The following is a 72,089-nucleotide window of genomic DNA, read 5'->3' as shown; positions in this document are numbered from 1 at the left end:
TAGCTCATATATATAGGAGGTCTGTGGCTTCAGTTCCTTGCTTGGTCCTCTTGTGTTCACATGCTTCTAAGACTGCTGCTGCTTCTGGTTCCTGATCCTGGCTTCGTCTGACTACCCTGCTGGTTCCTGATCCTGGCTTCGTCTGACTACCCTGCTGGTTCCTGATCCTGGCTTCGTCTGACTACCCTGCTGGTTCCTGATCCTGGCTTCGTCTGACTACCCTTCTGGTTCCTGACCTCTGGCTTCGCAAAGACTCTGCTCGGTTTCACCATCCGTTTGGACTTTTGCTTTACAGCTTTATTTTCAATAAAGCCTTCTTATTTTCACTTATCTCTTGTTGTACGTCTGGTTCATGGTTCCGTGACATTAGGACCAAGCCATGAATTCTGACGGTACAGGGCCATCCTCGCTACCCACGCTGGTTGCCAGACTTGATCAGCAGGATCACCTGTTGGGTCGGTTCGCTGTGGCGTTGCAAACCCTGCTTGAACGCACGGCTCATTTCGCTCCCGTTGCCGATGGGTCGGTTGTCGCTCCTGGGCTCGCTCCTACTGCCGCTCCGGTTGTTGCGCCAGAGTCTACCCCGACACCTGTTGTTGCGCCTGCGGTGTTTCGGGGTATGACCGGTTCTGCCCCTCTTCCACAGCGCTTTGGGGGAGAGCCAACTCAGTGCCGAGGTTTCCTTAACCAGGTGGGCATTTATTTCGAGTTGCTGCCACATGCCTTTCCTACTGAGAGATCAAAGGTGGGCTTCTTGATCTCGCTGCTCTCGGACAAGGCCTTGGCCTGGGCCAGCCCTTTATGGGAGAACAACAATCCGGTGGTTGCCGAGGTTTCCGGTTTTGTTGCTTCTCTTCGGAAGGTATTCGATGTGCCGGCTCGTGCTGCCTCTGCTGCGAAGCTCCTTATGTCCATCAGACAGGGTTCACGATCCGTAGCTGAATACGCCATTGAGTTTCGTACCCTGGCAGCAGAGGTGGGCTGGAATAATGAGGCTCTGGTCGCTGCTTTCTCTCATGGTCTCTCGGATGCCTTGAAGGATGAGGTTGCAGCTAAGGACCTACCAGTTGAGCTCGAGTCTCTTATTTCTTTCCTGATTTTGATTGACACCAGACTCAGGGAGAGACCTTCCTTTAAGGAGAACCTGCGGAGGTCTTCTAACAGATTGGTGCCTACGTTTGCTGTCCCACCCGTGCCTCCCTCTCCTCCCACGCCTCCTGGGGATGACTTGTCTGGGGGTGAACCCATGCAGCTGGGGTTTGCTCGCCTGTCCGAGGGGGAGAGGGCACTCCGGAGACGCGAGGGCCGATGCATGTACTGTGGTCTCGGTGGGCATTTTCGGTTGGCATGTCCGAACCGTCCGGGAAACGCTCGTACCCTGAGATCCTGTCGGGGGCAGATCTTGGGTGGAGTCTCCTCGTCCCCGGTTTCCCGTGTTGACAAACCACTAATCACTGTTGTCCTCTCCTGGGTCGGGGGCTCGGTGACGACCCAGGCGTTGGTGGACTCTGGTGCTGGTGGTTTGTTCATTGATAGTGTGTTCGCTGCCGCCAATTCCATTCCTCTGCAGGCTCGAGGTTCCCCACTGGCTCTTGAGGCGATAGACGGCAGACCCCTTCTGCCGCCACACGTGACTCATGAGACCCTTCCAGTGGGGATAGCCATTGGTGCCGTTCACAGAGAGTCGGTCTGCCTCCAGGTTATTTTGTCTCCACACTACTCGGTGGTCTTGGGGTACCCCTGGCTCCAGAAGCATAATCCGACTTTCGATTGGAGATCGGTCGAGATCCTCTCGTGGTCACCGCAGTGTGGGGCTAGTTGCATCCATGGGTCTGTCAAGTTGCTGTGTACTTCCTCGGACTCTCTGTTGCCTCCTGAATACGAGGAGTACCGGGATGTATTCGATAAGGTGCGCGCGGTTGCCCTACCTCCGCACCGCCCATACGATTGTGCCATAGAGTTACAATCTGGTGCCGTTCCTCCTCGTGGCAAAGTCTATCCACTGTCGGTAGCGGAGAATGAGGCCATGGAGGAGTACGTGAGGGAGGCGCTTTCACGCGGACACATTCGCAAATCTTCGTCCCCGGCAGGGGCTGGATTTTTCTTTGTGAAAAAGAAGGGCGGTGAGTTGAGGCCTTGCATCGATTACAGGGGTCTCAATCGCATCACGATCAAGAACGCTTACCCGATACCCTTGATTTCCGAGCTGTTCGATCGCCTTAAAGGGGCCACGGTCTTTACCAAACTCGACCTGAGGGCGGCATATAACCTGGTAAGGATCAAGGCGGGCGATGAGTGGAAGACCGCGTTTAACACCAGGACCGGTCATTACGAATCCTTGGTTATGCCCTTTGGGTTGTGCAATGCGCCCGCAGTCTTTCAGGAATTCATCAACAATGTTTTCCGTGACCTGTTGCAGCAGTGTGTGGTAGTCTATTTGGATGACATCTTGGTATATTCTGAATCCATGGAGGCCCACATTCTGGATGTCAGACGAGTGTTGCAACGGTTACGAAAGAACAAGCTGTTCGGTAAGCTTGAGAAATGCGAATTTCACCGATCCCAGGTAACCTTCTTAGGTTACATCATTTCCGCTGAGGGGTTCTCCATGGATCCTGAGAAGGTTTCGGCTGTCTTACAGTGGTCCCAGCCCAGTGGTCTTCGTTCCCTGCAGCGCTTTTTGGGCTTCGCCAATTATTATCGGAAGTTCATCAGGGACTTTTCCATGCTGGCCAAGCCTCTCACGGATCTGACCAGGAAGGGCAGTAATTCCCAGGTCTGGCCGCTCGAGGCCATCCGAGCTTTTGAGGCCCTAAAGTCCGCCTTTGTGTCGGCTCCGATTCTGTCGCATCCCAACCCTGGGTTGCCCTTTGTCCTCGAGGTGGACGCGTCTGAGACGGGAGTAGGCGCCCTTCTGTCTCAGCGTAGAACACCAGAGGGTCCTCTGCTTCCTTGTGGGTTTTACTCCCGGAAACTGTCTTCCGCGGAGTGCAACTATCAGATTGGTGACAGGGAGTTATTGGCCATCGTGCAGGCCCTTAAAGAATGGAGGCACTTGCTCGAGGGTTCGGTGATTCCGGTTTTCATCCTGACGGACCACAAGAATCTGACCTACCTTTCTGAGGCCAAGAGATTGACACCACGTCAGGCCAGATGGGCTCTGTTCTTGTCACGTTTTAATTACGTGGTCTCCTACCTACCCGGTTCCAAGAACATCAGGGCGGATGCCTTATCACGGCAGTACTCCGAGATGTCCAGGGAGGAGTCGATTCCGACTTCGGTCATACCTCCGAATCAGATCCTGGCCGCCATTCGCACCAGCCTGACCTCTCCCCTGGGTGAGCAGATTTTGGCGGCTCAATCTGGTGCTCCCTCTGGGAGACCCAACGGCAGATGTTTTGTGCCTGAGGAGTTGCGCACTCGGTTGTTGCGAACCTACCATAACTCCAAGACCGCGGGGCATCCTGGAAAGAATCAGCTGTCCTGGGCTGTTTCACGTCTGTTCTGGTGGCCTTCCCTACGTTCCGACATCGCCGCATATGTAGCGGCATGCTCTGTTTGTGCCCAGAGTAAGTCCCCTCGGCACCTTCCGCTGGGCCTTCTGCAACCCATAGCCACCGGGGAGCGCCCATGGTCACACCTGGGGATGGATTTCATTGTGGACCTCCCTGCATCCCGAGGCCATACGGTCATTCTCATGATTGTGGATCGGTTTTCCAAAATGTGCCACTGTGTTCCTCTCAAGAAGTTACCCTCTGCACAAGAGTTGGCCACGATTTTTGCCAGGGAGGTCTTCCGGTTGCACGGTTTGCCTAAGGAGATTGTGTCGGATCGGGGGAGTCAGTTTGTGTCCAGGTTCTGGCGCGCCTTTTGCTCCCAGTTGGGGATTCATCTCTCCTTCTCCTCGGCCTACCACCCTCAGTCCAATGGGGCCGCAGAACGATCCAATCAGGCCTTGGAGCAATTCCTTCGTTGCTATGTCTCCGATCACCAAGACAATTGGGTTGACCTCCTGCCTTGGGCTGAGTTTGCCAGGAACACGGCGGTGAACTCTTCCTCTGGGACGTCTCCCTTCATGGCCAATTTTGGGTTCCAACCTGCCGTGTTACCGGAGGTATTCTCTCCCCAGGATATTCCGGTTGTGGAGGATCACCTTTCCGTCCTACGTGCTTCTTGGGTACAGATCCAGAAGTCCCTTGAGGTCTCTGCGCAGCGCCAGAGACTCCAGGCTGATCGCAGACGAGCGCCTGCTCCTTCCTACCAGGTCGGAGACCGTGTATGGTTGTCCACCCGCAACCTCAACCTTCGAGTGCCCACTCCCAAGCTGGCGCCTCGCTTTGTTGGTCCCTTCCGAGTGCTTCGCAGGGTAAACCCGGTAGCCTATGCCCTTGCGCTTCCTCCTGGCATGCGGATCTCCAACGTGTTTCATGTCTCCCTGTTGAAGCCACTGGTGTGTAATCGTTTCACTTCCTCGGTTCCTCGGCCTCGTCCGGTCCAATTGGGCAATCGTGAGGAATATGAGGTGAGCAATATCCTGGACTCACGCCTGGTCCGCGGTCGGTTGCAGTTTTTGGTCCATTGGCGTGGTTATGGTCCAGAGGAGCGTTCCTGGGTTCCCTCCGCAGATGTCCATGCTCCTGCCTTGCTCCGAGCCTTCCACGCACGCTTCCTCAGAAACCGTTTTGTGCTCCGCGGAGGAGGGGCCCTTGAGGGGGAGGTACTGTCATGGTCTTACCTGCTTGCTGCTCTCCTTCGTTTGACATGTGCTGGCGGCCATCTTGGTTTCTGGGTTTCTTGTAGCCTTCCACCCTGCGGCTCCTCCTTCCCCTGGGAGGAGCTGGATGCCTAGCTCATATATATAGGAGGTCTGTGGCTTCAGTTCCTTGCTTGGTCCTCTTGTGTTCATATGCTTCTAAGACTGCTGCTGCTTCTGGTTCCTGATCCTGGCTTCGTCTGACTACCCTGCTGGTTCCTGATCCTGGCTTCGTCTGACTACCCTGCTGGTTCCTGATCCTGGCTTCGTCTGACTACCCTGCTGGTTCCTGATCCTGGCTTCGTCTGACTACCCTTCTGGTTCCTGACCTCTGGCTTCGCAAAGACTCTGCTCGGTTTCACCATCCGTTTGGACTTTTGCTTTACAGCTTTATTTTCAATAAAGCCTTCTTATTTTCACTTATCTCTTGTTGTACGTCTGGTTCATGGTTCCGTGACACCCGTAACAGAGAATCTGGCCTTATGTCAGCGCAGAATCTGTCTTCATGTCATAGCAGAGAATCAGGCTTCACGTCACCCACCACTGGAACAGGCCACTGTCACACGATTAGGCCCCGGCACCCAGACAGAGGAGAGCGGTCCCGTAACAGAGAATCTGGCCTTATGTCAGCGCAGAATCTGTCTTCATGTCATAGCAGAGAATCAGGCATCACGTCACCCACCACTGGAACAGGCCACTGTCACACATTTAGGCCCAGGCACCCAGGCAGAGGAGAGAGGTCCTGTAACAGAGAATCTGGCCTTATGTCAGCACAGAATCTGTCTTCATGTCATAGCAGAGAATCAGGCATCACGTCACCCACCACTGGAACAGGCCACTGTCACACATTTAGGCCCAGGCACCCAGGCAGAGGAGAGAGGTCCCGTAACAGAGAATCTGGCCTTATGTCAGCGCAGAATCTGTATTCATGTCATAGCAGAGAATCAGGCTTCACGTCACCCACCACTGGAACAGGCCACTGTCACACATTTAGGCCCAGGCACCCAGGCAGAGGAGAGAGGTCCCGTAACAGAGAATCTGGCCTTATGTCAGCGCAGAATCTGTATTCATGTCATAGCAGAGAATCAGGCTTCACGTCACCCACCACTGGAACAGGCCACTGTCACACATTTAGGCCCCGGCACCCAGACAGAGGAGAGGTTCATTCAACTTTGGGTTGCCCCACAATATAATGGTAAAATGAAATTAAAAATAGTATTGAATGAGGAAGTGCCCTGGAGTAGAATAATATATTGTTAAGGGGAGGTAGTTAATATCTAATCTGCACAAGGGATGGACAGGTCCTGTGGGATCCATGCCTGGTTCATTTTTATGAACGTCAGCTTGTCCACATTGGCTGTAGACAGGCGGCTGCGTTTGTCTGTAATGACGCCCTCTGCCGTGCTGAATACACGTTCAGACAAAACGCTGGCCGCCGGGCAGGCCAGCACCTCCAAGGCATAAAAGGCTAGCTCTGGCCACGTGGACAATTTGGAGACCCAGAAGTTGAATGGGGCTGAACCATCAGTCAGTACGTGGAGGGGTGTGCACAGGTACTGTTCCACCATGTTAGTGAAATGTTGCCTCCTGCTAACACGTTCCGTATCAGGAGGTGGTGCAGTTAGCTGTGGCGTGGTGACAAAACTTTTCCACATCTCTGCCATGCTAACCCTGCCCTCAGAGGAGCTGGCCGTGACACAGCTGCGTTGGCGACCTCTTGCTCCTCCTCTGCCTTCGCCTTGGGCTTCCACTGGTTTTCCTGTGACATTTGGGAATGCTCTCAGTAGCGCGTCTACCAACGTGCGCTTGTACTCGCGCATCTTCCTATCACGCTCCAGTGTAGGAAGTAAGGTGGGCACATTGTCTTTGTACCGGGGATCCAGCAGGGTGGCAACCCAGTAGTCTGCACACGTTAAAATGTGGGCAACTCTGCTGTCGTTGCGCAGGCACTGCAGCATGTAGTCGCTCATGTGTGCCAGGCTGCCCAGAGGTAAGGACAAGCTGTCCTCTGTGGGAGGCGTATCGTCATCGTCCTGTATTTCCCCCCAGCCACGCACCAGTGATGGGCCCGAGCTGCTTTGGGTGCCACCCCGCTGTGAACATGCTTCATCCTCATCCTCCTCCACCTCCTCCTCATCCTCGTCCTCCTCGTCCTCCAGTAGTGGGCCCTGTCTGGCCACATTTGTACCTGGCCTCTGGTGTTGCAAAAAACCTCCCTCTGAGTCACTTTGAAGAGACTGGCCTGAAAGTGCTAAAAATGACCCCTCTTCCTCCTCTTCCTCCTGGGCCACCTCCTCTTCCATCATCGCCCTAAGTGTTTTCTCAAGGAGACATAGAAGTGGTATTGTAACGCTGATAACGGCGTCATCGCCACTGGCCATGTTGGTGGAGTACTCGAAACAGCGCAACAGGGCACACAGGTCTCGCATGGAGGCCCAGTCATTGGTGGTGAAGTGGGTCTGATCCGCAGTGCGACTGACCCGTGCGTGCTGCAGCTGAAACTCCACTATGGCCTGCTGCTGCTCGCACAGTCTGTCCAGCATATGCAAGGTGGAGTTCCACCTGGTGGGCACGTCGCATATGAGGCGGTGAGCGGGAAGGCCGAAGTTACGCTGTAGCGCAGACAGGCGAGCAGCGGCAGGGTGTGAACGCCGGAAGCGCGAACAGACGGCCCGCACTTTATGCAGCAGCTCTGACATGTCGGGGTAGTTGCGAATGAACTTCTGCACCACCAAATTCAGCACATGCGCCAGGCAAGGGATGTGCATCAAACCGGCTAGTCCCAGAGCTGCAACGAGATTTCGCCCATTATCGCACACCACCAGGCCGGGCTTGAGGCTCACCGGCAGCAACCACTCGTCGGTCTGTTGTTCTATACTCCGCCACAACTCCTGTGCGGTGTGGGGCCTGTCCCCCAAACATATGAGTTTCAGAATTGCCTGCTGACGTTTACCCCGTGCTGTGCTGAAGTTGGTGGTGAAGGTGTGTGGCTGACTGGATGAGCAGGTGGAAGAAGAGGAGGAGGAAGCTGAGTAGGAGGAGGAGGAGACAGGAGGCAAAGAATGTTGCCCTGCGATCCTTGGCAGCGGAATGACGTGCGCCAAATAGCTCTCCGCCTGGGGCCCAGCCGCCACTACATTTACCCAGTGTGCAGTTAGGGAGATATAGCGTCCCTGGCCGTGCTTACTGGTCCACGTATCTGTGGTTAGGTGGACCTTGCCACAGATGGCGTTGCGCAGTGCACACTTGATTTTATCGGACACCTGTTTGTGCAGGGAAGGCACGGCTCTCTTAGAGAAGTAGTGGCGGCTGGGAACAACATACTGTGGGACAGCAAGTGACATGAGCTGTTTGAAGCTGTGTGTGTCCACCAGCCTAAATGACAGCATTTCATAGGCCAGTAGTTTAGAAATGCTGGCATTCAGTGCCAGGGATCGAGGGTGGCTAGGTGAGTATTTACGCTTTCTCTCAAATGTTTGTGAGATGGAGAGCTGAACGCTGCCGTGTGACATGGTTGAGATGCTTGGTGACGCAGGTGGTGGTGTTGGTGGTACATCCCATGTTTGCTGGGCGGCAGGTGCCAACGTTCCTCCAGAGGCGGAGGAAGAAGCCGAGGCGGCGGCAGCAGCAGCAGAAGAGGCCGAGGTGGCAGCAGCAGAAGAGGTAGCAGGGGGAGCCTGAGTGACTTCCTTGTTTTTAAGGTGTTTACTCCACTGCAGTTCATGCTTTGCATGCAGGTGCCTGGTCATGCAGGTTGTGCTAAGGTTCAGAACGTTAATGCCTCGCTTCAGGCTCTGATGGCACAGCGTGCAAACCACTCGGGTCTTGTCGTCAGAACATTGTTTGAAGAAGTGCCATGCCAGGGAACTCCTTGAAGCTGCCTTTGGGGTGCTCGGTCCCAGATGGCGGCGGTCAGTAGCAGGCGGAGTCTCTTGGCGGCGGGTGTTCTGATTTTTCACACTGCTCCCTCTTTTGCTACGCTGTTGGCTCGGTCTCACCACTGCCTCTTCCTCCGAACTGTGAAAGTCAGTGGCACGACCTTCATTCCATGTGGGGTCTAGGACCTCATCGTCCCCTGCATCGTCTTCCACCCTGTCTTGATCCCTGACCCCCTGTTCAGTCTGCACACTGCAGAAAGACGCAGCAGTTGGCACCTGTGTTTCGTCATCATCAGAGACGTGCTGAGGTGGTATTCCCATGTCCTCATCATCAGGAAAAATAAGTGGTTGTGCGTTAGTGCATTCTATCTCTTCCACCCCTGGGGAAGGGCTAGGTGGATGCCCTTGGGAAACCCTGGCAGCAGAGTCTTCAAACAGCATAAGAGACTGCTGCATAACTTGAGGCTCAGACAGTTTCCCTGATATGCATGGGGGTGATGTGACAGACCGATGGGCTTGGTTTTCATGCGCCATCTGTGCGCTTTCTGCAGAAGACTGGGTGGGAGATAATGTGAACGTGCTGGATCCACTGTCGGCCACCCAATTGACTAATGCCTGTACCTGCTCAGGCCTTACCATCCTTAGAACGGCATTGGGCCCCACCAAATATCGCTGTAAATTCTGCTGGCTACTGGGACCTGAGGTAGTTGGTTCACTAGGACGTGTGGCTGTGGCAGAACGGCCACATCCTCTCCCAGCACCAGAGGGTCCACTAACACCACCACGACCATGTCCACGTCCGCGTCCGCGTCCCTTATTAGATGTTTTCCTCATTGTTCCCGTTCACCACAATTTTGAGAATGGCAAATTTGGGAATGCTTTTTCAACCCAGAACAAAAAGTCTGCTTTGACGGTCACTACAAATAACTTGACCAGCTAAAACTGTGCAGATTTGGTTGAATAGAGATGTGAGACCTGTTTTTTTTTGCGCAGTGTGACAGTTATAGGTTTAATCACAGAATGACACTTCTATCAGCACGCTAGCGTGTGTCTTAGGTTTTTCTGAATGATACTATCAAAAACTTCAATGTAAGATTTTCTTTTTGGGATAGATTTCAAGTTGGCCTCAAATACCACAAACTAGATATTTTGAGAATGGCAAATTTGGGAATGCTTTTTCAACCCAGAACAAAAAGTCTGCTTTGACGGTCACTACAAATAACTTGACCAGTTAAAACTGTGCAGATTTGGTTGAATAGAGATGTGAGACCTGTTTTTTTTTGCGCTGTGTGACAGTTATAGGTTTAATCACAGAATGACACTTCTATCAGCACGCTAGCGTGTGTCTTAGGTTTTTCTGAATGATACTATCAATAACTTCAATGTAAGATTTTCTTTTTGGGATAGATTTCAAGTAGGCCTGAAATACCACAAACTAGTTATTTTCAGAATGGCAAATTTGGGAATGCTTTTTCAACCCAGAACAAAAAGTCTGCTTTGACGGTCACTACAAATAACTTGACCAGCTAAAACTGTTCAGATTTGGTTGAATAGAAATGTCAGGTCTATTTTTTAGGCACTGGGTGACAGGCTCAACTTGCCCCTGATGTAATATATGGCCAAAAAATAACCAGACTGTTGATGGTTAAATGCACTTCGGTGACACAGGCTCAGCCTGCAGCTGATGTAGTATATGGCCAAAAAATAATCAGACTGTTGATGGTTAAATGCACTTGGGTGAAACAGGCTCAGCCTGCAGCTGATGTAGTATATGGCCAAAAAATAACCAGACTGTTGATGGTTAAATGCACTTCGGTGACACAGGCTCAGCCTGCAGCTGATGTAGGATATAGCACAAAATAACCACACTATCGATGGTTAAATACACTTGGTGATAGCTCGTGCTGGCGCACCACAAGTCACAAAATGGCCGCCGATCACAACAGAAGAAAAGTGATCTAAAAACGCTCTGGGCAGCCTCAAAAAAGTGAGCAAGTCAATAATAGAACTTCATTGATCCACAGCTGCAGATCGATCACAGAATGAAGTCTTTTGGAGGAGTTAATCTGCCTAATCTCGCCCTAACGTCGCAGCTGCAACCTCTCCCTATACTGATCATAGCAGAGTGACGTGCGGCGCTACGTGACTCCAGCTTAAATAGAGGCTGGGTCACATGGTGCACTGGCCAATCACAGCCATGCCAATAGTAGGCATGGCTGTGATGGCCTCTTGGGCCAAGTAGTATGACGCTTGTTGATTAGCTGCTTTGCAGCCTTTCAAAAAGCGCCAAGAAAGCGCCGAACACCGAACCCGAACCCAGACTTTTACGAAAATGTTCGGGTTCGGGTCCGTGTCACGGACACCCCAAAATTCTGTAGGAACTCGAACTATACAGTTCGGGTTCGCTCATCCCTACCCATGACACATCCATCAGGTGTCACTGGACAGCCAATTGAGAAGTTTCAGCACATGGATACACCCCCAACCCTATAACAGAACCCGATCTGGCAGCAATTTTACATTATGTATTTTGCCAGTGTAGGGAGAGGTTGAATTTTGGAGCAGGGACAGGTTGTTAGGAACTTAGGGACACCAAACGATAGCTAACAGGGCCACAAAAGTCCTTATAAGGACTGGTAATGTTGTGCTATCGATAGGTGTGATACACAGAGGGGTGTGATATACTTATAATATACTTTCTAACATAGAAAGTATATTATATTGCATTTGTATGCTTCAAGAAAATACTAATTCAGGGCTGTGATCTATCAGCTTCCACAAAATAGTGAGTGAGGTTTTTCATATACCTACGTCCACAAAATTACTGCTGGAGGGTTATATACCTGCTTCAACTAACAACTGATTGAGGCCTGCCATATTTCAGCTTCCACAAAATTGTGATAGAGGTTTTCCATATACCTGCCTCCACAAAATTACTGCTTGAGGGTGATATACCAGCTTCAACTACCAACTGATTGAGGCCTGCCATATATCAGCTTCCACAAAATAGTGATAGAGGTTTTCCATATACCTGCATCCACAAAATTACTGCTTGAGGGTGATATACCAGCTTCAACTAACAACTGATTGAGACCTGCCATATATCAGCTTGGACAAATACTGCTCTTCTCTAGAGACTTTGGCACAGGGTCATTTTGAAAATGTCAGGCAGAGGAAGAGGCAGGCCATTCCGCAGGGGTGGTAGGGGTCGGGCAGGTGCACCAGGCCGGAGAGTAAGTGAGAAGTTGGAGAAGGTGCATGCGATTATGTCAAAGAATGAACCAGAGTTGGTTGAGTGGCTCACTCAGGTTTCTACTTCGACACCCTCCTCATCCTCTGTATCTGCACCCACCTCACTCTCTGCTGTGTGAAACCCCGAATACATCACCACCACCACAGCCCCTCCACTTGAGTCAGAGGAATTATTTTCCCTTCCATTCCCAGACCTTACCAATGCACATCCAATCTTGGTATCTGATGAGAAAGAGGAGGTAGCTCCGCAGTGTGAACTTTTTTTAACGTGTCAGATGCTGACAATAGTGTTGCCATCTGCAGCCTGCTTTGTCAACGCATAAGTCGTGGTAAACCAAACACTCACCTAGGGATGACCACCTTAAGAAAGCACCTGGCATCCCATCACCAAGCCCAGTGGGAGGAATGCCATCAGAACCCACAAAGATCCACTCCTCTTGTCCTACGACTGACCCCCTGCTTGTCGGAACTGCTAGCCCGCCAACTACTGCCATATAAATTGGTGGACTCGGAGGCCTTAAGAAAATTTGCGGCCATTGGCACACCGCAATGGAAGGTTCCCGGAAGGAAATATTTCTCCCAGAAGGGCATCCATGAACTATATGGCCACGTTCAGCAGCAAGTTAATATAACTCTGGCACACAGTGTCAGTGCCAAGATACATCTGACCACAGACACATGGTCTAGTAAACACCAGCAGGGAAGGTACATAACTTTTACTGCCCACTGGGTGAATCTTCTGACGGCCATCAAGCATGTAACCCGTGGCCTGCATGTGGATTTGGTGTTACCACCACAGATTGCATGCAGGCCTGCCTCTTATTCTCCTCCTCATACTCCATCCTCCGTCTCCTCCTCGGCTGACTCCTCCTTTTCCACTGCAACTGCCTCTTTCGCTGCACCCCCCAAGCTCCCAGAACCTATTTGAAGTGCCAGGTGAGACGTTGCCATGCTGTGCTGTGGCTGTTGTGCCTGGAAGCCAAGAGCCACACCCGTCCTGCACTGCTTTCAGCTGTGCAGTCACAGGGCGATCAGTGGCTAACCCCACTCAACTTGACAGTTGGTAAAGTGGTGTGCGACAATGGTGCCAATCTGCTGAGTGCTCTGAAACAGGGCAAAATGACACACGTGCAGTGCATGGCACATGTCCTGAACTTAGTCGTGCAGCGACTTGTTGTCAAATACCCCGGGGCCCAAGACGTCTTGCGGCAGGCCAGGAAAATCTCTGGCCATTTTAGAAGATCTTAAGCGGCCATGGCTTGCCTTGCTGACGCTGACCACTTGCCTGTCAGACATCTGATCTGTGACTGCCCGACAACTTGTATATGCTTGATAGACTGCACCAGCTGTTTTTAATGACTACCTATACAAACTCTGTGGCAGGACAGGTTCTGGAAAGCTTGGTTTCTTTTCACCACACCAGTGGCTGCTCATGCGCGACGCATGCAGACTTTTGCAGCCATTTCATAAGTAGAGATGTCGCGAACATAAAATTTTCTGTTCGCGAACGGCGAACGTGAATTTCCGCAAATGTTTTCAAACGGGCGAACCGGGCGAACCACCATAGACTTCAATAGGCAGGCGAATTTTAAAACCCACAGGGACTCTTTCTGGCCACAATATTGATGGAAAAGTTGTTTCAAGGGGACTAATACCTGGACTGTGGCATGCCGGAGGGGTATCCATGGCAAAACTCCCATGGAAAATTACGTAGTTGACGCAGAGTCGGGTTTTAATCCATAAAGGGCATAAATCACCTATCATTCCTAAATTGTTTGGAATAACGTGCTTTAAAACATCAGGTATGATGTTATATTGATCAGGTAGTGTAAGGGTTACGCCCGCTTCACAGTGACAGACCAAACTCCCAATTTAACGCACCGCAAACAGTCCATTTGCACAACCGCAAACTCCCCATTTGCACAAGGTTGGATACCAAGCTAGCCATGTCCCGTTCCTTGTCCTCACTGATGTCATTGAAGGTCTCTTCCTCCCCCCAGCCACGTACAACACCAAGGGTCCCCGAAAGGTGACAACAAGCCCCCTGTGACGCCTGCTGTGGTTGATCTTCCACCTCCTCAAAGCTCCTTCCTCGTCTGACTCCTCTTCTTCAGACTCCTCTCTCTGCGTTGCCGCAGGTCCAGCAATCGATGACGACAAGGCTGCTTCTGGTGGTGATGGTGACCACAACTCTTTCTCTTCATGCTCATCTACGGCCTGATCCAGCACTCTTCACAGGGCACGCTCTAGAAAAAACGCATATGGGATGAGGTCGATGATGTTGCCTTGGGTTTGACTGACCAGGTTTGTCACCTCCGCAAAAAGACGCATGAGCCTACAGCAATTGTGCATGAGCGTTCAGTAACACGGCCAAAAAATACCCAGCTCCGCAGAGGCTGTCCTCTTTTTATAAAAAAAATCTGTTCTTAACAGTTTAATCTCTGTTTTGTCCCTTATCAGGGGCCGGTGTATTGAATAGGTTTTAGGAACCGGGAGATGGAAAAAGATGCTTGGTCGGTCCTCTTACTTCCAATTTGGGGCACTGCGTGTGCGCCGTGTAATGTACTGTGCAATCCCAAAATGAGTGGTGTGTTTAAGTAGTACTATTCCTATCAGTTTAATCCCTGTTACGTCCCCTATCAGGGGACGTGTATGGAATAGATTTTAGGAACTGGGAGATAAAAAAAGATGCTTGGTCGGTCCTCTTACTTCCAATTTGGGGCACTGCGCGTACGCCTTGCAATGTACTGTGCCACCAGATATGAGTGGTGTGTTTAAGTAGTACTATTCCTATCAGTTTAATCCCTGTTACGTCCCCTATTATTATTATTATTATTATTATTATTATTATTATAATTAGGTGTGTTAAGTAGTACTATTCCTATCAGTTTAATCCCTGTTACGTCCCCTATCAGGGGCCGGTGTATGAAATAGATTTTAGGAACCGGGAAATGGAAAAAGATGCTTGGTTGGTCCTCCAACTTCCAATTTGGGGCACTGCGCATGTGCCGTGCAATGTACTGTGCCACCAGATATGAGTGGTGTGTTAAGTAGTACTATTCCTATCAGTTTAATCCCTGTTACGTCCCCTATCAGGGGCCGGTGTATGAAATAGATTTTAGGAACCGGGAGATGGAAAAAGATGCTTGGATGGTCCTCCTACTTCCAATTTGGGGCACTGTGCGTGCAATGTACTGTGCCACCAGATATGAGTGGTGTGTTAAGTAGTACTATTCCTATCAGTTTAATCCCTGTTACGTCCCCTATCAGGGGACGTGTATGGAATAGATTTTAGACAACCGCAAAGAGTTGTCAATAGTTGACACACTCATGACATAAATTTTATTCCTCTATGCGTCAATCTTGGTGTAGTGATGACTGTGCTCTTGCGCACGTTTGGGAGATTGCAGGCGATGGGGGTTTTTCAAAGTCTATGGTCGTGCTGACTGAGGTAGTTCAGTGACAGTTAAGTGACCCAGAAAACAATGATTTTGCAGTGTGGGCCCATTGTTTGCCTAGTAGGCTTTAATAATCACCTTAGATGATCACAAAGAAAATTAATGTTTTTTCTATGCAAAATTATCCAGCCGATCGCTTTTGGTCTGTTCACAATGAAGCAACAAACTTATCATCTGGGGTGTGCCAACATTTCCATTGCCAACACACTCATAGAGGTGGTCGCTTCATTGTGATACGCAAGCCCCTTCACCACAACAAGGTAACGATCACGAAGGTGAATTGACACATGTATGTGCCTTTTTTTTTGCAGCCACAGTGCAGCACCAGTGGCAAGAAAAATTAGGCATGCACACATGCCTGAATAACTAGGTATTGTTGCAGCCAGCAGCGGCCAGAAAGATTTATGTTTTCCAGGCAGAAAGTGCACTAAAACATTTTGGCTTGAACCCTAGTTGGTGGCAGATAAGTCACGCAAGTCATCCGGCATGCAGAGATAAAATACAGCAGCATGTGGACCATTTTTAGCCCAAGGCAGCTCATCTCATCACCAGGCCTTTATTAGTCAAATGTATCACCCACTGTCAGTCCCTTCGGGATCCATGCCTCATTTATCTTAATAAAGGTGAGGTAATCTAGACTTTTTTGACCTAGGCAAATTCTCTTCTCAGTGACAATACCTCCTGCTGCACTGAAGGTCCTTTCTGACAGGACACTTGAAGCGGGGCAGGCCAGAAGTTCTATCGCAAATTGGGATAGCTCAGGCCACAGGTCAAGCCTGCACACCCAGTAGTCAAGGGGTTCATCGCTCCTCAGAGTGTCGATAGCTGCAGTTAAGGCGAGGTAGTCTGCTACCTGTCGGTCGAGTCGTTCTCTGAGGGTGGACTCCGAAGGGCTGTGGCGATGCGTAGGACTTAAAAAGCTCCTTATGTCTTCCATCAACAACACGACTGTAAAGCGTCCTGTCCTTGCCGGCGTGGTCGTGGTAGGAGGATATCTTTTACATCTTCCCCTGTTAGATTCCCGTTGTGCTGTGACATCACCCTTATACTCTGTGTAAAGCATACTTTTTAATTTATTTTGGAACTGCTGCATCCTTTCCAACTTGCGGTAATTCGGTAACATTTCAGGCACTTTCTGCTTATAAGGTAAAAAGGTGGGATAGACGGCTCTACTGCTCTAGTAAATGGTAGCGGTGCAGGACTGCTTGGTCTGACTCACCCAGTCAGGAGCATAGAATTACAAACAATAAGGGATAAGCAGGCACACTCTAATTTGGGTACAAGAGTAATTTATTTATGTTCTGGTATTTATGACATGGGTAGGTAAAATATAGGTAAAAAATAGAAAAAATAGAAGGTGTTGGAGTGATCACCAATATGTGGGAGGTGATATATGCCCTGAAAAAATGTCCAAGGAAAAGTAGTATAAAGTGTATATAAATATAGTGGTGAGAATACCTAGATAGGGGTATATTCAAAAATAAAAATCAAATAAAAATATTGTGCACAAAGTCTTTCATGAAACAGATGATAATATAAGAAAAAGAGTAAAAAACCTAGAAAAAATCGTCCTTCATAAAAATATTGAAAAAATATTAAAAGATGTCTGACAGTCTTTTGTAAGGTGGCCACTGTACGTTAAATAAAATCAAGTAGAAGATGTAAGCATTATAGAGGATATTATCCTATGTTGTCCCTTTATATGACTCCGTTGATAGGGTATATAGTAGGTAGCAATTAGGCAGTTTGCTACTTAGCAGAGGATGGTGCGTCTTTACAGGTATGTTTGCCAATAGTGGAATTGCAGATATGGCAATAAGGTATATTTGCCAATAGTAGAATTGCATATATGGCAATGATTCTTAGTAGTGATAATCCATGTATTACTCTGTGGAAGAAAGGGCTGCTCTGTGCCTAAGTGTGGCGTCCCGCACTGTCTCTGGCTACAGAGATCACTTACCCTTCTTGTCGCTTATGTTCTTTTGGTCCTCTGACGATAGTTCCTGGTAGCTGGCTGTTGTACTCCAGTCCGGTTCTCAGGAGTCAGCGGCGTGCCTCGTGTTGTCAGGGACGCGGGGGGCGTGGTTCGCGCGTCTGACGAGTGACGTATGTGGTCACGTGATCGCGGACTTTGAAGGGATAGACTCCCGAAACGCGTTTAAGAGGATTACTGGAATATTCACCACTCGCTACAGAGCAGGAGAAGCGCTACGAACAAGCCGGACAAAGTCCGCGATCACGTGACCACATACGTCACTCGTCAGACGCGCGAACCACGCCCCCCGGCGTCCCTGACAACACGAGGCACGCCGCTGACTCCTGAGAACGGGACTGGAGTACAACAGCCAGCTACCAGGAACTATCGTCAGAGGACCAAAAGAACATAAGCGTCAAGAAGGGTAAGTGATCTCTGTAGCCAGAGACAGTGCGGGACACCGCACTTAGGCACAGAGCAGCCCTTTCTTCCACAGAGTAATACATGGATTATCACTACTAAGAATCATTGCCATATATACAATTCTACTATTGGCAAATATACCTTATTGCCATATCTGCAATTCCATTATTGGCAAACATACCTGTAAAGACGCACCATCCTCTGCTAAGTAGCAAACTGCCTAATTGCTACCTACTATATACCCTATCAACGGAGTCATATAAAGGGACAACATAGGATAATATCCTCTATAAAATGCTTACATCGTCTACTTGATTTTATTTAACGTACAGTGGCCACCTTACAAAAGACTGAGACATCTTTTAATATTTTTTCAATATTTTTATGAAGGATGATTTTTTCTAGGTTTTTTTACTCTTTTTCTTATATTATCTGTTTCATGAAAGACTTTGTGCACAATATTTTTATTTGATTTTTATTTTTGAATATACCCCTATCTAGGTATTCTCACCACTATATTTATATACACTTTATACTACTTTTCCTTGGACATTTTTTCAGGGCATATATCACCTCCCACATATTGGTGATCACTCCAACACCTTCTATTTTTTCTATTTTTTACCTATATTTTACCTACCCATGTCATAAATACCAGAACATAAATAAATTACTCTTGTACCCAAATTAGAGTGTGCCTGCTTATCCCTTATTGTTTGACTTTCTGCTTATACCGGGGGTCTAGTAGCGTGGCCACCCAGTACAGGTCATTCTCCTTCAGCCGTTTTATACGAGGGTCCCTCAACAGGCACAACAGCATGAAAGACCCCATTTGCACAAGGTTGGATGCCGAGCTACTCATGTCCCGTTCCTCATCCTCAGTGATCTCACTGAAAGTCTGTTCTTCCCCCCAGCCATGTACAACACCACGGGTACCAGATAGGTGACAACGAGCACCCTGGGATGCCTGCTGTGGTTGGTCTTCCTCCTACTCCTCAAAGCCACATTCGTCCTCTGACTCCTCTTCCTTATACTCCTCTTCCAGCGTTGCCGCAGATCCAGCAGGCGATGCTGATAAGGCTGTTTCTGGTGGTGATGGTGACCACAACTCTTCCTCTTCACGCTCATCTACGGCCTGATCCAGCACTCTTCGCAGGGCACGCTCCAGGAAGAAAACAAATGGCATGATGTCGCTGATGGTGCCTTCGGTGCGACTGACTAGGTTTGTTACCTCCTCAAAAGGATGCATGAGCCTACAGGCATTGCGCATGAGCGTCCAGTAATGTGGCATAAAAAATTCACAGCTCCGCAGAGGCTGTCCTAGCACCCCGGTCATACAAATACTCGTTGACAGCTTTTTCTTGTTGGAGCGGGCGGTCAAACATTAGGAGTGTTGAATTCCAACGTGTCAGGCTGTCGCAAATCAAGCGCCTCACTGGCATGTTGTTTCGCCGCTGGATATCTGAAAAGTGCACCATGGCCATGTAGGAATGCCTGAAATGGCCACACACCTTCCTGGCCTGCTTGAGGACGTCCTGTAAGCCTGGGTACTTATGCACAAAGCATTGTACAATCAGATTCAACACATGTGCCATGCACGGCACATGTGTCAACTTGCCCAAATTCAATGCCGCCAACAAATTGCTTCCGTTGTCACACACCACTTTGCCGATTTCCAGTTGGTGCGGAGTCAGCCACTGATCCACCTGTGCGTTCAGGGCGGACAGGAGTGCTGGTCCTGTGTGACTCTCTGCTTTTAGGCAAGTTGACCCCAAGACGGCGTGACACTGTCGTATCCGGGATGTGGAATAGCCCCTGGGGAGCTGGGGGGGTGCAGTTGATGTGGACCAAGAGGAAGCAGCAGAAGAGGACTCAGCCGAGGAGGTTATGGAAGAGGATGGAGTAGGAGGAGTAGAGGAGGTGGCAGCAGGTGTGCCTGCAAGTCGTGGCGGTGTCACCAATTCCTCTGCAGAGCCACGCATTACATGCTTGGCAGCCGTCAGCAGGTTTACCCAATGCGCAGTGTAGGTGATATACCTGCCCTGACCGTGCTTTGCAGACCAGATATCAGTGGTCAGATGGACCCTTGCCCCAACACTGTGTGCCAGACATGCCATGACTTCCTTTTGCACAATCGAGTACAGGTTGGGGATTGCCTTTTGTGCAAAGAAATTTTGGCCGGGTACCTTCCACTGCGGTGTCCCAATAGCTACAAATTTTTGGAAGGCCTCAGACTCCACCAGCTTGTATGGTAAAAGCTGGCGGGCTAAGAGTTCCGACAAGCCAGCTGTCAGACGCCGGGCAAGGGGATGACTTTGTGACATTGGCTTCTTAAGCTCAAACATGTCCTTGACAGACACCTGACTGTGGGCAGATAAGCAGGAACTGCTCAAGGCGAGAGACGTAGTGGCGGATGGTTGAGAGGGGGCAAGGAGGACAGCAGTGGTTGACGTGGCTGAAGATGCTGGACCAGGAGGAGGATGGCGGCTTTGAGTTTGTGTGCTGCTTGTACTCATGTGTTGATCCCATAGGCGTTTGTGATTTGAGATCATGTGCCTTCGCAAAGCAGTTGCACCTAGGTGGGTGTTGGACTTCCCACGACTCAGTTTCTTTTGGCACAGGTTGCAAATGGCATCGCTGTTGTCAGAGGCAGACACACAAAAAAAATGCCACACTGATGATCTCTGCAATGACGGCATTCTGGTGGTGGCAACAGCATGCGTTGATTGGCGTGCTGTCTGGCTGACCCCGGGTGCCGATACATGCTGTCTGACTGTGCCACTAGCTCCTTGCGACGACCTCCCCCTGCTTCCAACTCGTCTCCTCCTCCTCTCTGTCTCCCCATCTGAACTTTCCCCCTGTTCTTCTTTTCAAGCGGGCACCCACGTGACATCCACAGACACATCGTCATCATCAACCGCTTTACTTGTATCTGACAACTCAGCAAAGGAAGCAGCAGCATCATTACACCGTACGTCCATGTGTGTAATGCTGCCTGACTGAGACATATCCCTGTTATCTACATACTCTGGCAATAATGGTTGCGCATCACTCATTTCTTCCAACTGATGTGTAAATAACTCCTCTGACAGATCAAGTGAAGCAGCTGTGGTGCTAGTGTTGGTGGTGGCGGAGGCAGGCGGGCGAGTGGTAACTTGAGAGGTGCCCGAAGCTGAGCTGGAGGAGGATGGTGCGTCAAGGTTCCGTGCGGAAGCTGTAGAAGATTGGGTGTCCTGTGTTAGCCAGTCAACTATGTCCTCAGAACTTTTCGAGTTCAGGGTACGGGGCCTCTGAACACTGGGCATTATTCTAGAGCCAAAGGGAATCACAGCACCACGACCACGACGGCCCCTGCGGGGTGGCCTGCCTCTGCCTGTCATTTTTTTTAGATTAGTTTAGTTGTACTATGCGTGCAATCTACTGTGACACCAGATATGAGTTGCACTGTGCACTGGCAGAAGTTGGCAGAGTAGACGCTGTAGGCCTGACACACACGCTTGCAGACAACTAACTGCTATTCAATCTATTACAGTCAAAATTTATATATATTTTTTTAAAATGTAATCTACTGTGACACCAGATATGAGTTGCGCTGGTGACACTATGCACTTGCAGGGCCTGAAACACACACACGCGTGCAGGCAACTGACTGCTATTTAATCACAGTCAAAATTGTTGTTTTTCTTTAAATGTAATCTACTGTAACACCAAATATGAGTTGCGCTGGTGACACTATGCACTTGCAGGGCCTGAAACACACACACGCGTGCAGGCAACTGACTGCTATTTAATCACAGTCAAAATTGTTGTTTTTCTTTAAATGTAATCTAATGTGACACCAGATATGAGTTGCGCTGGTGACACTATGCACTTGCAGGGCCTGAAACACACACACGCGTGCAGGCAACTGACTGCTATTGCAGCATACGGGTAGGTTACCCGACACTCAGGCTCGGACTGGCCCACAGGGGTGCAGGGGAATCCCCCGGTGGGCCCCTGAGCAAGGTTGGCCCCTAGTCTCCCACCCCCTGCACAAGTGGCACATAACACATTAGATTTAGTACACTACATACATTTATTCAATTTACAGCACATCAACCAGCTTATGTTCATATAAAAAACTTGTTAGATTATTTATTATATTTGAATGTATCCGTACGGTGGGCCCCCAAAATAAATTTTACTGGTGGTCCCTAGGTACCCCAGTCCGACACTGCCGACACTGCTAGAATGTAATGTGTGTTTCCCTTTAAGCCAGTTAGGCCTGGTGCAGGCAATCTTTATTCCAGCCAGCAGAGGGAGCCCCCCAGTTCAGTATAAATAGGCTAGGGCCTAGCCAGGAAGTCAGTTCTGAAGTTTCTATAGCCTGAGGAAGCTGAGAGAGAGACAGAGGCAAGTCAAGAAAAGCAAGAGGTACTCAAGACAACAGAGGAGGTACTTGATAGAGATAAAACCAAGGATATACGCCAGAGCTAGGGCATTGGACCTTGGAGAAGAGTTTCTATGTTCCAGGATCAGTCAGGAATAGAGTGCAAGCTGCCTGTACTGCAAGTCCTGTGTTTAACACTCTAAAGTCACCTTGCTATATATATATATATATATATATATATATATTGCCTGCATCAACTGTATTGAAAATCAACTGTCTTCAAAGGAACTGCGCTTCCGTCAATGTCCCTATATGATGACTACTAAAGTTTGAATTCTGTTTTAACATCACGTGGTTCCTCAGTTATTCCTGCTATCAGCAAACGGCGTGCCACCGTTTAATTGGCACTGGCGTCACAAACATTTCTCATCATCACCTGCCCTTGCAGAGAGTCAGCCGTCTCAGGTTAGTGTCTATTGCACTACAACACCCAGGAACATTTTTAAACCTAACTTGAGTACGCTGCACTATTTATTCACAGTCAAAATTGTTGTTTTTCTTTAAATGTAATCTAATGTGACACCAGATATGAGTTGCGCTGGTGACACTATGCACTTGCAGGGCCTGAAACACACACACACGCATGCAGGCAACTGACTGCTATTTATTCACAGTCAAAATTTAGGTTTTTCTTAAAATGTAATCTATTGTGACACCAGATATGAGTTGCGCTGGTGACACTATGCACTTGCAGGGCATGAAACACACACGCGCATGCAGGCAACTGACTGCTATTATATTACAGTCAAAAAAGTTTTTTTTTTTTTTTTTAATGCAAGCTACTGTGACACCAGATATGAGTGGTGCCACTGGGCAAGTGGGCACAGTATACGCTGTGAGCCTGACACACACGCTGGCAGGCAACTGCAATTAGATTACACAGGGAAAAAAAAAAGCAGACTGATGTTCTAGCCTAGTCTTTCAGGACTGTAGTGGACACTGAATGCACTAGCCTAGCTATCAATTTCCCTATTAAATCAGCAGCAGCTACACTGTCCCTCCTCTCACTAAGAATGCAGCTTCCGAATGAATCTAAAATGGATGCTGTCCAGGAGGTGGGAGGGTCTGGGAGGGAGGGTATGATGCTGATTGGCTGGAATGTGTCTGCTGACTGTGAGGTACAGGGTCAAAGTTTACTCAATGATGACGAATAGGGGGCGGACCGAACATCGCATATGTTCGCCCGCTGCGGCGAACGCGAACAAGCTATGTTCGCCGGGAACTGTTCACCGGCGAATAGTTCGGGACATCTCTATTGATAAGATCACCAAACTGGTCAGTTGTAGACAGGGCGCCATCAGTGACATCGTACCATACGCCTTCTTTCTGGAGCTTACATTGTGTCGTGTCATTGATCAAGTCGTTGAGGACCAGGAGTAGGAAGATGAGGAAGTCGCAATGCTGAATGAATTCCCAGGGGGGAACTACTTCATCTGAGACAAGACATCAGGAGTCTTAAGAGGAGTCAGAGGAGGATGGTGGCTTGGGGGAGGAGGAGGAGGAGCAAGAAGAGCAGGCTTTAAACTTCTCGGGGATCCCTGGTGTTGTCCGTGGCTGCGGGAATGAGACTGAGGATGACATTCTCCTGGAAAATGAGCAGGAGCCAGGGCATTCCACTGCTTCTAATTTAGTGGAAATGTGGGCCTTCATGCTCCAGTGTTTGAAGAGGAACCCCCATATAAAAAGCATAAAGGTCAAGGACCTGTACTGGGTGGCAACGTACATAGACGCCCTGTACAAACACAAAATGGCAGACATGTTATCAGCATCACAGAGGGCTGTCAGAATGCAGCATTTCCAGGCCTTGCTGCGAGAGATGCTGCATTCTACCGTGCCTGCAAAAAAAAGGGCGGTTTGAAGATGTGTTGGTCACTTCAGATATAAGATCATTCTTGCAGCCAACCAATCGACAGCCGCCCTCTGGATCCAGCCTCAGGGTTAACACCCGATGTGGACGCTCTGAGAAGCAAGGAACCCTTTGACTACTGGGTGTGCAGGCTTGACCTGTGGCCAGAGCTGGCACATTTTGCCATGGAACTCTTGGCTTGCCCCTCATCAAGTGTCCTGTCCGAAAGGACGTTCAACGCAGCAGGGGGGATCGTGACAGATAAGCGCACTCGCCTAGCTCTTGACAGTGTGGACTACCTCACATTTTTTAAAATGAATGAGGCATGGATCTCAGAGGAATTCAACACCTGTGATGACCACGTGTAATTTAATTTCCTCATGCCAGCCCACACATATCCGCCAACACCCAGAACAAAGAATGGTCCTTGCTTTATGTATATATAGTGGCATAAATAGCCTTTTATGTCAAGTGAATGCCTAATTTTTGGGGCCTGTACTGGCCGACATATTTATCCTGTGACCGCCTATTGTACCTCCAGCCACAGAATCCAATGTTCTTTGCTGTCAGGTGAATGGCAATTGGCTAATTTTTGAGGCCTGTACTGGCCGACCGTTAAATACTGTATTTATCCTGTGACCACCTAATGTACCTCCAGCAACAGAATCCAAAGTTCTTTGCTGTGAGGTGAATGCCTATTGCCTAATTTTTGGGGCCTGTACTGGCCGACAGTTACATTTTGATCCTGTGACCATTAATGTACCTCCAGCCACAGAATCCAAAATTCTTTGCTGTCACGTGAATGCCTATTGCCTAATTTTTGGGGCCTGTACTGGCCGACAGTTACATTTTGTTATCTCTAGCCACATAATCACACCCTTGTCTCTCTCCTCTGCCGCTCATTATGGTAGCGTATAAGCCACATTCACCATAAGGACCTTCTAATGTCACAGGGTCATGTGACTGTGCCCCCCACCCCGTACTGTGCCCCTCACCCCATATTGTGCCGCCTTATACCCTGCACTGTGCCCTCTTACCATACCCTGTGCAGTGCCCATAGTCATTCCCTGTACTGTGCCCTCTTATACCCTTTTATCCGGTCACGGTATGGTGGTGTTATCTGGTCACTGTACAGAGGTGTTATCCGGTCAATGTATGGCGGTGGTATCCAATAACTGTACTGAGGTGTTATCCGGTCAATGTATGGCGGTGGTATCCAATAACTGGATAGCATTAACTGTATCCCTTTCCCTGCCCACGCCATCCTTTTTTAGACCTGGCATGAGCGGGAAAAATATGCAGATTGTGGTGCTAAGGACCTTTGCGCCAAAATCTGTTTCAGAAATACGCCTAACATAGACGTATTTCTATATAATAAATGACCACCTAATTGTATAATTATTCGGGGGTAGGGATAATATATTTATATTATATAGATTCTAGTGTATTATACTGTTCCCTGTATTTCCCAGTAGAAAATGATCCTTGGGAAACACAGTCTTCATCCCTGACCACCAGGACCAGGTAGCGCTCTGTCAGTACATGGTGGCCTCCCCTCTCTGCCACGCTGCTCTGCTGTGTACTGGTGCTTATTCTGACACTAGGGCTGGATTTACATCCTATTTTTGCCACCCATTTAATGCATACCAAAAATGTATACGTTAACAGATGCCTGAGACTGATGCCGTACAGTGGCGTCTGTTCACCATACAGTTCCATGGTAGAAAATGGACTGTGCAGGATACAAAAATGTGGAGTGCTGCACATTTGTATACATCAAACAGATAGGAAATAAAATGTTTCTAGGCTTCAGCAGGGCACATTTTTGAGAGTTTCCCACTAAGAAGCATAAAAATGGCCCCTGATTAAAATACATATTTTTTGTGGGAAGTTTTGCCAATGATCCCCCTCTGGTATATCACTGTCCATGTTGTGGGGCTATTTGTGTACTTCTAGTAAGTGTTTGCTGGCTGCAAATATGACCTGAAGGTTTTTCAGGTTCGCCTGCCATTAAAGTGAATGGGGCCCGCTGCGAACGCGTGTTTTGCGAAAGTACCGGCCGATGTTCGTCCATCGCTACTCAAGGAGTCTAATCTGCAGCAGCGAGAGACAAACCTGCACCAACACGAGGATAATAAGCAGCAGCAGCAGTAGAACAACGAATTGCTGCTACAACATGTGATGGCTTTGCAGACAGCAGGAGCAACCCCGAACGTCCGCGATGCCCGGAAAGCAGTCCGTGCCGCGATTTCTAATAAGACCCCTGCAGACGACATCGAAACCTACCTGGTGATGTATGAGAAAGTGGCCATCAGGGAGAAGCTACCTTGATACCAGTGGGCTGAGTTTGTCGCTCCGTTACTGGCATCCGATTCCCAGCGAGTGTATTTCGACTTGCCGGACGATCAAGCGGACAACCACCAAAAAGTAATGGGTAAGATTTTGGCAAGATTGCGGGTGAATGTGTTGGTCCAGGCCCAGCGGGTACATCAGTGGGGGTTTAAGCTGGCGTAGCCTGCGAGACCCCAGTATTAAGACTTATTCTACCTCATGCAAAAGTGGCTACAGCCTGATGTGCTGAGTCCCACGACTATGCTGGATAGACTATTGGCTGATATGTTCTGGAGGGCTCTGCCACCCCCTTTCCAGCACTGGATAGGCCAGGTGTCTCCTGGCAATGCCCTGGAAATGGTGGACCTGGTGGAGCGCTACGAGGCTACTAAGAATCTTACAGGGGGTTAATTTGGGAGGGGGGAAGTCAAACCCCGTAAATCTTCATCCTAGACCCTGAGACCAAACCCACCGGGAAGTAATGGCTCCGATAGTCTGCTGGCGGAGTCAGGAGCCTGGCCATGTAAGAGCTGACTGTCCACATCAGGTGGAACCCATGGATACTAACTATGACTGCCAGAAAGCTGTGTGCAGCAGGTACCCCAGAAACTGTAAACCACTTGTGCCGGGTGGAAAAGGGAAACATTCCAGCGGAGGCTCTGCTGGACTCATCGAGTCTGGTGTCCCTAGTAAGGGCTCCCCTGGTACGGTCCATGGAGTATACTGGCCGGAAAGTTGGGGTCATGTGCATCCATGGAGACTCAAAGGATTATTCCACCGCCCTGGTGTCTGTAACCACAGGGGCCGGCAGGTGGACTCAGGAAGCGGCTGAACTTATGAACTTATAATAGGGAGAGACTTCCCGGGCTTCCCGGCACTGTGGCCTGCTATGATAATGACTGATACCTATGAGACTGGGGTAACCCCATCAGAGTGGACTGGCTTCAGGGGGAGGCCAGAACCCTGGGAACCCGAGGCCAAACTGCCAGCGGTAGGGGTGACCGCTACTTCAGTGGAAGAGGGGGGGACAACCCCACTGAATGTAATGGTGGGAGATGTAGAGGACTTGCCACCGGGGCCTGAGCTGGCCAACCTTAATGTCTCTGGGGATAATTTTGGTACTGCACAATACAGAGACCCAACCCTATCCTGAGCTTCGGGAAATGTATTAATAGTAGATGGTGAACCACAACAACCCGGGGTAGAGTCGGTGTTTCCCCGTTTTGTGGTTCATCAGGATATGTTGTATCGGGTAAACCAACTGCGGGGTGAACATATTAAACAGTTAGTGGTGCCCCAGGCTTATCGCAAACTTATGTTAGAGTTAGCCCACCAACATGTTCACGGGGGCATCTGAGAATGCAGAAAACACAGGACCAGATGCTACAACGGTTTTACTGGCCCAGTGTGTTTAGATAGGTGGATGAATTCTGTAAGTCTAGCCCGACCTGCCAAGCAACTAGACCTCAGCACCTTTTCTGAAGTCCCTTGGTACCTCTCCCGATCATCGAGGTACCGTTTGAGCGAGTCGCGATGGACCTCGTAGGCCCAGTACCAAAGTCTGCAAGAGGACACCAACACATCCTGGTCATCCTAGATTATTCCACTCGGTACCCGGAGGCGGTGCCACTACGACATACATCGGCTAAACTGATAGCTAAGGAGTTAATGGAAATGTTCTCCTGAGTGGGGCTACCTAAAGAGGTTTTGACTGACCAGGGGACCCCTTTTATGTCTAAGGTCATGAGGGAGTTCTGTAAGTTGCTGCATATCAGACACTCACAGACGCCCATTTACTATCTGCAAACGAACGGTCTGGTTGAAAGGTTTAACAAAACATTAAAAACCGTGTTAAAAAGGGTGGTGTCTAAAGATGGGAAGGACTGGGACCTTGTTCTGCCCTATCTCATGTTCGCTGTACGAGAGGTGCCTCAGGCCTCTACTGGGTTCTCGCCCTTCGAATTGCTACGTTATGGCAGACATCCTCGCGGTTTTTTGGACGTAGCCAAAGAGGTGTGGGAACAGCAACCCACTTCACATAGAAGTGTCCTTGAGTATGGTACCAAGATGCAACCACGGATAGAGACCATTTTGCCTCTTGTCAGGGAGCATATGGAGGCCGCTCAGCGAGCCCAGAGTCGGATCTATAATCGGCAGGCTCAGGTCTGGATCTTTAACCCGGGTGATTGGGTTTTGGTTCCGGTGCTGACCGTGGACAGTAAGTTCCTGGCCAGGTGGCACAGGCCCTACAAGGTACTTGAAAAAATTGGAGAGGTAAATGACAAGGTACACCAGCCAGGGAGGCGAAAGCTGGAGCAGGTGTACCATGTGAATCTACTCAAACCGTGAAAAGATAGGGAAACCTGTACTAAGGACAGCCCGTGGCCAAGTTTTCCAGGGGAAGAGGTTTCGGCCCCTCTGTCTGAAGCAAAGGAAGCGGCTGCCACAGTAAGAGTTGTTGACAGCCTCTCCTCTAGGCAGGCTCAGGAGGCCAGGGAGTTTATTAGCTGGAACAAGGATGTGTTTTCGAATCTCCATGGACTCACTTCCCCAATTCGGCATGACATTGTCACTGACCCTCAGGCGAAAGTCCGGCTAAAACCATACCGGGTACCTGAGGCTCGGCGACAAGCCATCTCAGAGGAAGTGCAGATAAAGCTGAGGCTAGACGTCATTGAGGAGTCTTAAAGTGGGCTAGTCCTATAGTGCTAATACCTAAGCTGGACAGGACACTACCGTACTGTAACGATTTTTGTAAACTTAGCGAGATTTCCAAATTCGATGCATATACCATGCCCTGGGTGGATGAGCTTATCGAGAGGTTAGGACAAGCCCGGTATTTTTCTGTTTTGGACATCACAAAAGGGTACTGGCAGGTGCCCTTAAAGGAGGTTGCCAAAGAGAAAACTGCCTTCATCACACCTGAAGGGCTGTATCAAGGTGCTACCCTTTGGTCTGCATGGTGCCCCCGCCACTTTTCAATGGCTTATGGACATTGTACTGCGTCCACATCATCGGTACGCTTTGGCTTATCTGGATGATATTGTCATCCACAGTACCGATTGGGAAAGTCACCTACCCAAAGTGCAGGCTGTAGTAGACTTCCTTCGGAAGGTGGGACTAACCGCTAACCCAAAAAAAGTGTGATAGGGTTAGAGGAGACTAAATACCTGGGGTATGTCATTGGGCGCGGAGTGATCAAACCCCAAGTGAACAAAATAAAAACAATAAGAAATTGGCCCCGACCTGTCACCACTAGTGCTGGGTGAGCATAGAAGAACAGGAAGAACATGGTGTTGGTGCTGCGTCAAGGAGGGCTGAGCCATGCGCCCTGCATGGTGCACGTGTTCAATCTGGTTGTCAAGCGGTTCCTGAAGTTCTCCACCCATCTGCAAGACATCCTAAAAATGGCCAGAAAACTTTGCATGCACTTCAGTCACTCGTACACCGCAAAGCACCCTCTCCTTGAGATTCAGCAGCAGAACGGCTGTAAGCCATGTACCGGGGTGGGCTCCTCAGTGCAGTCATGAACGAGGAAAGCAATTCTGACACCAGCTTTTGCAAAAACTGAATTTTACTAACTTGTGATAATAAACACAACCACAAAAGCTGAGAAGCTGAGAACATAAATAGCTCCTGCTGATGGATGCCAATGGAAGTTTTGCAGTAATTTACCTACTGACAGGCACAACTAAAACTGCCTTGCTGTACCTATTATTACCCTGAAGCAAACATGAACAATTGTTTGGGTGCTTAGTACTGGTTAGCCTGCGGGGCAACACAACAGTTTACAATCATACCGTGCTCTATAGTATTCCCTCTCCCATAACTAGTCCGGTAGCAAGTGCCTGAGTATGACTCAGTGCCAATTTTTTGCTGAATATTTGCAGAAAATTCACAATTGCAAAAATCACCAATGTAATGTAATATGTACATTATCTATAACAAACAATCCCACAAAGGGTATATGCCAAAAGCTGGGTATGTGTAAGCCAACAAACTATCCATGAGACAGGTACAGTCAGCATAGCTTACAATGGCAGCCTTGTGCATTATGAGATATTCAAGACCAGCTCTCCATTCACACAGACTTGAGAGCCAGTGAAACCTCAAAGTTGCTTCACTTTTGTTGGATGGCTTGGGGGATCTGCGCACCTAGATTATTATCATTAGGGTGACAAAAATTGTAAAAAAAATTTGGGATGCCAGCAGGGCCGGCTGGCCTGCCGGGATACCAGGAAATTTCCCGATAGGCCGGCAGGCCTGAGTGCCGCAAGGCCGCAGCCCTGGTGGCAAGTGGGGGCGGCCGGCGACAGGGCACAGCAGCAGGAGATGAGTGCTTCCATTGTGAAAGCGCTCATCTCCATATTCATCTGTATTGCCGTCCTCAGGACGTATAGCGAGGGACACAGGCCGGAAGAGGCCTGCATCGCATCGCTGGAGGTAAGTATAAGTGTTTTTTTTTTTTTTTTATAGGTACAATACTGGATCATGATGAGGGGGGGCTACTGGCACATTATAAGGGGGGGCCTACTGGCACATGATATGGGGGCTATTGGCACATGATATGGGGGCTATTGGCACATGATATGGGGGCTATTGGCACATGATATGGGGGCTATTGGCACATTAGGGGGCTACTGGCACATGATATGGGGGCTACTGGCACATGATATGAGGGCTACTGACACATTATGGGGGCTATTGGCACATGATATGGGGGCTATTGGCACATGATATGGGGACTATTGGCACATTGGGGGGCAACTCGCACATGATATTGCACATGATATGGGGGCTACGTGCACATGATAAGGGGCGGCTACTGGCACATAAGGGGGGTTACTGGCACATAATAAGGGGGGGTTATTGGCACATAAGGGGGGCTACTGGCACATGATATGGGGGGGCTCTGGCTGCTGGCACATGATGGTGGGGGGGCTCTTATTACTGGCACATGATTGGGGGGCATCTTACTGGCACATGATTGGGGGCATCTATGGGGGCACATCTTACTGGCACATGATTGGGGGGCATCTATGGGGGCACATCTTACTGGCACATGATTGGGGGGCATCTATTGGGGCACATCTTACTGGCACATGATTGGGGGGCACTATAGGGGCATCTACTGAGGCTAAAAAGAAGGGGTATTTTATATGGGGGGCTCTGTATAGGGGAATTTTATACTGGGACATATGGTGGGGGAAGGGGGGGAGGAGCACTATGGGGTCATCTATGGGGGCACTGAGAAGGGGTATTTTATATTGGCACATTATGGGAACATTTGCTCAACTGGGGGCATTACAAAGGGGTATGTTTTGCACATTATAAGGAGAATTATTTCTACTGGGGGGGGGGGCATTATGGTGGGCTTTATAACTCCCCCATGGTATGAGCCCCCTAGTAGCAGCACCAGCCTCTGCTATCCCTCTGCCCCTTCTCCAAATCTTTATTATGAAATCTTTCTCATTAGGATAAAACACATCAGCTAATTTAAGGGGATAACCCCTCAATCTTAGACGTTTTTTTTTTTAATCCATGGTTTGTTTATTATAACTATCCTCTGATTTATTTATGCGTGCCAAGCGCCTGAATTGGCCATAGGGTACAGCACTTTTCACAGCTGTCGGGTGATAACTAGAATAATGCTTTCTGAAACCCTCGGTCACCAATTCTCCATTGCTCACGGAGATGAGCACGTCCAAAAACTCCAGTTATCCCCTCCAAATTTATAAGTAAAGCGCATGTTCATATCATTCTCCCTATTCAAGTGGTTCACAAATTGCTTGAATGTGTGTTCATTCCCCCGCCATACGATGAACACATTGTCTATGAAACGCAGATATGTCTGTATATATTTGATGTAAGTACCCATCGCGGTACCAACATTTTGTTTAAACCACGCATTCCCGAACATAAAGGCATTATTTTTTTAAATTAATTCCAGACCATTTCTGATGAAACTCTTAAAGACCTCACTTTTGTCTGTATTTTCTAGAATTTTCATCACTGCTAGAATGACTCTATCCTGGGGGATGCGCGTATAAAGACCCTCCACATCCAGGGACACCAAATGAAACTCCTCCTGCCACTGGAAAGAATCCAGTGCCCGGAGGAGGTCAGATGTGACCCTAAGATGTGAGGGTGCCATTTTTACTAGCGGTCTTAATAGCCAATCTATATATCTGGACAATGGCTCGGTCACTGACCCCACCCCAGAGACAATTCGTCTCCCGGGAGGGGGGAGGGATGGGTCAGTGACTTGTGGACCTTCTGTAGAAAATACCATGTCGGTTTTGTCGGATACATGGGAAACCATTTTTTAGCTTTATTTTTAGATAGCATGTTCGGATCGACATACGTATGCAGAAAGCTCCTTAACAGCTTTTGTATTTTGAAGGCTGGATCACTCAAGTCAGAGTGTCATTGAGCTGTCTGTGGGCCCTTGCCACATAGTATTCTTTACTGAGTAGTACTATGTTTCCCCCCCCTTGTCCGCCGGCTTAACAACAATATCTTCTTGTGACTGTAACCATTTAAGTGCTTGCTCCTCTCCTCGAGAGGTGCTTATATTCGTAATAAAAATTTGCAAGTAGAATATTCCCGCTTAACACTACTCCTGAGCAAAATGCTGAACTGGATTCGTGGGGGTGTTTATCAGCTCTCAAATGTGCAATGTCCCTTCTAGTAATGGAGTCCTTGTAGTACCAGTAGCAACACTTTAGACCTGACACAAAGCAGAGACCCTAACTAGCTAATTACAGAACTGGTCTCAGTCTCTAGGCACCAAGTGCATGCTAGGCGACTCAGGTCTGAACTTTATCTGCTGACAACTCGGAACCAAACAACCATTCTTTCCACCAAACATGAAGTCCCGCAGGGTGCAGCTTTGTTCCTCAGCTCTTATCAGCCTTCCTGGAAACACTCTTCCTTTCCCTGGAAAGGATCTTCCCTGGACAGGATCTGGGTCTTGGACAATGATCAGCTTCACTCAGCTGCCGCTGTGGTCGCTGAGGGGTCCTCTCACTCCTGGATTCATTGGATTCTCTGCTCACACACAGCTCTTTAGTCTCAGATAGCTTCTAAGATGGCTCCTGTTCTTCTTCTTCATGGTCTGAAAAACCACACCTCTCATGAATATGGAAATATGTATATGCAGTCAACTGTGCCTAGGAAACAGCAGCATCTTGTGGCCAAACAGCAGAACGTCAGTCCAGAACATTTATTTAATACACACAGTGTTCAAACAATGGGAGCTGTTTCTTAATCTCACCCGGCATCCCCCAACATAGTATGATATGCAACGTTTCCACCCGTTGGAATTCCACCCTCCATATGTTGGACCGACTATATGAACAGAGAAAGGCCATAAACGATTTCTTGATGATCCAAGCGGACAGGAGTACTCCCCTGTGTAACTTCTATGTCAGCCAGTGGCAGCTCATGCGTGACACCTGCCGTTTGCTAAGACCCTTTAAGGAGGCCATGTTATTTGTCAGTCGCCAGGACTACGGGATGAACAATGTCATTCCACTGCTTCATGTCCTGGAACAGATGCTGGTAAATATGGCTGGTCAGTGGAATGGAGGAGGAGGAAATTGGAACTCAAGCAATGTGTAGCGAAATGGGAGGTTTTTCTACACAGGTGACAGGAGAGGAGCAGGAGCATACAGAGTAGCTACAGGGCGATCAGGAAGAAGAGGCAGAGGACCCTGAAACTCCGGGCAGTATGTAGTGGAGATGGAGGCATGGAGTCCCTCCCAGTCACTTGCACAAATGGCCCTATGCATGCTCACTTGCTTGTGTAGTGAAAGCTGAATTGTCACAATTCGGCAGAGGGATGACTTCTGGCTCTCCACCTTGTTCGACCCTCTCTACCGGTTCAAAATGGGGGCCTTTTTTACACCCGCTGAGAGGAAGGACAAACTGAACTACTATAGAGACATCCTATGTAGTCAGTTGGCCGCTACCTATCTGCGCCATCGTACACCCTCTCGCAGATCTGAACCGGAGGGGCCCTCTGCGCTCACGTTCCACTGCCATGGTTGGTGGCCATGGCAGCCAGGATTTCCACCCATCAATGCCTGATGCATCAGACTAGATCATCCATGGTGCCACAACAACACTTTGACAAAAGAGACCGTTTTCTTCTGGGTACCTGCCTCAGCTACTATTCTGATCCTGTCACCCACCTGATGCCACACATCTGATGCCAAGTGATCCTTCTTACACGCACTATCATCAGCGGGTACTGTTATTGCCACCCACCTCCCCACTCTGTCACCGGGTCACTTTGTGGTCTCCTAATGCTGCTGCCACCTCCACACTCATGTCACCTTGCCACTCTGTGGTCTACTGATGCTGCTACCACCTCCACACTATGTCACCTTGCTACTCTGTGGTCTCTCCATGCTGCTGCCACCTCCACACTCATGTCACCTTGCCCCTCTGTGGTCTACTGATGCTGCTACCACCTCCACACTATGTCACCTTGCTACTCTGTGGTCTCTCCATGCTGCTGCCACCTCCACACTCTGTCACCGGGTCACTCTGTGGTTTTCTCATGCTGCTGCCACCTCCATACTATGTCACCTTGCCTCTCTGTGGCCTCCTGATGCTGCCGCCACCTCTAGACTTTGTCATAGGACCACTCTGTGGACTTCTCATGCTGTTCCCACCCTCCCCACTTCATGACTGGGCCACTATTTTGCCTTTCGGCCTGGCTGACATTATCATTTATTTGACCCTTCTTCTGATCTCTCAGAAGGAAGGAAAAATGAGAAGCACAATGGATCCTGTCTGTGTAGCGGCTGTAAGGGCTGTATGGTCCCATCAGAAGTTGCTTGTGATTTGGTAGCCAAAAGCTGGAGTGGGTACAAAATACAGAAGACATGCAAATATTCCATTCACGTGTCAACTCTGTTTTGGATCCACTCCTGTTTTTTTTTTGGGCATTAGCAATACTGATGGATTACTGACCAAATGCTGACCGAGGGAAGATGGATGCTCCACAGACAGGATCTGTTTTTTGGGGGTTATTGTTCTGACGGATCAGAGGAAGGGCAAAATAATCAGTGACGTCAAAACAAACTTACTGCTGACACCCTCTCCACTCTGTCGGGGGGCTCTACTTGTATAAGCATTTAATTGAACAGGTTCTGTAGATATCTATGTGTAATCAGCTGCCGATTGTGTAAAAGGAGTGCGCTTCTTCTTGATGCTAACATTGACCTGTAAGGCTGAGTTCATACTTGAGTTATTTGGTCAGTTTTGGCTCCATGACTGCCCAAATAAGTGAAGTGTGCAGTGATTCTAAAAGCGACGCCTGTCATCAGCATTCTGACTCACAGTATTATTTCACTACCACAGCAGACTCCCTATGCGTGTTACTGCAAGGCAAAGTGTTCTACACCACTATAAAGGCTCTCTGCAGCCAGGAAATAACCGTTTAAAGTGATTTGCCGCAAATAAATTCATATTGAACCAAAGTTTTTCAGAAAATTCTGTGAAGCTTCCGAATTGAATTTTTGAAAAATTCGCTCATCTCTAATTAGGATGTTTGCAGTGGCGGATCCAAGTAAGTCAGCTTAGAATGCTTCCCTTTTGGAAGTCTGGCCAGGAGGGTTTTTGCCACACTCCCCCCCGCCCCCCCAAAAAAAAAATTTGCTAAACCCAATAAATTAAATCTTTGCTGGCCACCTTTGCTGGCTTATCCTTCTTTGTGTCACCTGCACAACACACTTGAAGAATGTCAGCTTCCATTTTTGTGAAGTTCTGAAGCTCTTGTGATAATTTTTTTTTCTAGTATAATGTGCTATTTAACTCAAATTTTTGACATTTTAAACTTCCTGCTCTATCTCCTCCCTCTTTCTAGTATCACTTGCCAGTATTCCTACCTGTTTTTGGATACACCATCAACTGTTTTCAGTTTGCTTTGTTCTTGATTTGTGTTTGATGTCTTTCCCTCCCACACACTTTTTGTCCCTCTTCTCCACCGTTACAATTAAATGGTAATAATTAGGGATGAGCGAACCCGAATTGTATAGTTCGGGTTCGTACCGAATTTTGGGGTGTCCTTAACACGGACCCGAACATTTTCGTAAAAGTCCGGGTTCGGTGTTCGGCGCTTTCTTGGCGCTTTTTGAAAGGCTGCAAAGCAGCCAATCAACAAGCGTCATACTACTTGGCCCAAGAGGCCATCACAGCCATGCCTACTATTGGCATGGCTGTTATTGGCCAGTGCACCATGTGACCCAGCCTCTATTTAAGCTGGAGTCACGTAGCGCCGCACGTCACTCTGCTATGATCAGTATAGGGAGAGGTTGCAGCTACGACGTTAGGGCAAGATTAGGCAGATTAACTCCTCCAAAAGACTTCATTCTGTGATGTGTCACCGAAGTGCATTTAACCATCAACAGTCTGGTTATTTTTTGGCCATATACTACATCAGCTGCAGGCTGAGCCTGTGTCACCCAAGTGCATTTAACCATCAACAGTCTGATTATTTTTTGGCCATATACTACATCAGCTGCAGGCTGAGCCTGTGTCACCCAAGTGCATTTAACCATCAACAGTGTGGTTATTTTTTGGCCATATATTACATCAAGGGCAAGTTAAGCCTGTCACCCAGCGCCTAAAAAATAGACCTGACATTTCTATTCAACCAAATCTGCACAGTTTTAGCTGGTCAAGTTATTTGTAGTGACCGTAAAAGCAGACTTTTTGTTCTGGGTTGAAAAAGCATTCCCAAATTTGCCATTCTGAAATTAACTAGTTTGTGGTATTTGAGGCCTACTTGAAATCTATCCCAAAAAGAAAATCTTACATTGAAGGTATTGATAGTGTCATTCAGAAAAACCTAAGACACACGCTAGCGTGCTGATAGAAGTGTCATTCTGTGATTAAACCTATAACTGTCACACAGCGCAAAAAAAACAGGTCTCACATCTCTATTTAACAAAATCTGCACAGTTTTAGCTGGTCAAGTTATTTGTAGTGACCGTAAAAGCAGACTTTTTGTTCTGGGTTGAAAAAGCATTCCCAAATTTGCCATTCTCAAAATAACTAGTTTGTGGTATTTGAGGCCTACTTGAAATCTATCCCAAAAAGAAAATCTTACATTGAAGGTATTGATAGTGTCAATCAGAAAAACCTAAGACACACGCTAGCGTGCTGATAGAAGTGTCATTCTGTGATTAAACCTATAACTGTCACACAGCGCAAAAAAAAAACAGGTCTCACATCTCTATTCAACCAAATCTGCACAGTTTTAGCTGGTCAAGTTATTTGTAGTGACCGTAAAAGCAGACTTTTTGTTCTGGGTTGAAAAAGCATTCCCAAATTTGCCATTCTCAAAATAACTAGTTTGTGGTATTTGAGGGCTACTTGAAATCTATCCCAAAAAGTTTTAGCTGGTCAAGTTATTTGTAGTGACCGTAAAAGCAGACTTTTTGTTCTGGGTTGAAAAAGCATTCCCAAATTTGCCATTCTCAAAATTGTGGTGAACGGGAACAATGAGGAAAACATCTAATAAGGGACGCGGACGTGGACATGGTCGTGGTGGTGTTAGTGGACCCTCTGGTGCTGGGAGAGGACGTGGCCGTTCTGCCACAGCCACACGTCCTAGTGAACCAACTACCTCAGGTCCCAGTAGCCAGCAGAATTTACAGCGATATTTGGTGGGGCCCAATGCCGTTTTAAGGATGGTAAGGCCTGAGCAGGTACAGGCATTAGTCAATTGGGTGGCCGACAGTGGATCCAGCACGTTCACATTATCTCCCACCCAGTCTTCTGCAGAAAGCGCACAGATGGCGCATGAAAACCAAGCCCATCGGTCTGTCACATCACCCCCATGCATATCAGGGAAACTGTCTGAGCCTCAAGTTATGCAGCAGTCTCTTATGCTGTTTGAAGACTCTGCTGCCAGGGTTTCCCAAGGGCATCCACCTAGCCCTTCCCCAGGGGTGGAAGAGATAGAATGCACTAACGCACAACCACTTATTTTTCCTGATGATGAGGACATGGGAATACCACCTCAGCACGTCTCTGATGATGACGAAACACAGGTGCCAACTGCTGCGTCTTTCTGCAGTGTGCAGACTGAACAGGAGGTCAGGGATCAAGACTGGATGGAAGACGATGCAGGGGACGATGAGGTCCTAGACCCCACACGGAATGAAGGTTGTGCCACTGACTTTAACAGTTCGGAGGAAGAGGCAGTGGTGAGACCGAGCCAACAGCGTAGCAAAAGAGGGTTTGCACGCTGTGCCATCAGAGCCTGAAGCGAGGCATTAACATTCTGAACCTTAGCACAACCTGCATGACCAGGCACCTGCATGCAAAGCATGAACTGCAGTGGAGTAAACACCTTAAAAACAAGGAAGTCACTCAGGCTCCCCCTGCTACCTCTTCTGCTGCTGCCGCCCCGGCCTCTTCTGCTGCTGCAGCCTCGGCCTCTTCCTCCGCCTCTGGAGGAACGTTGGCACCTGCCGCCCAGCAAACATGGGATGTACCACCAACACCACCACCTGCGTCACCAAGCATCTCAACCATGTCACACGTCAGCGTTCAGCTCTCCATCTCACAAACATTTGAGAGAAAGCGTAAATTCTCACCTAGCCACCCTCGATCCCTGGCCCTGAATGCCAGCATTTCTAAACTACTGGCCTATGAAATGCTGTCATTTAGGCTGGTGGACACACACAGCTTCAAACAGCTCATGTCACTTGCTGTCCCACAGTATGTTGTTCCCAGCCGCCACTACTTCTCCAAGAGAGCCGTGCCTTCCCTGCACAAACAAGTGTCCGATAAAATCAAGTGTGCACTGCGCAACGCCATCTGTGGCAAGGTCCATCTAACCACAGATACGTGGACCAGTAAGCACGGCCAGGGACGCTATATCTCCCTAACTGCACACTGGGTAAATGTAGTGGCGGCTGGGCCCCAGGCGGAGAGCTATTTGGCGCACGTCCTTCCGCCGCCAAGGATCGCAGGGCAACATTCTTTGCCTCCTGTCTCCTCCTCCTCCTATTCAGCTTCCTCCTCCTCTTCTTCCACCTGCTCATCCAGTCAGCCACACACCTTCACCACCAACTTCAGCACAGCACGGGGTAAACGTCAGCAGGCCATTCTGAAACTCATATGTTTGGGGGACAGGCCCCACACCGCACAGGAGTTGTGGCGGGGTATAGAACAACAGACCGACGAGTGGTTGCTGCCGGTGAGCCTCAAGCCCGGCCTGGTGGTGTGCGATAATGGGTGAAATCTCGTTGCAGCTCTGGGACTAGCCGGTTTGACGCACATCCCTTGCCTGGCGCATGTGCTGAATTTGGTGGTGCAGAAGTTCATTCGCAACTACCCCGACATGTCAGAGCTGCTGCATAAAGTGTGGGCCGTCTGTTCGCGCTTCCGGCGTTCACACCCTGCCGCTGCTCGCCTGTCTGCGCTACAGCGTAACTTCGGCCTTCCCGCTCACCGCCTCATATGCGACGTGCCCACCAGGTGGAACTCCACCTTGCATATGCTGGACAGACTGTGCGAGCAGCAGCAGGCCATAGTGGAGTTTCAGCTGCAGAACGCACGGGTCAGTCGCACTGCGGATCAGACCCACTTCACCACCAATGACTGGGCCTCCATGCGAGACCTGTGTGCCCTGTTGCGCTGTTTCGAGTACTCCACCAACATGGCCAGTGGCGATGACGCCGTTATCAGCGTTACAATACCACTTCTATGTCTCCTTGAGAAAACACTTAGGGCGATGATGGAAGAGAAGGTGGCCCAGGAGGAAGAGGAGGAAGAGGGGTCATTTTTAGCACTTTCAGGCCAGTCTCTTCGAAGTGACTCAGAGGGAGTTTTTTTGCAACACCAGAGGCCAGGTACAAATGTTGCCAGACAGGGCCCACTACTGGAGGACGAGGAGGACGAGGATGAGGAGGAGGTGGAGGAGGATGAGGATGAAGCATGTTCACAGTGGGGTGGCACCTAAAGCAGCTCGGGCCCATCACTGGTGCGTGGCTGGGGGGAAACACAGGACGATGACGATACGCCTCCCACAGAGGACAGCTTGTCCTTACCTCTGGGCAGCCTGGCACACATCAGCGACTACATGCTGCAGTGCCTGCGCAACGACAGCAGAGTTGCCCACATTTTAACGTGTGCGGACTACTGGGTTGCCACCCTGCTGGATCCCCGGTACAAAGACAATGTACCCACCTTACTTCCTACACTGGAGCGTGATAGGAAGATGCGCGAGTACAAGCGCACGTTGGTAGACGCGCTACTGAGAGCATTCCCAAATGTCACAGGGCAACTAGTGAAAGCCCAAGGCGAAGGCAGAGGAGGAGCAAGAGGTCGCCAACGCAGCTGTGTCACGCCCAGCTCCTCTGAGGGCAGGGTTAGCATGGCAGAGATGTGGAAAAGTTTTGTCAACACGCCACAGCTAAGTGCACCACCACCTGATACGGAACGTGTTAGCAGGAGGCAACATTTCACTAACATGGTGGAACAGTACCTGTGCACACCCCTCCACGTACTGACTGATGGTTCAGCCCCATTCAACTTCTGGGTCTCCAAATTGTCCACGTGGCCAGAGCTAGCCTTTTATGCCTTGGAGGTGCTGGCCTGCCCGGCGGCCAGCGTTTTGTCTGAACGTGTATTCAGCACGGCAGGGGGCGTCATTACAGACAAACGCAGCCGCCTGTCTACAGCCAATGTGGACAAGCTGACGTTCATAAAAATGAACCAGGCATGGATCCCACAGGACCTGTCCATCCCTTGTGCAGATTAGATATTAACTACCTCCCCTTAACAATATATTATTCTACTCCAGGGCACTTCCTCATTCAGTACTATTTTTAATTTCATTTTACCATTATATTGCGGGGCAACCCAAAGTTGAATGAACCTCTCCTCTGTCTGAGTGCCGGGGCCTAAATGTGTGACAGTGGCCTGTTCCAGTGGTGGGTGACGTGAAGCCTGATTCTCTGCTATGACATGAATACAGATTCTGCGCTGACATAAGGCCAGATTCTCTGTTACGGGACCGCTCTCCTCTGCCTGGGTGCCTGGGCCTTAATGTGTGACAGTGGCCTGTTCCAGTGGTGGCTGACGTGAAGCCTGATTCTCTGCTATGACATGAATACAGATTCTGCGCTGACATAAGGCCAGATTCTCTGTTACGGGACCGCTCTCCTCTGCCTGGGTGCCTGGGCCTAAATGTGTGACAGTGGCCTGTTCCAGTGGTGGCTGACGTGAAGCCTGATTCTCTGCTATGACATGAAGACAGATTCTGCGCTGACATAAGGCCAGATTCTCTGTTACGGGACCGCTCTCCTCTGTCTGGGTGCCGGGGCCTAAATGTGTGACAGTGGCCTGTTCCAGTGGTGGGTGACGTGAAGCCTGATTCTCTGCTATGACATGAATACAGATTCTGCGCTGACATAAGGCCAGATTCTCTGTTACGGGACCTCTCTCCTCTGCCTGGGTGCCTGGGCCTAAATGTGTGACAGTGGCCTGTTCCAGTGGTGGGTGACGTGAAGCCTGATTCTCTGCTATGACATGAAGACAGATTCTGCGCTGACATAAGGCCAGATTCTCTGTTACGGGACCGCTCTCCTCTGTCTGGGTGCCTGGGCCTAAATGTGTGACAGTGGCCTGTTCCAGTGGTGGGTGACGTGAATCCTGATTCTCTGCGATGACATGAAGACAGATTCTGCGCTGACATAAGGCCAGATTCTCTGTTACGGGACCTCTCTCCTCTGCCTGGGTGCCTGGGCCTAAATGTGTGACAGTGGCCTGTTCCAATGGTGGGTGACGTGAAGCCTGATTCTCTGCTATGACATGAATACAGATTCTGCGCTGACATAAGGCCAGATTCTCTGTTACGGGACCGCTCTCCTCTGCCTGGGTGCCTGGGCCTAAATGTGTGACAGTGGCCTGTTCCAGTGGTGGCTGACGTGAAGCCTGATTCTCTGCTATGACATGAAGACAGATTCTGCGCTGACATAAGGCCAGATTCTCTGTTACGGGACCTCTCTCCTCTGCCTGGGTGCCTGGGCCTAAATGTGTGACAGTGGCCTGTTCCAGTGGTGGGTGACGTGAAGCCTGATTCTCTGCTATGACATGAAGACAGATTCTGCGCTGACATAAGGCCAGATTCTCTGTTACGGGACCGCTCTCCTCTGTCTGGGTGCCGGGGCCTAAATGTGTGACAGTGGCCTGTTCCAGTGGTGGGTGACGTGAAGCCTGATTCTCTGCTATGACATGAAGACTGATTCTGCGCTGACATGAAGCCAGATTCTCTGCTATGGCATGAAGAGACTGATTCTCTGCTGACATGAAGCCAGATTCTTTGCTATGGCATGAAGAGACTGATTCTCTGCTGACGTGAAGCCAGATTCTCTGCTATGGGACCTCTGTCCAATTGATATTGGTTCATTTTTATTTTTTTAATTTTAATTTTAATTCATTTCCCTATCCACATTTGTTTGCAGGGGATTTACCTACATGTTGCTGCCTTTTGCAGCCCTCTAGCTCTTTCCTGGGCTGTTTTACAGCCTTTTTAGTGCCCAAAAGTTCGGGTCCCCATTGACTTCAATGGGGTTCGGGACGAAGTTCGGTTCGGGTTCGGATCCCGTACCCGAACATTTACGGGAAGTTCGGCCGAACTTCTCGAACCCGAACATCCAGGTGTTCGCTCAACTCTAGTAATAATCAATCAAACACAATCAGCTGCTCTACCCACTGTACCCACTGCTGCTAAATAGGTTCCCTTTATCCTGTTCTTAGTTTTTCCAGTAATCCAATGTGGGTCTACCTCAAACTTTTTTTCAGTGCATTAAAACAGTTTTTTTAATGTTCCCATAAGAGCCACTTTTGCATTTATTTATTTTTATATTTAAAGGCCTATTTTTTTTAAAATTGTTTAGCATTTTTAATTTTGTTTACATTTTTGTAAAGTACTTCAGGACTTTATCACTTCTATAATACACGTCTGCATTTCAAATCATTAAACTTGTCGGTTATATACTCTGGACACAACAGACTTGGGGGCCATTGTTAAGTCCTTGGCTGCAATATGCAACCCTACAATCATGTAGTGTGGGAAGTATTGGGCACATTCTACAGCACCACATAGGTTAAAATACTAGTAACAATAATAATAATGCTATTTATGCTTGTTATTAGTAGTATTAGTAATTACTTTTGCTTATTTTGTTGTCGTTTTTTTGATACACTTTGCTTTCTCTAGATCTTTTTTAACATTTCATTCACTTTTAGACAATGGATTTTTTATTTGACTTCATATTTGTGGAAAAGCATAATGATTATGACATTTAATCTTAGACAAACTCCAAATTACAAACCTGGAGAAATTTATGTCTCTCATATGACCTCTGCTCGGTAACACTGAACTGTACTTCTTTCTGTCATAATAGCATTTAAGTAGTTTTTAAAAAGCTGTCTGTCAATAAACAATGGCAGTTCCATGATTAATTAACTGTTTTCTATTGACTTGAAAGAAGGAGCTTATCTGCCAGAAACTCTTATTTCCCACATGGGAAATAAACTCTGGAGCACATACACTTCCTTGGGGAGAAAGATAGTCATGATTGTCCATATTTCTCAACAATGACCAGTTAACTAGACCTTAGATTTCATTAAAAAAATTTGATTGATATCCAATCCTAAAACATAAATATACTTAAATTCTTATTGACATATGATGAATAACCTAGAAAACATGAACACTGAAAGACAAAATAATAACAATCATGAATAAAATCTTAACCTCAAGGGCTTAAAGGGCACACCTTTTCAGTTTGAAGCTACACCAGTAATCTGCTGATTGGGGCTTCAGGTAAAATAGTTGATTCTGCTGGGGAAAGCCATAGCTAGCACTATGCATTAGCCTCTTAATGTTAAAGAGGCCCAATAGAGTAAATCTCCTGGATTGTTTGTTTATTGATTTGACAGAGAGTTAACAAAATTAAATCACAGCTATTCAGTCCATTTTATCCTATTCCCTGAACATCCCTATGAACAGTATAGAGAATGAAAAGTGTGATAAACATATTGTATACCAAATATATATTCATGCCATGTTGATGTTCATACCTTCATTACCCTAGATCTCCAGAAATTCTAAAGTTAACTCATTTACTATCATTCATTCTACCAGGGCTACTGAGATAACCCCTCTCATTATCGGCAGGCATACTGGCATTACCCCATTCATTACCCTAACCATTTTTAATATACCAGACCACCAAGTATGTTTTGATAATGATAAACCCCTTTATAGTCCAAGAACACCAGTTGATAACAGACATGTTAGAATTTACCATATCACTACCCTGTACCACCAAAGACATTGGTGGTACTATTAACTCCTTCAATATTCAATATACAGTGCCTTGCAAAAGTATCCCCCCCCCCCTTGACATTTTTCGGATTTTGGTGCCTCCCAACCTGGAATTAACATCGATTGAGGATTTGCATCATTTAGTTTACAGAACATGCCCACAACTTTGAAAATGTTTTTGTTTTTTTTATTGTGAAGCAAACAACAAATAGGACCAAATAACAGAAAAAGTCAATGTGCATAACTATTCACCCCCTAAAGTCAATACTTTCTGGAGCCACCTTTTGCGGCAATCACAGCTCAAAGTCGCTTTGGATAAGTCTGTATGAGCTCGCCACATCTTACCACTGGGATTTTAGCCCATTCTTCCTTGCAAAACTGCTCCAGCTCCTTCAAGTTGGATGGTTTGCGCTTGTGAACAACAATCTTTAAGTATGACCACATATTTTCTATTGGATTGAGATCTGGGCTTTGACTAGGCCATTCCAACACATTTACATGTTTCCCCTTAAACCACTCAAGTGTTTCTTTAGCAGTGTGTTTTGGGTCATTGTCCTGCTGGAAGGTGAACCTCCGTCCTAGCCTCAAATCATGCATAGAGTGGCACAGGATTTGCTCAAGAATATCCTTGTATTTAGCACCATCCATCTTTGCCTCAACTCTGACCAGTTTCCCAGTCCCAGCTGCTGAAAAACATCCCCACCGAATGATGCTGCCACCACCATGTTTCACTGTGGGGATGGTGTTCTTTGGGTGATGTGAAGTGTTGGGTTTGCGCCAGACAAAGTGTTTTCTTTGATGGCCGAAAAGTTAAATTTTAGTCTCATCAGGCCAGAACACCTTCCTCCATACATTTTGGGAGTCTCCCACGTGCCTTTTCGCAAACTCACAAAGTGCCTTTTTGTTTTTAGCTGAAAGTAATGGCTTTCTTCTGGCAACTCTGCCATAAAGCCCAACTTTATGGAGCGTAAGGCTTATTGTCGTCCTATGTACAGATACTCCAGTCTCTGCTGTGGAACTCTGCAGCTACTCCAGGGATACCTTAGGTCTCTGTGCTGCCTGTCTGATTAATGCCCTCCTTGCCCGGTCCGCGAGTTTTGGTGGATGGCCGTCTCTTGGCAGGTTTGCTGTTGTGCCATGTTCTTTCCATTTGGTTATGATAGATTTGATGGTGCTCCTGGGGATCATCAAAGATTTGGATATTTTTTTATAACCTAACCCTGACTTGTACTTCTCAACAACATTGTCCCTTACTTGTTTGGAGAGTTCCTTGGTCTTCATGGCAGTGTTTGGTTAGTGATGCCTCTTGCTTAGGTGTTGCAGCCTCTGGGGCTTTTCAAAAAAAGTATGTATATGTAATGACAGATCATGTGACACTTGGATTGCACATAGGTGGACATCATTTCACTAATTATGTGACTTCTGAAGGTAATTGGTTGCAGCAGAGCTTTTAATGGGCTTCCTAACAAAGGGCGTGAATACATACGCACATGTCAATTTTCTCTTTTCTATTTCTAAACAACAGTTTTATTTATGTTGTTTTCTCATTTTACTTCACCAACTTAGACTATTGTGTTCTGATCCATCACATAAAATTCATATTAACAAAACATTGAACTTAAGGCTGTAATGTAACAAAATACCAAAAAAGTCAAGGTGGTGAATAATTTTGCAAGGCACTGTGCATGTAGAAATCTACTTTTACCCTAGACCACCTGGGTTATTACCATATATTCCTTAACTCATACATATATGACCTAGGATATCTTTGAAGCACAAAACTACCTTACAAAGAGATATAATCTGGCCCTAAGTAAGCTCATATATAAACAATACTCAATATTGAATAGAAACCCATGGCAGTAAGGAAACACAATAAATTTATTTCTAAGCAAAGTTTGACAGATTATCATTCAAATACAGAATTTAGTTGGTATAGAGATGCTGAAAAAATGATCTCCACTTATTAGGAAAAATGCATGAATGTGCCTCTTACTGCAGAATATAATCCCAAAATTAATTGTCAAGGGGTCCAGAATGTACAAAAGCTATAATATATTCAAACCTAGCTATATGAAAAGCTTTATAGCAAAGTGAATTCTATCCACAGATCTTTATGGCATTGTGCAACTAATACAGCCAGGATCACGCAAGTCAGTTGTGTTTTGTATGTGCTTCTAATCCAGGATTAAACCCTATGCATTATAGTGATAAAGTGTTAAGAGAAATCATATACTTCTCTTCTCTTAGGATCCTACTCCATAGCCTAAAATTGATCCTTACATTTTCACCAACATTCAGCTTCCAGAATTTGACAACAATTATACTATATCAGGTTGTTGGTGGTAAAAGGTGGTGACATGTAATCACTACCTCTGGCATTGTTACCAAGCTTTTATAGAGTTCTTTTGTTGATAAATCTGCCAAGTTATGCATTACTATAGAAGAAAAATGCTTAATTAGCATTCTGGAATCTTGGAAAGCTACATTGGTTGCCACTTGGCTTTCCCAAAATTATCTGAAAAGACTTGAAACTTGTACTAGATTCTGCTTGAAATGCTTCTCCGGAGCTATCTAAGGCTGAGTTCACATCAGCGTTCAGGCTTTCCGTTCTCTTGCTTTGTTATATGAGCAGGAGAACGGAAAGGACGGATTAGGCACATAACTGAGCCGAACTGAGCCTACGGACCCCATAGACTATAATGAGGTCCGTTAGGTTTCCACTCAGAGGAAGATTTTTGAAGTGGAGACAAAAGTTGTGTGTGCAGGACTTTTGTGGGGTCCGTAGGCTCAGTTTGGCTCAGTTAAGTGCCTAATCCGCCCTTTCCGTTCTCTTGCTCCTGTAATGGAGCAGGAGAACGGAAAGGCTGAAAGTGTCACCGCCAGTTCTGTGAGAAGGTCTGGCAGACATTCTTCTCTACCTCTTGTATGATGTTCTTTGTTTTGGTTTCACTTTCTCATCTCCTTTCCTTCTGCCAAGTGTCACTTATTTAGACTAATCGTCTTCCTTTATATTCCCTCCCATACTGCCTCACTTTGCGGTTTATACTACTTCCTGGATGAAGTGTTCACTGCTGGAGGCTGCTTCTGCTGTTTGCTCAGATAAGTCCTTTACTTTATTGTGTTTCCTTGCTGGTATTGATTCTAGGTGACCCTGTCTCCGTTCGTATTAAGTGCAGGGAGCCGGTGGTCGTTTTCCCTCACTATTATAGGGTTTTCAAGTGTCACACAGACTTAGATACGTGGGCATGCAATCGTCTACCATTGAGACCCTTGCATGTGCATAGCAGTCAGGGAGAGCTCTTAGGGTTTTATAGGGCTCACCTATAAGCTCCTTAGTTTGGGATCAAGCCAGTCGCTCGTTTATTCATAAGTTCCAGCTATCTGCAAACTTCACCCGTGACATTATAAACCACCATAACCGGCTTAAGCATGGATCCGGTTTCAGCCTTGATTGACCGCATGCAAGGTCTTTCGCTGGAGGTAGCAGATCTCCGTAAAACTGTGTCTCAGTTTCAGGTGACTGGTTCTGCTGGCGTTCATGGAGTTTGTTCCGAGCCTAAGATCTCGCTTCCGGATATGTTCTCCGGGGGTAGTGAGAATTTTGTTCGCTTTAGAGAGGCTTGCAAACTCCATTTTCGCCTTCTTCCCCATTCCTCTGGTGATGAGGAGCAGAGGGTGGGGATCATCATCTCTCTGCACAGGGATAACGCTCAGTCTTGGGCCTTTTCGCTGCCGGTGGGGGCATGGCCCCTCCGATCGGTGGATGAATTTTTTGTAGCCCTGGGGCAGATATATGATGACCCGGATCGTATTGCTCTGGCAGAATCTAAACTGCGTTTTTTATGCCAGGGTAAACACTCCGCAGAGATATATTGTTCTGAATTTCGGAGATGGACAGCTGATACTGGTTGGAATAATGTTGCACTCCGAAGTCAATTTTGCCAGGGTCTTTCGGAAAGATTGAAAGATGCATTCGCTTTTCATGAGAGACCAGCATTGTTAGAGTCAGCCATGTCTCTAGCTGTTCGTATTATCGAGAGAGAGGAGACTACTCTTTCCTGTCATATTCAGCCCAAGGACAGTGAGGCTGTCTCTTTCAGTGCGCAGGAGTCTCAGTCTGTCTCAATCCCCTCTGAGGAGGAGGCCATGCAGCTGGGTTTGCTTGACTCTGATAGTAGAGGATTCAGCTCTCAGAGGAGGGTTTGTTTGCACTCCGAAGTGAATTTTGCCAGGGTCTTTCGGAAAGATTGAAAGATGCATTTGCTTTTCATGAGAGACCAGCATCGTTAGAGTCAGCCATGTCTCTAGCTGTTCGTATTGACAGGCGTCTTATCGAGAGAGAGGAGACTACTCTTTCCTGTCATATTCAGACCAAGGACAGTGAGGCTGTCTCATTCAGTGCGCAGGGGTCTCAGTCTGTCTCAATCCCCTCTGAGGAGGAGGCCATGCAGCTGGGTTTGCTTGCCTCTGATAGTAGAGGATTCAGCTCTCAGAGGAGGGTTTGTTTCTGTTGTGGGGGTATAAATCATTTAGCTAATGTTTGCCCCTCTAGGAGATTAATGAAGTTTTCTGAGGGTAATAAAAACAAAACGCTCTAAAACCTTTCCATTTGCTACTATTGGCAAGGTTGATGCGGAAATTGAAGGTTTGCCGTTTGCTTGTAGTTCCCGTTTTCTCTTATCTGCCAGGGTGGCGCTAGACAGCAAGAACATTGTTTGAGGGATTTTTGTAGATAGTGGAGCAGCTGTCAATCTCATTGATAATCAATTTGCAACAACGCATGGTTTCCAAGTATGCACTTTGGAAAAGGATATACCTGTTTTTGCTATCGATTCAGCTCCCCTTTCTCAAAGATCGTTAAAGGGCATAGTTCACAATATCCGTTTGACTGTGGGTGACGCTCATGTTGAGGATATGTCATGTTTTGCCTTAAAGGGCTTCTGTCACCCCACTAAACCTTTTTTTTTTTTTTGCTTACTTAACATCCCCACACTGCGATGTATGCCTACATAATCAAATTAATCATTTTGGTCCTGTAGATTTTGTTTAAAACATGCTTTTAAAATATGCAAATTACCTTGCTACCAGCAAGTAGGGCGGCTACTTGCTGGTAGCAGCCGCATCCTCGCTCGGCTGCTCCAGCCTCAATGCGCCTGCGCCGGGTGTAGATGTGACGTCATCGGCGCAGGCGCATTGAGGATGGAGCGGCCGAGCGAGGGCCGCCTCTCAGTGCGCTTGCGCCGATTGAAGACAGGTACGGCCGCGGCGCAGGCACCAGATTTTGAATGCTAACAGGCAGGGCCAGCAGAGAACAATTCCGTTCCCTGGCCCTGTCAATCACAATGCGGAGGGGGCGTCTTTAGGATCGGAGGATGCGGCTGCTACCAGCAAGTAGCCGCCCTACTTGCTGGTAGCAAGGTAATTTGCATATTTTAAAAGCATGTTTTAAACAAAATCTACAGGACCAAAATGATTAATTTGATTATGTAGGCATAAATCGCAGTGTGGGGATTATAAGTAAGCAAAAAAAAGGTTTAGTGGGGTGACAGAAGCCCTTTAAGCGGATTACCTACTCCTCTAGTGTTGGGGCTACCCTGGCTCACTAAACATAACCCCACCATTGATTCGCAAGCAAGGCAAATAAATGGTTGGAGTGAGTTTTGCAGAGCGAATTGCTTCACAGTATCTCTTTCAGAGGTTTCTACCAAGACTGTGCCATCTTTTCTCTCTGAATTTTCGGATGTGTTTTCCGAGAGTGGTGTCCTGGAGTTGCCCCCTCACCGGGAGTACGACTGCCCTATTAATCTCATCCCAGGCGCCAAGCTGCCAAAATCACGACTATACAATCTCTCCCAACCTGAAAGGGTCGCTATGCGTACTTATATCTCTGAGAGCCTGAGAAAGGGACACATCCAACCCTCGAAATCACCTGTTGCCGCTGTTTTTTTTTGTTAAGAAAAAAGACGCTTCTTTAAGATGATTCGTGACCCATATCCGCTTCCTCTAATCCAGGACCTGTTTAACCAGATTGTTGGGGCTAAAGTTTTTTCTAAGTTGGATTTAAGAGGGGCATACACCCTAGTCAGGGTCAGGGAAGGGGATAAATGGAAGACGGCCTTCAATACCCCTGAGGGTCATTTTGAGAATTTGGTTATGCCCTTTGGTTTGATGAATGCTCCGACCGTCTTCCAACATTTTGTGAACAGCATTTTTTATCATTTAATCGGGAAATTTGTACTGGTGTATCTAGATGACATTTAGATTTTTTCTCCTGATTTCAAGACTCATCGGGACCACCTATGTCAGGTCATGCTGATTCTGCGGGAGAATAATGTGTACGCTAAACTGGAAAAATGTGTGTTTGCGGTTCCGGAGTTTCAATTTCTTGGTTTTCTTCTCTCCGCTTCTGGTTTTCGGATGGACCCTGAGAAGATCCGCGCTGTGCTTGATTAGGAGCTTCCTGAGAATCAGAAGGCGCTGATGCGGTTTTTGGGTTTTGCCAATTATTACAGAAAGTTAATTTTGAATTATTCCTCTGTTGTTAAGCCACTCACTGATATGACTAAAAAGGCGGTGGATTTTTCCTCGTGGACGGTAGATGCGCTTAAAGCCTTTTCTAGTATTAAAGAGAGTTTTGCTTCCGCTCCCATTTTGGTACAACCTGATGTCTCTCTACCTTTTATTGTTGAGGTGGATGCTTCTGAGGTGGGTGTGGGTGCGGTCTTATCTCAGGGTCCCTCTCCTGCCAAATGGCGACCGTGTGCCTTTTTCTCAAGGAAACTATCCTCTGCAGAGAGAAATTACGATGTGGGAGATAGGGAGTTGTTGGCCATCAAATTAGCTTTTAAAGAATGGCGCCATTGGTTAGAGGGAGCCAGACACCCTATTACTGTGTTTACCAACCATAAGAATCGGCCAAGCGTCTGAACCCGAGACAGGCCAGATGGTCTTTGTTCTTTTCTAGGTTTAATTTTGTTGTTACGTTCCGCCCTGGGGTTAAAAATGTGAAGGCGGATGCCCTGTCACATTGTTTTCCGGGAGGGGGGAAATTTGAAGATCCGGGTCCAATTTTGGCTGAAGGGGTGGTCGTCTCTGCTCTTTATCCTGATTTGGAGGCAGAGGTTCAGGTAGCCCAGGCAGAGGCTCCTGATCTTTGTCCTCCCTGGAGGTTGTTTGTGCCTCTCGCTTTACGACACAAGGTTTTTAAGGAGCACCACGATACTGTCCTTGCTGGGAACCCGGGGACTAGAGCCACAGTGGATCTCATTGCTCGGAGATTCTGGTGGCCGGCTCTTCGTAAGACGGTTGAGGGTTGTGTGGCAGCCTGCGAGACCTGCGCTCTTGCCAAGGTCCCTCATTCACGGCCATCGGGTTCTCTCCTCCCGTTACCCATTTCTTCCCGTCCTTGGACGCATCTGTCCATGGACTTCATTACGGACCTGCCTCGTTCCTCTGGGAAGACTGTGATTCTGGTGGTAGTGGACCCTTTTAGCAAAATGGCACATTTCATTCCCTTTCCTGAGTTACCCAATGCTAAGACACTGGCGCAAGCGTTTGTTGATCATATTGTTAAATTGCATGGTATTCCTTCAGACATCGTTTCTTCAGGCACGCAATTTGTTTCCAGATTCTGGAAGGCCTTCTGTTCTAGCTTGGGGGTTTAGTTGTCGTTCTCTTCTGCTTTTCACCCGCAGTCGAATGGTCAGACCGAACGCGTCAATCAGAATCTGGAGACATATCTGAGCTGTTTTGTGGTGGAGAATCAGGAGGATTGGTATTATTTTTTGTCCCTTGCTGAGTTTGCTTTAAAAAACCGTCGCCAGCAGTCCTCTGATAAGTCACCATTTTTTGGTGCATATGGGTTTAATCCGCAGCTTGGGACATTCTATGGAGAGGGGTCTTCTGGTTTACCTGATGAGGAGAGATTTTCCTCGTCTTTGTAATTTATTTGGCAAAAGATTCAGGGTAATCTGAAGAGGATGAGTGAGAGATATAAGCGTGTGGCGGATAAGAGACGTGTGCCTGGTCCGGACCTGAATGTGGGTGATCTGGTGTGGTTGTCTACAAAGAATATCAAACTGAAGGTCCCCTCCTGGAAGTTGGGTCCTAAGTTTATTGGGCCTTACAAAATCTTGTCCGTCATCAATCCCGTTGCCTTCCGTCTTGATCTTCCTCAGACTTGGAAGATCCATAATGTTTTTCACAAGTCCCTATTAAAACCTTATGTCCAACCCACTGTACCCTCCTCTTTGCCTCCTCCTCCGATTATTGTTGATGGTAATCTTGAATTTCAGGTCTCTAGGATTATGGATTCTCGCATTATCCGCGGTTCTCTTCAGTACCTCGTTCCTTGGGAGGGTTATGGTCCTGAGGAGAGTATGTGGGTCCCAGTGGCGGACATTAAGGCCACTCGTCTCATCAGGGCTTTCCATAGGTCTCATCCTGAGAAGGTGGGCTCTGAGTGTCCGGAGTCCACCCGTACAGGGAGGGGTACTGTCACCGCCAGTTCTGTGAGAAGGTCTGGCAGACGTTCTTCTCTACCTCTTGTATGATGTTCTTTGTTTTGGTTTCACTTTCTCATCTCCTTTCCTTCTGCCAGGTGTCACTTATTTAGACTAATTGTCTTCCTTTATATTCCCTCCCATACTGCCTCACTTTGCGGTTTATACTTTTTCCTGGATGAAGTGTTCACTGCTGGAGGCTGCTTCTGCTGTTTGCTCAGATAAGTCCTTTACTTTATTGTGTTTCCTTGCTGGCTTGATTCTAGGTGACCCTAACTCCATCCATATTAAGTGCAGGGAGCCGGTGGTCGTGTCCCCTCACTATTATAAGGTTTTCAGGTGTCACACAGACTTAGGTACGTGGGCATGCAATCGTCTACCATCGAGACTCTTGCATGTGCATAGCAGTCAGGGAGAGCTCTTAGGGTTTTATAGGGCTCACCTATAAGATCCTTAGTTTGAGATCAAGCCAGTCGCTCGTTTATTCATAAGTTTCAGCTATCTGCAAACTTCACCCGTGACAGAAAGCTGATGTGAACTCAGCCTTATAGATGTGTCCTCCATACCTTTCCTCTTGATTGAGATATTGTATACCAAGATCAGTGGCTTGAGATGACCTGCTTTGGAAAAAAAAAGCAAAAAAATTGCGTTTCTCATAAACAATATCTCAAGGCAAATGGAAAGGTAAGGAAGGACACATCGTGTAAAAAGAGCAATTTTAATAGTGATATTATACCAGTAAGTTGCTGTTCATAAAATTCTCTTAAATAAGCCTTAAAATTCACACTGTAAGTCAATTTATGCTGCAGGTTTTTTTTTTCCATCATGAGCACATGACATTTTCTAAAATATCACCCACTTTGCTTGTCCTGTAATTTTATATGCTGTGGATTTATCACGGTCGGCGTGACTATCACATACGTGACACAGAGGGAGGGAACAAGGAAGGCCCTGCCCAAGTGAGAGGGAAGGTGGTGACCCCTGACTCACCTAACGGCTGGCACCTGGATGCCCTGACGTCCCTAGACGGGTTCCTCACCCGTACGCCGATCACGTGCCTAAAGCCCTGGCTTTCCCTAAGCTGAGCCTTAGATAGTGAACAGGGCGGTGGGAACACTAGTCCGCACCACTAGCTCTAAAGGAAAACACCAAGGGAAGGACAGACAATACAAACTTAACATATAATCCCAGGTGTCACGGAACCATGAACCAGACGTACAACAAGGGATAAGTGAAAATAAGAAGGCTTTATTGCAAATAAAGCTGTAAAGCAAAAGTCCAAACGGATGGCGAAACCAAAGCAGAGTCTTTGCGAAGCCAGAGGTCAGGAACCAGAAGGGTAGTCAGACGAAGCCAGGATCAGGAACCAGCAGGGTAGTCGGACGAAGCCAGGATCAGGAACCAGCAGGGTAGTCGGACGAAACCAGGATCAGGAACCAGCAGGGTAGTCGGACGAAACCAGGATCAGGAACCAGAAGCAGTAGCAGTCTAGAAGCATGTGAACACAGGAGGACCAAGCAAGGAACTGAAGCCACAGACCTCCTATATATATGAGCTGGGCATCCAGCTCCTCCCAGTGGGAAGGAGGAGCCGCAGGGTGGGAGGCTACAAGAAACCCAGAAACCAAGATTGCCGCCAGCACATGTCAAACGAAGGAGAACAGCAAGAAGGTAAGACCATGACAGTACCTCCCCCTCAAGGGCCCCTCCTCCGCGGAGTAAAGAACGGTTTCTGAGGGAAGCGTGCGTGGAAGGCTCGGAGCAAGGCAGGAGCATGGACATCTGCGGAGGGAACCCAGGAACGCTCCTCTGGACCATAACCACGCCAATGGACCAAAAACTGCACCCGACCGCGGACCAGGCGTGAGTCCAGGATATTGCTGACCTCATACTCCTCACGATTACCCACTTGGACCGGACGAGGCCGAGGAACCGAGGAAGTGAAACGATTACACACCAGTGGCTTCAACAGGGAGACATGAAACACGTTGGAGATCCGCATGCCAGGAGGAAGCGCAAGGGCATAGGCTACCGGGTTTACCCTGCGAAGCACTCGGAAGGGACCAACAAAGCGAGGCGCCAGCTTGGGAGTGGGCACTCGAAGGTTGAGGTTGCGGGTGGACAACCATACACGGTCTCCGACCTGTTAGGAAGGAGCAGGCGCTCGTCTGCGATCAGCCTGGAGTCTCTGGCGCTGCGCAGAGACCTCAAGGGACTTCTGGATCAGTACCCAAGAAGCACGTAGGACGGAAAGGTGATCCTCCACAGCCGGAATATCCTGGGGAGAGAATACCTCCGGTAACACGGCAGGTTGGAACCTATAATTGGCCATGAACGGAGACGTCCCAGAGGAAGAGTTCACCGCCGTGTTCCTGGCAAACTCAGCCCAAGGCAGGAGGTCAACCCAATTGTCTTGGTGATCGGAGACATAGCAACGAAGGAATTGCTCCAAGGCCTGATTGGATCGTTCTGCGGCCCCATTGGACTGAGGGTGGTAGGCCGAGGAGAAGGAGAGATGAATCCCCAACTGGGAGCAAAAGGCGCGCCAGAACCTGGACACAAACTGACTCCCCCGATCCGACACAATCTCCTTGGGCAAACCGTGCAACCGGAAGACCTCCCTGGCAAAAATCGTGGCCAACTCTTGTGCAGAGGGTAACTTCTTGAGAGGAACACAGTGGCACATTTTGGAAAACCGATCCACAATCATGAGAATGACCGTATGGCCTCGGGATGCAGGGAGGTCCACAATGAAATCCATCCCCAGGTGTGACCATGGGCGCTCCCCGGTGCCTATGGGTTGCAGAAGGCCCAACGGAAGGTGCCGAGGGGACTTACTCTGGGCACAAACGGAGCATGCCGCTACATATGCGGCGATGTCGGAACGTAGGGAAGGCCACCAGAACAGACGTGAAACAGCCCAGGACAGCTGATTCTTTCCAGGATGCCCCGCGGTCTTGGAGTTATGGTAGGTTCGCAACAACCGAGTGCGCAACTCCTCAGGCACAAAACATCTGCCGTTGGGTCTCCCAGAGGGAGCACCAGATTGAGCCGCCAAAATCTGCTCACCCAGGGGAGAGGTCAGGCTGGTGCGAATGGCGGCCAAGATCTGATTCGGAGGTAAGACCGAAGTCGGAATCGATTCCTCCCTGGACAGCTCGGAGTACTGCCGTGATAAGGCATCCGCCCTGATGTTCTTGGAACCGGGTAGGTAGGAGACCACGTAATTAAAACGTGACAAGAACAGAGCCCATCTGGCCTGACGTGGTGTCAATCTCTTGGCCTCAGAAAGGTAGGTCAGATTCTTGTGGTCCGTCAGGATGAGGACCGGAACCACCGAACCCTCGAGCAAGTGCCTCCATTCTTTAAGGGCCTGCACGATGGCCAATAACTCCCTGTCACCAATCTGATAGTTGCACTCCGCGGAAGACAGTTTCCGGGAGTAAAACCCACAAGGAAGTAGAGGACCCTCTGGTGTTCTTCGCTGAGACAGAAGGGCGCCTACTCCCGTCTCAGACGCGTCCACCTCGAGGACAAAGGGCAACCCAGGGTTGGGATGCGACAGAATCGGAGCCGACACAAAACGGACTTTAGAGCCTCAAAAGCTCGGATGGCCTCGAGCGGCCAGACCTGGGAATTACTGCCCTTCCTGGTCAGATCCGTGAGAGGCTTGGCTAGCATGGAAAAGTCCCTGATGAACTTCCGATAATAATTGGCGAAGCCCAAAAAGCGCTGCAGGGAACGAAGACCACTGGGCTGGGGCCACTGTAAGACAGCCGAAACCTTCTCAGGATCCATGGAGAACCACTCAGCGGAAATGATGTAACCTAAGAAGGTTACCTGGGATCGGTGAAATTCGCATTTCTCAAGCTTACCGAACAGCTTGTTCTCTCGTAACCGTTGCAACACTCGTCTGACATCCAGAATGTGGGCCTCCATGGATTCAGAATATACCAAGATGTCATCCAAATAGACCACCACACACTGCTGCAACAGGTCACGGAAAACATCGTTGATGAATTCCTGAAAGACTGCGGGCGCATTGCACAACCCAAAGGGCATAACCAAGGATTCATAATGACCGGTCCTGGTGTTAAACGCGGTCTTCCACTCATCGCCCGCCTTGATCCTTACCAGGTTATATGCCGCCCTCAGGTCGAGTTTGGTAAAGACCGTGGCCCCTTTAAGGCGATCGAACAGTTCGGAAATCAAGGGTATCGGGTAAGCGTTCTTGATCGTGATGCGATTGAGACCCCTGTAATCGATGCAAGGCCTCAACTCACCGCCCTTCTTTTTCACAAAGAAAAATCCAGCCCCTGCCGGGGACAAGGATTTGCGAATGTGTCCGCGTGAAAGCGCCTCCCTCACGTACTCCTCCATGGCCTCATTCTCCGCTACCGACAGTGGATAGACTTTGCCACGAGGAGGAACGGCACCAGATTGTAACTCTATGGCACAATCGTATGGGCGGTGCGGAGGTAGGGCAACCGCGCGCACCTTATCGAATACATCCCGGTACTCCTCGTATTCAGGAGGCAACAGAGAGTCCGAGGAAGTACACAGCAACTTGACAGACCCATGGATGCAACTAGCCCCACACTGCGGTGACCACGAGAGGATCTCGGCCGATCTCCAATCGAAAGTCTGATTATGCTTCCGGAGCCAGGGGTACCCCAAGACCACCGAGTAGTGTGGAGACGAAATAACCTGGAGGCAGACCGACTCTCTGTGAACGGCACCAATGGCTATCCCCACTGGAAGGGTCTCATGAGTCACGTGTGGCGGCAGAAGGGGTCTGCCGTCTATCGCCTCAAGAGCCAGTGGGGAACCTCGAGCCTGCAGAGGAATGGAATTGGCGGCAGCGAACACATTATCAATGAACAAACCACCAGCACCAGAGTCCACCAACGCCTGGGTCGTCACCGAGCCCCCGACCCAGGAGAGGACAACAGTGATAAGTGGTTTGTCAACACGGGAAACCGGGGACGAGGAGACTCCACCCAAGATCTGCCCCCGACAGGATCTCAGGTGCGAGCGTTTCCCGGACGGTTCGGACATGCCAACCGAAAATGCCCACAGAGACCACAGTACATGCATCGGCCCTCGCGTCTCCGGAGTACCCTCTCCCCCTCGGACAGGCGAGCAAACCCCAGCTGCATGGGTTCACCCCCAGACAAGTCATCCCCAGGAGGCGTGGGAGGAGAGGGAGGCACGGGTGGGACAGCAAACGTAGGCGCCAATCTGTTAGAAAACCTCCGCAGGCTCTCCTTAAAGGAAGGTCTCTCCCTGAGTCTGGTGTCAATCAAAATCAGGAAAGAAATAAGAGACTAGAGCTCCACTGGTAGGTCCTTAGCTGCAACCTCATCCTTCAAGGCATCCGAGAGACCATGAGAGAAAGCAGCGACCAGAGCCTCATTATTCCAGCCCACCTCTGCTGCCAGGGTACGAAACTCAATGGCGTATTCAGCTACGGATCGTGAACCCTGTCTGATGGACATAAGGAGCTTCGCAGCAGAGGCAGCACGAGCCGGCACATCGAATACCTTCCGAAGAGAAGCAACAAAACCGGAAAACTCGGCAACCACCGGATTGTTGTTCTCCCATAAAGGGCTGGCCCAGGCCAAGGCCTTGTCCGAGAGCAGCGAGATCAAGAAGCCCACCTTTGATCTCTCAGTGGGAAAGGCATGTGGCAGCAACTCGAAATAAATGCCCACCTGGTTAAGGAAACCTCGGCACTGAGTTGGCTCTCCCCCAAAGCGCTGTGGAAGAGGGGCAGAACCGGTCATACCCCGAAACACCGCAGGTGCAACAACAGGTGTCGGGGTAGACTCTGGCGCAACAACCGGAGCGGCAGTAGGAGCGGGCCCAGGAGCGACAACCGACCCATCGGCAACGGGAGCGAAATGAGCCGTGCGTTCAAGCAGGGTTTGCAACGCCACAGCGAACCGACCCAACAGGTGATCCTGCTGATCAAGTCTGGCAACCAGCGTGGGTAGCGAGGATGGCCCTGTACCGTCATAATTCATGGCTTGGTCCTAATGTCACGGAACCATGAACCAGACGTACAACAAGGGATAAGTGAAAATAAGAAGGCTTTATTGCAAATAAAGCTGTAAAGCAAAAGTCCAAACGGATGGCGAAACCGAAGCAGAGTCTTTGCGAAGCCAGAGGTCAGGAACCAGAAGGGTAGTCAGACGAAGCCAGGATCAGGAACCAGCAGGGTAGTCGGACGAAGCCAGGATCAGGAACCAGCAGGGTAGTCGGACGAAACCAGGATCAGGAACCAGCAGGGTAGTCGGACGAAACCAGGATCAGGAACCAGAAGCAGTAGCAGTCTAGAAGCATGTGAACACAGGAGGACCAAGCAAGGAACTGAAGCCACAGACCTCCTATATATATGAGCTGGGCATCCAGCTCCTCCCAGTGGGAAGGAGGAGCCGCAGGGTGGGAGGCTACAAGAAACCCAGAAACCAAGATGGCCGCCAGCACATGTCAAACGAAGGAGAACAGCAAGAAGGTAAGACCATGACACCAGGTGGGCGACAACAGGAGACAACAAGAAGCCCAACAGGGATCCGGAGGGTAGCACTCTGGAACGACAACCAGGATTCACAACTCCAGTGGGTCAGTATAGATGTCCAGGCAGGAAGCTCTATAACTGGCAACTAGAGAAGAGTGAGCGGAGAATATAAGGAGGTTGGGAGTGGCAGACAAGAAACAGCTGAGGAGGAGAAGCTACGGATCCCTGATTGAGACAAAAAGGATAGCAAGGCAAACACAGAAAACAATCACTAAGAAACAACGTAATCTTTAGATATAGAGCGCGCAGCCACCCGCTGCGACCTCCTGACCCCGGGTATAACGAAGTCAGACGTGGCTCTTGATACCCTCGTGACAGGATTTCTGCAAACAATTCCAGAAAATCAACAAGATATACACGGATCTGTAAAACACAGATACCAGCTGTGTGCACGCCACATCACGGTATAGACCCATTGTGTTTAAAGGGAACCTGTCACCTGGATTTAGTGTATAGAGCTGGGGACATGGGCTGCTAGATGGCCGCTAGCACATCTGCAATACCCAGTCCCCACAGCTCTCTGCGCTTTTATTGTGTTAAAAAACCTTTTTGATCAATATGCAAATGACCTGATATGAGTCCTGTATCCGGAGATGAGTCAAGCGGAAAGGAGCCCAGCACCGCCCCACGTCCTCCGAATCTCCTCCTTGCTGGCTGACGTCACAGAGCTGGAGTGCCGAAATCTTGCGATGCGCGAGCTAGCACATGCGCAGTTCTTTCCCTGTGCTGATGCCAGCACAGGGAATGAACATGATGCCGACACTGCGCATGCGCTAGCTCGCGCATCGCGAGATTTCGGCGCTCCAGCTCTGTGTCGTCAGCCAGCAAGGAGGAGATTCGGAGGACGTGGGGCGGTGCTGGGCTCCTTTCCGCTTGACTCATCTCCGGATACAGGACTCATATCAGGTCATTTGCATATTGATCAAAAAGGTTTTTTAACACAATAAAAGCGCAGAGAGCTGTGGGGACTGGGTATTGCAGATGTGCTAGCAGCCATCTAGCAGCCTATGTCCCCAACTCTATGCACTAAATCCAGGTGACAGGTTCCCTTTAATGTTTTGCAGCACAGACTCATGGATGTGAAAGCACTATGACATGTTAAAAAAGCTTTTGATATGTCATGGTAAAGTTGTTATCAGTACTGAGACAACCACCAGTTGCTAAAATGAGGAGGCAAAAGCTCTTAGCTGAGTTCCATATCTTCTCACTAGCTAAATATGGTATGAATACAATGTCTATGAACTTATATTCAGCTGACACCGAGAGATAGCAATTAATTGAAAGCTTCTTCTTTCTCATTTTAGTGCTTAGTGGGGGTCTCAGAACCTAATCCCAGTGATTAGGGATGAGTAAAGCGAGCTTCAGATCCTAGATCCGAAGTTGCTTAGCTCGAAAGTCGTTTTAATGCTACACGGAGATTCATCTCTGTACAGCATTAAAATGTATGGGCTCTGTCGAGGCAAGTTCGTTATCAGAGAATTATCGCTGTACTTCGGTGAATAACTTTTTCAACTTGATAACCATTTTAAAGCTCGGTTCCAAGTTGGCTTCAGTATGAAGTTCTGAGCAAAGTGACTTCGGATCTAGGATCCAAAGCTTGCTTCGCTCATCCCTACCAATGATCAAATCGACATGTAAGATACGGTAGTAAGTAAAAAAAAAAAAAGTAAGGTACTTTTATCCAGTTTTGAAAAATAAAATGAAACAACAGTGCTGCATGTATGACTGCAAGTTACTGTAGGAAAAACTACGGTTTAGGATTTTTACAAGCTAGGTGAGAACCTTATGGGATCTGAAATGCCAATAAGAAATAATATCCATAATTAAATTTAACAGGAAAATTAAACCACTAACAGAATCCATGGTTATATAGAAAACATAGTTTTTGAATGAGCCGGAAATGGGGAGAAGAGTAACTGGGGCAGCTTTCTTCTTACTTCTTCCTCCAGCCTTAGCGAGATTGATTGGTTCCTCTCTATTTGTCTATAGAAGATCTGTTGATCAAGCTAGCCCAACAATAAACACCACTCTTGGCGCATTCTTAAACTATACTCTTTTTGAAATGTCATGATGTTTCAGACTAAAACGCAGATGTTTGTAAGCAAGGAGCTTGTTGGTATTTCAAGCTGCCCATGGTTTAGTCAACATGAGTCTCCTGGCGTATTCCCATTGAAAACTGCACTGCACAATGATTTAGCTAATTATTCCCTGATATAATGAGATTAAAATATATGTTCAATCTAATAAACGGCTGGCTCACAGTACTTTTGCATACAAATGCCATTTATTACCACCACGATCATACTAACACATTTATTATAAAATAAACATCATTGGGCCCTATCCTCTTCAATATATTTATTAATGATCTTGTAGAAGGCTTGCACAGTAAAATAATTTTTTTTGCAGATGACACTAAACTGTGTAAAGTAATTGACACAGAAGAGGACAGTATACTACTACAGAGGGATCTGGATAGATTGGAGGCTTGGGCAGAGAAGTGGCAGATGAGGTTAACACTGACAAATATAAGGTTATGCACATGGGTAGGAATAATACAAGTCACCCGTACATACTAAATGGTAAAACACTGGGTAACACTGATATGGAAAAGTACCTAGGAATTTTAGTTAACAGCAAACTAAGCTGTAAAATCCAGTGTCAGGCAGTTGCTGCCAAGGCAAATAAGATAATGGGTTGCATCAAAAGAGGCATAGATGCTCGTGATGAGAACTACCACTTTACAAATCACTTGTCAGACCACACATGGAGTACTGTGTACAGTTCTGGGCTCCTGTGAACAAGGCAGACATAGCAGAGCTGGGGAGGGTTCAGAGGAGGGCAACTAAAGTAATAACTGGAATGGGGCAACTACAGTACCCTGAAAGATTATCAAAATTAGGGTTATTCACTTTAGAAAAAAGACGACTGAGGGGAGATTTAATTACTATGTATAAATATATCAGGGGTCATCTATTTATCCCCAGGACTGTGACTGTGACAAGGGGACATCTTCTGCGTCTGGAGGAAAGAAGGTTTGTACACAAACATAGAAGAGGATTCTTTTCAGTAAGAGCAGTGAGACTATGGAACTCTCTGCCTGAGGAGGTGGTGATGGCAAGTTCACTAAATGAGTTCAAGCTGGGCCTGGATGTACTGTATATTCCTGCGCATAAGACTACTTTTTAACACATGAAAATCTTCTCAAAAGTCGGGGGTCGTCTTATACGCCGGGTATGGCGGGCGCTGCAGTGCCGGGACGCCAGAATTATCAACAGAGAGAGCCCGGGCTATTGCCTTGTATCCCCAGCAGCTGAGAGCTGCGATGTAACCCACGGCATATGCCCCCCCGCGCTGTACCTTGTATACCGCCCCCTGCTCTGTACCTTGTATGCCTCCCCCCTGCTCTGTACCTTGTATGCTCCTTGTACCGCCATCCTCCCGGCCGCTCGCATCTCGCTCCTACGCATGTGCGAGATTTCATGCGGCGAGCATGGATACACGGGATCCTCACGGCCCCTCGCATCTCGCTCCTGCGCATGTGCGAGATCTCCGTGCGGCGTATCTAAGTGCGGCGCAGATGTGCAGGTTCAGGGTATAGGTGGCACATGTTTAGGGTCTGGGAGGCAGGGAGGGAGGACAAGGAAGGTGGTGGGATGCAGGGATGGTGGTAATACCATGGTATGGCGGTGTTACCTAGGGATGGTGGTGGGATGCAGGGATGGCAGTGGTATCTAGGGATGGTGGTGGGATGCAGGGATGGCAGTGGTACCCAGGGATGGTGGTGGGATTCAGGGATGGCAGAGGTACCCAGGGATGGTGGTGGGATGCAGTAATGTACTGCTGTGTGTTGAAAAAGGGGTAGTCTTATACGGCGAGTATATCCCAAACTCTATATTTTCAGTGTAAAAGTTGGGGGTCGTCTTATACGCCGGCATATACGGTATTTCTGGGGTGTAATAATATTACAGGCTATAGCTAGTAGAGAGGTGTCGTTGATCCAGGGAGTTTTTCCCCTTAAGTGTGGAAAATTGGCTTCTACCTCAGTTTTTTTTTTGCCTTCCTCTGGATCAACTTGCAGGATAACAAGCCGAACTGGATGGACAAATGTCTTTTTTCGGCCTTATATACTATGTTACTATGTTACTATGTTATATCATTCCATGTAGGTTATCGATCAGTAATCCATTCCAGCAACAATACACATATAAAAATGCGGAGCTCACGCATATGATTAAAAATTGTACTTGGAGTACTCCAAAAATGTACTATGGCTTCTAACGGTAATATTGTTTGACTTTTGGTTCCCCTTGGCAGGGTAGGGCTTAGGCCCACTCTAAATGAACATGTTCTGCAAGGCTCCAAGGTGAAGGTCAATCTGTGAAGCATTTTTAACTACAAAATTTGAAGAAAGGTCTGAAGAAATTTTTATGTTAGCAACTCCTTTAAGATAACACACTCATTGCCTATTCACTAGCCATTCATATGTATCTTTTCTACTTGCCTCAGAGCCTGACACAGAAAATTGAATTTCCTGTAGATGCAATCTAACACTTATGACATCTACAGGGGAGAGATGTGTAGTGAAAAAGTAGTTATAGAAATAAAAAAAAGTTCCTTTCCATCTGTAATGTTGTAAATTCTGGGATTCAGGAATAAATAGGATTAACATGGCAGGTGAATAAAAAAGTTTACTAGACTATAATAAAAGATAGTGAAACAAAGGGTTAAGGATAATAATAAAAGATACATACAAAAGATAAAATTCAGAGTAAAGTATGTGATGTTAAGTTACAGTCACCAAAACAGTCACCAAAGCCTTGAAGCCATTTCCAACTTAGCACTTGGCCGATGGCCTTGTGACACAAACAGAGGTGGCGGTAGAAAGACATATCTTAACCAGAAGATGTCATTAATGGAGCTAACCTCTTTGTTACATAGCTACTGTAGATCTAGCTAGATCTAGCTCCCTCCTAGCCCCCTTAAAGGTCTACAGTATGAAGTACGCACGTACAGTTACTTCAGACCTTAGGAATGTGGCCACCTACCAGAAAACACGAACCGACTACATTGCAAGGAATTAAATAACAACTAAATACACTGCTAAAAAAAAAAAAGGGAACACGTAAACAACACAATGTAACTCCAAGTCAATCACACTTCTGTGAAATCAAACTGTCAACTTAGGAAGCAACACTGAGTGACAATCAATTTCACATGCTGTTGTGCAAATGGGATAGACAACAGGTGGAAATTATAGGCAATTAGCAAGACACCCCCAATAAAGGAGTGGTTCTGAAGGTGGTGACCACAGACCACTTTTCAGTTCCTATGCTTCCTGGCTGATGTTTTGGTCACTTTTGAATGCTGGCGGTGCTTTCACTCTAGTGGTAGCATGAGACAGAGTCTACAACCCACACAAGTGGCTCAGGTAGTGCAGCTTATCCAGGATGGCACATCAATGCGAGCTGTGGCAAGAAGGTTTGATGTTTCTGTCAGCGTAGTGTCCAGAGCATGGAGGCGCTACCAGGAGACAGGCCAGTACATCAGGAGACGTGGAGGAGGCCATAGGAGGGCAACAACCCAGCAGCAGGACCGCTTCCTCCGCCTTTGTGCAAGGAGGAACAGGAGGAGCACTGCCAGAGCCCTGCAAAATGACCTCCAGCAGGCCACAAATGTGCATGTGTCTGCTCAAACGGTCAGAAACAGACTCCATGAGGGTGATATGAGGGCCCGACGTCCACAGGTGGGGGTTGTGCTTACAGCCCAACACTGTGCAGGACGTTTGGCATTTGCCAGAGAACACCAAGATTGGCAAATTTGCCACTGGCGCCCTGTGCTCTTCACAGATGAAAGTAGGTTCACACTGAGCACATGTGATAGACGTGACGGAGTCTTGAGACGCCGTGGAGAACGTTCTGCTGCCTGCAACATCCTCCAGCATGACCGGTTTGGCATTGGGTCAGTAATGGTGTGGGGTGGCATTTCTTTGGAGGGCCGCACAGCCCTCCATGTGCGCGCCAGAGGTAGCCTGACTGCCATTAGGTACCGAGATGAGATCCTCAGACCCCTTGTGAGACCATATGCTGGTGCGGTTGGCCCTGGGTTCCTCCTAATGCAAGACAATGCTAGACCTCATGTGGCTGGAGTGTGTCAGCAGTTCCTGCAAGACGAAGGCATTGATGCTATGGACTGGCCCGCCCGTTCCCCAGACCTGAATCCAATTGAGCACATCTGGGACATTATGTCTCGCTCTATCCACCAACGTCACGTTGCACCACAGACTGTCCAGGAGTTGGCAGATGCTTTAGTCCAGGTCTGGGAGGAGATCCCTCAGGAGACCGCCCGCCACCTCATCAGGAGCATGCACAGGCGTTGTAGGGAGGTCATACAGGCACGTGTAGGCCACACACACTACTGACCCTCATTTTGACTTGTTTTAAGGACATTACATCAAAGTTGGATCAGCCTGTAGTATGTTTTTCCACTTTAATTTTGAGTGTGACTCCAAATCCAGACCTCCATGGGTTGAAAAATATGATTTCCATTTTTTTATTTTTGTGTGATTTTGTTGTCAGCACATTCAACTATGTAAAGAACAAAGTATTTCAGAAGAATATTTAATTAATTCAGATCTAGGATGTGTTATTTTTGTGTTCCCTTTATTTTTTTGAGCAGTGTACTTTGCTACAACCCACCTACAGATGTAGCAGGGTTAGCACTCAAGCTCTTAACTCAAATTTCTTAACTCATCGAGTTATCTTTAGACAAAAGCCATTGAAAAGCAATTGAAGGTGTTTGCTCAACACATTTAGTTTAGATAGCACGTCTCATAAATCATGAGTGTTAACTGTACTACATCCGTAAAATGTTTTGATTAGGCAGAATTAAAGGGAAAAAATGGTATTACCTTAACCCATCAAATAACATTATGAATAGGCCAGGGATGGCTAACCTCCGGCACTCCAGTTGTGGTGAAACTACGACTCCCAGCATGCTCCATTCATTTTTATGGAGTTCTGAGAACAGCCAAGCAAGTGTGCATCTTGGGAGTCGTAGTTTTACCACAGCTGGAGTGCCGGAGGTTAGCCATCACTGCTCTAGACGAACCCGATTCGTTTGAAAACTTTGTTAAGAATATCGTCTCCGTCCTACTGTAATATATTGCCTCTGTGGAGGTTGTTCTGACGTGTCAGCAAATATTGCGAGACTTACTTCGTCTCACCTCTATCACATGTCACTTTGTTTATTCACATAAATTGCTGTATCAAAATACTAAGCTGAACTCAGCTTCATATTTTGATACAGGATGTGAATAAACAAGGTCACACTTGATAGACTCAAGAGCCAATATTCATAAGGCAGTTTTTAAAAGAATCAGGTTCAGATATATTAATCCAAACCTGATTCACTCAACCCTAATTATAACATTATATATTTAACCTGCAAGGTAATCATAGCATACATTGCAGAATTGCTGTAGTATGTTTACTCTTCTCCCAAAAATCATGTAACCCAAAAGATGCTAATAATAATTAAAACCTATCCCACAAATTACAAGCCCTCACAAATCTATGCAATAAGAAAGAAGGTAAGACTCTTGGATTGACGTAATAAAAAAAAAAAATGTCTTTTAGGGGTTCTCAACACAATCAGTGATAGCCGACTACAGCACCATGTCCAATAGACTTTGAATGGAGCACTACTGGGCATGTGCAACTGCCATTCTACTCTAACTTCCCCTCACTGTGGTCATACAGTAAGGAGGAATGGAGTCCTTGGGGCTCTTTGCTAATGCATTGGAGTGTTCCAAGCAGTGGGACCCCCAACGATTAGGCATTTGATTGTTGATAGGTGATAAATGTTGAATGCGGAAAAAAAAAAAAACTTTCAGACTCCAAACAGCTCGTGTTCTTAAGGGGTTAAAGGAATCTATTTACTGATATGTAATTTTGACAGGACAAAAGATCATACTGATGATCTATCATAAGCAACAACCCCCACTGATATTCAACCAAAGGAAAGATATTGATAGATGGAAATTTGGATGTCCATATCCATACTTGTCAGCATTTCTTCGTTCGTAATATCAGTGTTGGGCTCAAAACCTAAATACTTCCTGATGTACTTTGGACAAATGACAAAACATTTTGAAAACTTTAAAGGCTATGTATAACATTGAGGGCTTTTTTTAATTATTGCATTGTACTTATTTTGAGTTAAAATCATTTTTTCAATTGGCCTTTATTAAAAATTTGGAATCCCTTTTTGCGTGCAGAACTGTAGTAGCAGCCTGTGGATTTTCTGTCTTTTACGTCATTTGGGGAACTGACAGGCTCCTTATCTCATAACACTATTAAATAAGTGTTTATGACCTCTTAGTAAATTAATAATAAGGTTATTAGATGACTGGGCACAAAGTGGAAGTGAAAGTACCAGTCATGCAGTTAGAAAAACAGTTAACCCATTGTGACAGGATGGCTTAATATTTTTTTTTTTAAAAGGCCAATTGAAAATATGATTTTTTAGCCAAAAATGAGTATAATGCAATCTTAAAAAAATTGCCTCCAAAGATGTATATAGCCTTTAAGCTCCATTAATATATTAAATCCTCATGCACACAACCATATGTATTTTGCAGTCCGCATCTGTATGTCTGTTCTGCAAAGGATAGAACATCCTATTCTTGGCTGCAAAATGCAGGCCACAGACTCATGAAAGTCAATGTCTTGCAAAAAAACAAACTGATGGAACACGGACGCATCAGTATTTTGTGGACTGCAAATATTAACTGTTGGGTGCATGAGACCTATTTAATTATGTTAATGCCTAATTTTCATATGATGTCACAAGTATTATGCATGTATTCTACCATCCTTCTGTGAAAATCCAATAAAAAGTTATAAGACTAGTATATGTTTAGGGGGAAGGGAAAACACAAGGATGGGCATTTATCAGTGACTATAGTGGGGTAAAAAAAATTGTTGCAACTTATTGCGCATGTCATATTTGCGCCATGATTTGTGACTTATTGGCAGATGGTCGGAGCCTATCTCGGCTTGTTGGATATACTATAACTTAGGCTACTTTCACACTGGTGTTTTGGTTTCCGTTTGTGAGATCCGTTCAGCGATCTCACAAGCAGTCCAAAACAGATCAGTTTTGCCCTTAATACTGAATGGATAAGGATCTGCTCAGAATGCATCAGTTTGGCTCGGTTCCGCCTCCATTCCGCTTTGGAAACGGACACCAAGATGCTGCTTGCAGCGTTTTGTTGTCCGTCTGATGAAACTAAGCCAAACTGATCCGTCCTGACACACAATGTAAGTCAATTGGGATGGATCTGTTTTCAATGACACAATATGGCACAATAGAAAACGGATCCGTCCCCAATTGACTTTCTTTTTCTTTTTAAAATCTTTTTATTGATTTTGTAACAGGTGTTACGTATTACAATCAGTGGTATGCGAAGCATATTTTGTACATTGAACAATTAATGCTTAGGTACAGTGTAATAAGATCCGGTACAAGTAAGCAAATACAAGAAAAGGGCAATAGCAGAAAACGATTTAACACCGTCATGATCATATGAAACCTCTGAGAGCTTCGAGAGGGAGTTACCTAGGCATTTAACAAATCCAAGGACCAAGATCCCTGAAAAGGAGAGCAGCGTAGAACACCAGATCTTGTAGAAGTTTTGGCATAGAAAGTAGCACATACCATTCTTATATATGCATATTGATGGATAATACCAAATTGGGAGCATATTTCAATGAGGTAAGTAACCAGAAATTGAACTAATACTCTCCACATAATGGAATTGAAGAAGAAAAAACAAACAAGGACAAGGGGCAGGGAAGGTGAAGGGATGGGGGGGAGGAAAGGAGGGGGGCAGGGAAGGTGAAGGGATGGGGGGGGAGGAAAGGAGGGGAGGTGTATCTGACAAGGTGTTTATGAAAATCATAATCTTCGAGTCCAGAGCTAACCAACCGGACGAGTAAGGTCTTGGAGTAGTGGCCAGGCAACCAGCAGTATTGTAGGGGCAAGGTTATGTATATGTCAGCTCTATGTTAGTGGGAATAGAGAATAATATCAGCAAGTACTTAAGAGACCGAGAGACCCATTTCCTTGAGTTGGTGATGAGTTATGATATCTTTCCTAGCTGTCCAAGGATGCCATATTTTTGTATATTTGTGATGTGAGTGTAATTCCCAATGAGACAATTCCTTAAGCCTGGCTAGAGCTTCGACTTATCCTCTCAATTGAGAAATTGATGGGGAAATAGTTGACTTCCAGTTAGAAGCAATAAGTAGTCTTGCTGCTGCCAGCAGAATTCTCAAGAGGAATAGTTTTGAGATTGCTAAAGAGTTAGGTAATAGAGTCAGGAGGGCTATTCTCGGACAACTAGGAAGACCGTCTTTTAGTTCGAGGATATCTCTTATTAGCTTAAAAACCAAATCCCAAAAGATTTTAATTTTGGGGCAGGTTCACCAGATATGTAAGAAGGAGCCTTTTTCTGAAAGACATCTCCAGCAACTGTTTGATGTATCACCATACATCATACTCAGTCTCACTGGGGTTAAGTACCACCTTGTGAGGACTTTGTATGCATTTTCTTGTATAGTCACACACCTAGAAATAATCTTGGGAGTGCTCAAAACAATCTGAGTTTCCCTTTTGGATAATTTCACATCCAAATCTCTCTCCCATTCCTTTATGAAATAAAGGGAGGAAGAGTATTCTAATAGCAATAGGTTTCTAGAGACAATGGAGATAATCCTCGTCGGGTATTGGGTTTGCGAAACAAGTCTTTCAAACCATGTTAATGTTGGGGTTACTTGGTTCCTTTTTAGAATAGAGCTAGTGACAGATTTCAGACAAGTAAATTGTATCTGATTAAAGTTATTTAGTTTAAATTTCGCTATTAAGGAAGCGGAGTCTAGAAAGGTACCTTCACTGACTAGTAGCTCGTCTACTGGTGGGGTGGAATTTTGTAGTTGAGGGGGTAAGATGTTGAAACTGTCTGTGTTAAGAAGACTAAGGCAGTCTTTAATAGTCATAAGGGGGAGGGGTAGGTCAAACTAATTCCTCTTATATCTGGATTTTTCCATATCGACAGGTTAGTTGATGCCAGTGAATCTCCTGTAATTGGTTGAGGAGCCTTCCCAGGTTCCAATAATAACAGGGGTCTGATAGGGCAACCAACCAGCTTTTCTTCTAATGGAATCCAGAGTTTATGGTCTGGTTTCTTTATCAGCTCAATGATTCTGTTAAGGTGAACTGCCCTGTGATATCTTTTGATTGAAGGAAAACCAATTCCTCCTTTTAGGAAGGGAAGAAGCAGGATCTTGTTAGAGATTCTGGGTTTTATGTTTCCCCAAATATAAGAGGAACATATCCTCCTAAAGGAATTAAAAAAGCTACATGGCAATTTTACAGGGAGAACTTGAAGTAGATAGGTAATCTTGGGAACTATTAAGGAGTTGAAAATATTACATCTGCCTAGCCAAGAGATGAAGGAGGGAGACCAAGAATTTAATGTTGCTGGTATGGATTTTAGCAAAGGGGGGAAAATGGTCTCATATAGTCTAGTTAAGTCTGGTGTAATATTTATTCCCAGGAATTTTATGTATGAATGTGTCCATTCAAATGGGGAGTTTTCTTTAAGTTTATGTAGGAGTTTGGGTGGGAGATTTATGTTCATTGCTACAGATTTTGACAGATTTATTTTGAAGTTTGAGACGAAGCCAAAGGTGGTGAAAATCTTAATTATAGCAGGGAAGGCTTGGGCTGGGTTGGAAATCATTAAAAGTATGTTGTCGGCATATGCCGCTTGTTTGATCTCCAAATCACCACAGACCAAACCTTTTATCTCGTTAGTTTGTCTGATGTATTGTAAAAGAGGTTCAATCGTGAGAATGAAGAGTAATGGTGAGAGGGGACAGCCTTGTCTCGTCCCGTTATTTATCTGTACAGGCTGAGAGAGAATGTCATTGACTTTAATGTTAGCGCTTGGTGAGATATACAGGGTGGGCCATTTATATGGATACACCTTAATAAAATAGGAATGGTTGGTGATATTAACTTCCTGTTTGTGGCACATTAGTATATGTGAGGGGGGAAACTTTTCAAGATGGGTGGTGACCATGGCGGCCATTTGGAAGTCGGCCATTTTGAATCCAACTTTTGTTTTTTCAATAGGAAGAGGGTCATGTGACACATCAAACTTATTGGGAATTTCACAAGAAAAACAATGGTGTGCTTGGTTTTAATGTAACTTTATCCTGGACTTCCGTT

Source organism: Bufo bufo, chromosome 6 (assembly GCF_905171765.1).
Source record: "Bufo bufo chromosome 6, aBufBuf1.1, whole genome shotgun sequence".
Taxonomy (NCBI): Eukaryota; Metazoa; Chordata; class Amphibia; order Anura; family Bufonidae; genus Bufo; species Bufo bufo.
Note: the sequence above shows the minus strand (reverse complement) of the source record.